The sequence below is a fragment of the Oenanthe melanoleuca genome, chromosome 1 (genome assembly GCF_029582105.1).
Source record: "Oenanthe melanoleuca isolate GR-GAL-2019-014 chromosome 1, OMel1.0, whole genome shotgun sequence".
NCBI classification, from domain to species: Eukaryota; Metazoa; Chordata; class Aves; order Passeriformes; family Muscicapidae; genus Oenanthe; species Oenanthe melanoleuca.
This window is the reverse complement of record NC_079333.1, coordinates 5,955,796-6,027,884: the sequence shown is the minus strand read 5'-3', so window position 1 is coordinate 6,027,884 and position 72,089 is coordinate 5,955,796. Positions and strand designations below refer to the sequence as shown.

The following is a 72,089-nucleotide window of genomic DNA, read 5'->3' as shown; positions in this document are numbered from 1 at the left end:
TTAGATATGAAAAACCTTAATTAATTACCTAATGCAGCATCTAATTGCTAGTAAATGTCCAAGTTTTACACAAAGGTTATTTACCTCCTTGCATGTTCTCTCAGCACTTGAATTTTCACTGATTTGTGCTGGTATTCTGCTTATTCATGAAATCAAAGCATGTGACTTTTAGAAGACAAGGATCTCTTATTTTTCTGAAGTGTAGTTCTGAAAACACAGAACATGTGTTACTCATCAGCAGTAGTAGAAAAGAATATTTGAAATTCTCCCTTTCTATTTGTCTGTAAGACAACACATGTAAACTTTTTCTCATTTGCTTTGCAACACTTAGATATGCAACAGCAAAAATATTTCTGGAGTTAGTCACTACTTAACAACTGGCAGATATTAATTCCAAATACTTTAAGAGCATCACATAGCCATAAATAGATTTAAAAGTTATGCACAAATATCTGTGACTGCAACAAATTCCCTAGGAAAGTTCTGAAACAGCATTAAGCACCGTGGGAACAAGAGAGTACAGGTGATTCTGACTGAGATCACAAGAAACAGAAGGAGCTGTGTGGGGCACTTGTTAATGGCAATCAGTGTATGGAAATATTTGTCTTCAATGGAGCAGCTCAGTGTGGATACTTCCCAGCAGTGCACAAGCAAAGAAGCCTGTTTGCTAAGCTGAATTTATTAACCTCATGCTCAACCACAACAAGCCAATAGAACAGAAATTATATTGGTCTTCACCTGTACCTTTAGGCAGCTGCCCTCAACTGCTCAGATTTAGTTGAAAAAGCAAAACAACAAAGATATCATGGGCAAGGCTGGTAGATGTTTGCTTGGGGACCTTCACAAAAATACCTTATAGATTTCCCACAATAGGTAGAGAACTATCAAATTCAAAATGCCACAGGTATCAATGACCCAGAAGGATTTCTTCAGTGACCTACATAAAACTTCAGTTATTGGGATTTTTTTTTTCCTTTTAAAAAGAAAAAGTTCTGAAGAAATATAAAACATTATTTTTAAAAGACAACATGTACCTCAAAAGACACATTCTTCCAGTCTGGAATTCTCCACAATGGATCAGTTTGGACTCGTTTTTATTGTGAGATGGATTCTGAGTGCCTAAACATAAGGAAAAACTCTATAATAGACAATATTTTTTTTATCCTCTGAGATCTCCTTTCACAGGAGCAGTCAGACAGTGGAAGTATACATTCATTTCTATGGAGGCTGAAGACCTGGAGCTCTTTATAGGACAAGGAAATTGAACATCCCTATATAAGGCAAGTCAGGGCTGCTTATGCTTTGTTATCAGTGAAAGGCACCTTGTAAGGCAATTCTTCTGCTACTCTACTGCTATCATTTTGCTGGAAGACTTATTAAATCAAAATTGAACCTGAAGTGTCTCTACAATCCGTGAAACTACAGAGACAGTTCTATTTCCACAAGTGCTCTAAGAGTCTTCTGGAAAACCAAGCTAAATGTTTAAATCACTAATGTTAGTCTGAATTAATTTGTTAACCTGTTTAATTAACTTATAGGCTGTTTTCATGCCCATAGTTGGACACTGAGCATCAGGGAAACATTTCCACACTGCCTACAGCATACTAAGAGAAAAATACACATAAGACTGAGGCACAAGGTTGTTCCATTGTTTTTTCCTCCTCATCCCTCCTCCACACTGCCCTTCCTTCTTGAAGCACAATAGGCCATCAGTTCAGAGAAATTTATTCTTTTGCTACACAAGCCTGACTGAGCTGGTCCCATGTGAGAATGCAAAGATAATAGAAAAAGGAATAGTAAAAATTAATCTCCTAGTAATCATCCACAAGGGGGAAGTTTGCACTTGGAGATGCTTCCTAGCCCTCTTTTCATCTTTGCTCTTACCATGGTGCAGAAAGCTCTGAAAACCAAGTAAATTTGTGTGTAAATCAGAGCCAAGGAGGCCTGACCCTGTAAAGATCTGGGTTCAATCTGGCTGATGATGAACCAGGTAATGCCCAACAACTCACTCTTACTTGCTTGTTGTCACTCTTTGGTCACTAACAAGAAACTTGTGGCCACATGGTCAGTTTATTTATCCACCTCTGAGTTGGCCTGGACTAGAAACAATTCATTTTGAATTGTTGGTGGCTCTGGTGGCCACAGAGCCACAGGATTGTAAGAGCAGCATAAGGGAGGAAGCAGCAATGCACAGCCTCTTTTGTCCAGGAACAGACCATGTTTTCCTTTAGGTTAAGCTAAGCTGGAAACTTCAAATATATCTGAAACATCTAACCTTTTGTCAAAAATTATTTATGTAAGCAACAGACTGAAACCATGAGGTAGGAGCCTCAGAGGTAGATGCCTCTGAGCATCTCAGATATGATCAGAGAATCACAGAATATGCTGAGCTGAAGAGACCCAAAGGATCACTGAGTCCAACTCCTGGCCCTGCACAGGACACCCCAAGTTCTCACCATGCCTGAGAGCATTGTCCAAACACTTCTGGAACTCTGTGAGTCTTGGTGCTGTCACCACTGTCCTGGATAGACTGTTCAGTGCCCAGCCACCCTCTGGGGGAAGAATCTTTCCTGATACCCAACCCTGACAACTTCAGACAACCCTGGGGTCCTGTCCCTCGTCGCCACAAGGAGATCAGTGCCTGCCCCTCCTGTTCCCCTGATGAGGAAGCTGGAACTGCAATGAGGTCTCCCCTCAGTCTCCTCCAGGCTGAACAGAACAAGTGACCTCAGCTGCTCCTGACACAGCTTCCCCCCAAGGCCCTTCACCATCAGGAATGCAGAGGTTACATCAGGCCAACAATGTTTGCTGCAAAAAAAATGTGAAAGGTTATTCTGCTGTCCCAGGACAATAAGAAAAGCAGACTACAGACTGAAGCTGCACATCACTACTAGCTAGCATGACTTCTTGAATAAATTTAACAAGATATGAGCTTCTTAATACTTAAATGTTTAAATCAGAACATTAAGAATTATCTATTTCTTGCTACATGGAAAGGAAGTTTCTATCACTAAGAAATGCAAAAATATCCTTAAAAAACAAATTGTCTTTTAAAGGTTGTTAGATTTTACTTTCTCAAATCATAATAATATGACCAAGTGACCAATTTCTCTCAGGAAAGGTAAGAAGAAACAAGACCTAATTTCTGAATGGCCATAGTTAGAACTAGCAAGCACATGAAAAGCCTAAATTTGGAATAATGTCACTTGCTTGACAGATGGGAAAAAAACCCCACAAATTCATTAAGACTGAAATTAAAGGCATGGAATTTCATAAAAAAAAACAGGAAAGAAATTAATTTTTGGTCAATATGCATTTCTAAATTAGCTGGAACAGTTTCTGGAGCAGTTATTTTCTTGGTTACTGAAAACATAACATGTTTTTATTTTCAGCAGATGTTGTTTAGTTGTTCAGAATCCCACTATTTTGAAATTCAAGGAAAAACAGCAACCTGGCTTCCAAACTCTTAGACAAGTTTCAATGTCATGAAATTTGTGATCCTTTAGCTTTGACTTTTCACTTCTGACTTTAGAATACAGAATACAATCAATTCAATATTTAAAGAGCTCCACTGCAAAGGCAGACTGCAGATATTCTTACAGTATTTAACTTAAATGAAAGACAATGTTCTCAGTGCAATTTATTGATTCCAGAAGTTTAGCCTTTAGGGAAAACACCCAAATCAAAAAACTTATGAACAAAGCTGAAAAGAACACTTACAGATTTGGGGGCTTAAAATATTTGGTTTATAAATGCTACCACAAAGCACGAGTTGACACCATCAAAGTTTAAATATCAGCACAATCAAATCACAAGAGGGAGACTGAACTAATTACAAAGGCTGTCTATCCCAAAAGTTGGGCACCATTGGATATTGTGTTTTTGTCACTTATTAGAGAAAGCTGATCCCTGAAACTGCTTCCAGAGCACCTACACTTACATATGAAATTAAAGTTTCTTTCAAACTAACTTCAACATTGCTGAAAATATCCCTCTTCTGAGTTCTATAAGCTGTCACACTTTCTTTTTAAGTTTTAGTTAACATTTTAATTATCCTGAATCCAACTGTTTGGAAAATGCAAAGGAAAATGCGACTGCCACTTCAAAATACTGAAAAACCTCCTTGCAAGCCCTATATATTCCTAAATGCCAAGTCACTGTTGTAAGAAGTCCATATAAATGTCTTGCCTGAATGAAACCCTCAGCTCCAAAGCTCTCTAAAACCAGAGATTATGTTAAGAGCCCTTATTGCTGAAATCCAAGTGGTTTTATTTTCTTTTCTTTCTTCTAGAAACAATATTTTTCCCCATCACAAAATCTGATAAATGTATTCTAAATAAATAAGAAGCTTCTTCTCCCTTTATTTCACACCATATAATAAACATACTGCTTTCTTTTCCTAAAAGATGAAAAAACATATATAATAAATATAAATTCTTTAGGATAGGCAAGATAGTCTTGTCTTTAACTTCAGCAATGTTAGCAACCCTCTGTCAAGAGATGGCCAACTTGATTTTCAAGTCAAAGGCTTTGTTTGAGACAAGCAGGTAAATTTGTGATAAATTCTATGCATGATGGACAAAGCACATTTACTAGAGCCCACTAATCAGTGTTGGCTGAATGTAAATTGCTGCATTTCCAAAATTGTTTGAACCAACGCTTGCCAGCATTTTATCCACCAGAATACACCAAGAACAGCTTTTAAAAATGCAGAAATGCCAAGGGATACAAGAGCCACCAGAGGGAGCATCTCCAGCTCCAAAAATGTGATCCAACCCAACAAAGTCTGGCCAGCAGCTCAACACACTTGAACATTCCCATACTTTAACACACAAAATTGCAGGGCTCAAGGTGTAATCCAGGCTTCACTCTGACCTTTGTTTATACAATCTAAGGTGTTGGAGAAATACTATTTCATTTATTCTTTCCTTTCCTATAAAAGCAGAAGGATAGCACCCTCCATCACATATTATCCATTCCTAATACAAAGAGTCCAAATTTTAGAAACAGTGCCACAACAAATGGTGCTTGTATACCAAAAATGCTATAAACAGCTGAGATTACCATGGCAACACCTTGGCTCCCCAGTTTACATAAATCCTGGGTAACATTCTGACAAATCCCAAAAGGAGAATTTCAAAGGTAGCAAAGGTAGGACTCTTTGCCAAAAGAGACCTTGGGACAGCTGTTCACAAGGAACAACTGGAATTATTACTGCTCATGCCTGTCCCACTGGTGAAGTGAAGCCATTTAATCTCTGCTGAAGGCACCATTGGTTGACATTTATGACATTACAGCATAAATGCTAAATGCTGCAATTAGATTTAAAGCTGTTTATAATTCTTGTGAATTGCTTTCATCTTCTGTTCTAATTCTCACACCTGGAGCTTCATTTTATTTTTAAAGACAAGGCTATCAATGGCATTTTCACACATGTTTCAGGCACTCAAATTCTTCTCTAGAAAAGCCCTAAACCAAAGAATTTATTGTTCTCTCTACCTTTTAAGAGAACTCCATACATTCTAGACAGCAATTCCAAAAGTGAGGTCCAGGGTTTGCTGCTATAACTAAAACAAGCCTGATCTGCTTTCCAGAATTTTTGATTTTGTTACTATATATGATGTCACATTCATTCTTTTAATTGCACAATGGGTGTCCTAAAGAACAGAGACCAACAAGTTTAAAAATTATATAGAAAATCAGAGGGTACCTGCACATAAGATGAAGGGAACATAGGAGTGTAGGCAATATGTAAAAAGCTTATTAATACAAGATTTCTCCACTCAATGAATAAATTAGAAGGAGCAGACCAATATATGTTAAGTTTCTGTCAAGATCATGAAGAAGGTAGTAAAAAAAAAAATCCCTTACCTGCAATAAAAATGAGGGCAATAAAGATATGGAGTGTGAAAGCTCTCAGATCAGAGATTTATCCCTGGGAACAGCAATAAAACTAGGTAGTGCAATTTAATTATGAAAGGGAAACATCTTGGACAACAAATTTATAGTGAGGTTCCAGCACACAATTTAATATACAATATTTTGTATCCCATAGAATCATCTCTACTCACCATAAATCAATAGGGATGGAGTTCATGTAAGACCCAGCAAAGCTAATCAGAAAGCTTCCACTGCCTTCCCAGGGTTACAAGGCAAGTCCTTAACTCAGAAACTTTCCTTCAGATTTGGAGGAACAGGAACAGCTGCACCCTTTTTCTCCCAACATATTCTCAAATAGTAAAACAGTGCATGCAAGAAAACTGCTGGCTTCTTTCTTTTTCAAAAGATCTGATTAAAGAAAAGAACTATGACAAAAAAATTAAGGACGCCTCACAAACCTACAAAATATGCTGGGAGTTGCAAAGTTTGCATTGTTTTTGGTTTTTTTACTAGATTTTAGAAATGGTATTTCTTTTCCTGAAGCTTGCACTCTGACCCTTTATTCCATGAACAGCATAATTAAGAAGTGCTGGATTTTAGAATTCTGCATGAAAATTTGGATTCTTTTGGACTTGTTAAATGGTGTTCTTAGGGACTTAAACTATCATAATGTGCATGCTGAAGGAAATTTAAGGCTTTCTGGAAAACTTTTAGGAATGCAAAGGCCTGATGCTGCTTCCCTGTTGACTTAGAGGAAAAATTCTATCAACTATCATTGTGTCTTTGAAATCAGACCTAAAATGAAGAATAATTTGTTCCTACACTGCTGATGATTTCCAGCAGCTTAAAATCAAGTCAAACAAAATACCTGTAATTTTTAGTTAAACCCTATCTAAGTAAAGCATGGATGGCAAAGGGCTAACAAATCTTAGCTTAATAAGGTGTATTTATTAACAATTTCTGATTTTTCAACCTTTCCTTGCACATTAGCCAGCCTGACTAGAGCTTAAGTATTTCAAGAAATCAGACTGGATTTGAGCATATGCTTAAGCAGCATGTTGACACAGGCCTTGGGGATCTCTAAACAGGATTTATTATGGAACAATGCATTTATTTCACTTCTGCTGAGGAAAGATTTGTCTGTCATGGAACACACTTGGTTATGATCCACAAGAGGCTTTGGATGGTGTTCTGGTTGCTGTCTCTCCATTCACATCCCTGCTGGATTTCCATCTTGTTGAGTTTTAGCTTTAAACTTCTCCCTAATCCAGTTTACAGTAATGTAGTGTGAATGGACAGCAAGCCAGTGACTTAAGCACTCAGTGAGGTGGGGAAAGCAGAGCAGCTGTGCAGAATTCAACTGCACCACAACAGTCTCATTTTTAGCTACTTTTTATATTCTCTAATTATCCCTTACACTATCTTTCTAATTACCCAGCTACATATCCTCAATGACAAGCACTTATAATCATACAGCTTAATTAAAACATAACTGAAATACCTGTGGTGATAAAAATATCTCCAGGAAAAAGAAGGGAAAAAAAGCCTTGAGTGTAAAGAAAGGTCACTTTACATTTGCTACTAGACCCTCTCTCTGCTTTTTGCACCCTAGCAGCAGAGTTTACATTGGTGCTCTGCAAGTTAAGCTTGTCTTGGTACTCAGCCACCACAAAGAATCTGGAATAATACAGCTATTCTACCATGAGAAAAAAAAAAAAATCCTGGTTCCAAATTTTACTGACATTTTATTTAGTCACATATTTTTGTAAATGATCAGTCAACAACTGGTGAAACCAAGCAATTCAGTAGTAGCATTTTAGAGGTGCTTTCCATAAGTCACACGTGGATCCTGCAGGGAAGACAACCTTGGGCTCACCAAAGCACTCAGACTGATAAATATCTTTATACCATTGCTGGCCTTCCAGAACAAAAATATGTGTTCCCTACACACGGCTCAAGCCCAGGAAAGATGACTAAAGGACTGGAGCATCTCTCCTGTGAAGGGAGGCTGTGAGAGCTGGGACTGTTCAGGCTGCAGAAGGCTCAATGTATAAATGAGGTGAAAGAGGAAGACACCTCTCAGTAGCACAAATTGAAATACATGAAATTCCACATAAACAGAAGTAAAAAAACCTTTGCATTGCAGGGATGGTAGACTCAGCACAGCCTCAGCTTTCTCTTTCTTTCTCACTATCTAATTAAAGCTGGATGTCTGCATAGCTTAGTTTTCACCCTTCAAAAGTATATAATGGTTCCTTTAAACTCTATATTGAACTTTCCTTCCTTGTGACTTTTTGCTTCCTCTGTGTCCAGGCAGCTCTTATTCCTGACACACTCTCAGCAGTGTCTCATTCTGAAAATCTAATTAGCAATTCAGATAACACAGGAGAAGCTAGCTGCTATGTCATTATTTTCATCAGTTGATGGGGTTCTCTACAGATGATGAGGATGTATCTTAAAGCTGCAGAATACAACAAAATCTTACTGCAAATCTGAGAGAAGAGAAAGGTAGAGTTTCCAGAAATCAGTTCAGTATGCTTTTTATGCAATTTACCTTGTTACACCAATTTTCTAACTGCATTTTACCTCTTCACTATTGTGCCTTTCCTACTTAAATTGTTCAAATTCGGCATTGACTTAGAAACCCCCCAAAAATCAGGAGTCATTTAATACACTAGCAGGAACATTACAGGTTAAATTATGAATATGTATCTTTATAATTTGTTTCACTGCACATTTAGGCATGCACAGATTTCAAGCACTATTATAAGGCACTAGGAATTTAAATGAAATATTAATTAGAAAGCAATTACTGGATTTAGCAGCAGAGAGGTCTGGACAAGAGTTTGCATTAGGAGATGTTCCTGAGCCACAGGAGAAAAGGAGACTGATGGTGCCATCTGTTGGTCAATTTAAAATGGACATGGTTAATGGAGGTTTGTGGTCTCTATGTTGAAGGTAACATCAGCAACTTCACCCCGAGCAGTCTCAGTTGTGACCCTCCCTGTTCTCAGTCCAGGATCATGTGCAGAGCACAGCAGAGCCACAAGAGCCCAGCACAGCCAGGGAATTGGAGCTCTGCTCCAACACGCACAGCTGACCTCATACAACATCCCAAAGTAATTTTTACACAATTAAAAAGGCCAAGTAGCACCCAGTCATTACAGTCCAACTCTGAATGGCCATGGTAGCACCCATGGGAATGTCTGTTTTTTGTAGTTTGCTTCACACACCCTTTTTATGTCTCCCTCTTCACACATCCTTTTATCTCCTGTGCCCTGTCTGCATTCATTTCCACACACAGAGAGAATCATGGTGGCTCCTGCAGGAAATAAAGTTTTCCTCTGAACAGTTTTGCTGACTAGATTCTCCCAATCACATTTTTGTCCTTTGCTTCTTACCAAGCAGGTGTTTTCTTGTAATGAAGTAGCAGGGATTTAGGGAAATGGGAAGGGCTGTCATGAGGCTGCCACAGCAAAATCACTTTCCAATAGATGTTTTTAATCTTTGTATGGGAGAAAGGCGTGAAGGACTCAGCCAGTAAAGGAACATTCAAATCCAGCCATCCATAGAGGCTGTTGGCACATTGTCATAGACATCTTGTCTCTCAGAAAAGCAACCACAACCTGATTGCATTTCAGAATTAAATACAAAAAAGCCCATTTGATTGGCCATGAGAGCATAAGTCATGTCTATGTCCAGATGAGGAAAATTTCAGGACACGAGGAATAAAGGTGTGTCAGCACTTCCCACTCACCCTCTGAACACTGAGGACTTGTGGATGTCTTCTGGAGACTCTGATCAGACTTCTCCCATGACACAATTGCTCATCTCAAAGTGGTTGGCTACTGACCACTGGGAGTGGTGGTTCACTATGCTCTGTAGGACCAGTCCTAAATCCAGAAACAGATTCATGGAGTTGCATCTTATGATGCTCCAGCTCTGGTTCCAGGTCACAGGAGGCAGCACTGACTGGGCTCTTTAGCCTCCAGTTCTGCACTCACTGCTTGTTTCCCCCAAATCCCCAGGGCTGAGCCAATTGCCCAGGCACACAGTGTGCTGCCAGCTGAGGATGCAGTAACCTCTTGGCAAGGACTTATTGCCAGTGTCCATCAGACAACAGGACACTGGAGATAGAGAAAAACATCATCTGAGGTGAGGGACCTTCCCAGATGAACAGCCAAAGCCTCAGAAGTGTTTCTGCAGGCAGCACATCTGTTTGCTCAGTGCCAAGACTCAGCACCAGAAAGTTGTTGAGTAGCACCACAGTGCCCTTTGTAAAGATGCAGGAAGAGAAGCACAGCAACAAGAAAAGGAAGAACAGAAACAAAATTTGGATTGCAGGGGCATACAGCCCATATGCACACACATAATTACAGCCAAACATTATTTCTCTGTCACACAGGAATTAAAAGATTAAAGAGTTAATGAACATACTGGCAAGTATGAGCTGTAATAGGCTTAGGTAGGATGCTGGGAAACAGCATGATATGAAGATTGAATGAGGCTCTTTTACAGATTTAATGGCAAGAACATCAATTTTGAAATTCATTTACATATTTAGATTTACCATTGGTCTCTGCTCTCTTTTTCCATCCATAGTCAATTTTTGCAGCTAAGCCATTGACCACAGGTATGGAATGGGAGAAGGGTAGAAGGGAGGTGATTAGTAAGGGAATAAAACAGACATTAGCAGGTTATGAACTTCATTTCCATCCACAAAAAAACCCAAAAACAAAAAAACAACAAACAAACCACTAAAAAAACAAAACCCACTTTATTTCCCCTTAAGTACAATACCTTTTCAGTGACTCTTAGCATGCTTGTCTACAGAAAACAAAATCCTTGCAGGGAATGGGAAGGAAACCATTCTACAAGACTTCCTCTTTGTATGCACATGAAGTAAAAAAATCCCTAAAATATCACAGTTTTGAATTCTCAACTCAAAATACATACAACAGTTTTTTGCAAAAGAAACTGTCTATGCACTCTATTGTGGCAAAGTGCAAGAGGGAAGAGCAGCACGTTAACACTCCATAACAGCTTTTGGTAAAATCATCAAAGTACATAAAGGACTGGAAGAGTATTTTCATAGTTTCATCAAATTCAGTTTGTTGTCCATAAGAATCTGACCTCTTGCATTTTCCATAGCAAATGTTACTAAGCACTTTTTTCTTTCTTCAATTTATTTAAATAAGGACTAGCATAAATTGAAGAGGGTGGGGGCAGAAAAGGGAAAAAAGGAGCTTTAGGCAATTGAGTTTTCCAAAGTGTTTGGAGAGATAATTGGAAAATGGATTGAAAATGCTGCCAATCACCTTAATAAATGCAAAAATCACAGGAGATACTCCTGTGGGATGCCAGGAAAGAACTTCACTCTATTTGTTTCCATTGAAAAGAAATTTCAGGCTACACCAAAATTTCATTAAACTCCATTAGGCTCCATGTCTGCTCCCAATCTCATAGCTAATTATTACAATCATCATTATATTCTAGAACACAGGAAAACATTAAAATGTAAACACAAACCCACTCTGAATGAAAACATTTAAAGAATCCTGTAGTGTGAAAGCTTCCCTGATGTGGAGACAAAAGTGGTAAAAGAGATTGACTGTATTATTTCACTATTTCCTTACAATTTTCCCTTCAGATCCATGATGCAAAACTGTTCCAAGTCTTTGGTCAATCTTCACTTTCCCAGTGTCTAGAGGACACTTTTCACCAACTATAGAACCACTATCTTTTCTTGCATCTCTCCATATACTGAATCCAGGGATATGAGATTCAAACAATGTTACAGATGCTACCACAGTGTTTTGAATTTAATAAAAATCATGGAAATTTTAACAGGATTTTTTTTCCTTTTAAGCTTTACATATAGGGAAAAAATGAATTAAGAAAAACAAGTGTATTAAGAAGCTACATAAAATGATTGAGAAATCTATCTTTTACCAATTCATTCACTTCTTTTGCCACACAGTTTACCTTCACTTAATATTTGGAATTCACCATCATATATTTGGGTTAGTCTTCTCTGGCTAAGCATCAAAAAGAAGAATAAACATCACAAAGAAATAGACTTTTCACCTTAATTGGTATGTTTTTCAAAACAAATGTTATAGAAAACAGAGAAGGAAGTGGATAATATGCTGATCACATCCAGCTGAAGCTGTAGGAATTAAATCCAGCAAAGTGGCGGCATGGAAACTTGCACAGAATAACTGTTAATTTTCAGAAGAGCAGGTGGCTTACTATGTATGTACAAGAGTCCTGACTTAAAAGATAGTTTTCTCTAAGCCCTGCTGACAGTTAGCACAAGCCACATTTGTTAGTGAAAGCAAACCATGCCACGTCCTGCTCTTTATTCAGCTCCTGTAATCCTGTCTCAAGCCTTTGGTGCACATCAAGAAGAGGAGTGCATTTATGTGAAAGACTAACACCCTGTACAGGAAAACATTGTTCTGAGCTGTCATTCTTCCTATGCAAAATTGAAACATGAGATTTACTGCTGCCATTCTCAGTGACCTAGAGCAGAGCAATCCCAACAGCGGGTGGTTCAGCTGTTTTGACTGAGCTCTTGTCTAGGAAACTCACATAAACCCCATTTTACATGTCTAAATCTTCAACATGATGGTGCTGAGTAACCTAGAGAACAAAATAGGGCTCCAGTGTTTGAGCACTGAAAATGCCTGGGCAGAGATGTAGTCTGGGACCACAGGAGTCATCCAGGATCACACCAAACCAAATGCCAGGCTGTGTTTGCTGTCTGACTGCAGACCAGCACATTTCAGAGCTCAGGCAGAAGCTGTTTGGCTGCCACAGAAAGAAAAGGCAGCAGCACACATATGTACAAAGAGACCCACAGAATCCAATCCCCCCTCTCCAGCAGCAGTTTGAATGCCATAGCTTAGTATAATTTTTAATTAGATTTTACTGTGACAAATACCATAGATTGTGCTACAGCTTGCATACATGAGTATTGCTGCCAAGGCTAATAAAATATTATGTCTTTTCACAATTTAGATAATCACAAATCTGCCCTTTTCTTTCAGCCAAAACCCACTCTAAAAATTCAGAATGAAAGGTTGTTTCAAGTTGATGAAATAGGCAAGATAATTGCAGAAACAGCTCATTTATCTGAGAAATAATAAAAAGGATACAATGACCGTCCCTCACCCACAAAATCCTATTTATTATTGCTTAGGATATTTGCACAAATTCTGGAACACAGCTTTATGATGCTATTTCTTTTTACCATGCTGTTACATCCTCTTTCACACCATGTTTTGAAACTCATTCATGTTAGATCCTTTTGTCTTCTACAAAGAATATTTATTGAAGATTTTTACTGCAAGTCATTAATTAATTAATAATGATAGACTGTAATACCAAGAGCCAAAATACAGCCCCCATAAAATAATACCTTCTGAAAGAAGATAATGACACTCCTTTAGATAGGATACCAACCTATCAGAGATATTTCTATCCTGAAAAAGAGATTGATTAGAGTACCTATGAGGTTCTTTTTATACATTCAGATGATACACTCCTTAAAGACACCTGAATAAAATAAGTAACTAATTTGCATGTATTATTACCCAGTCATGAAACTAGACCTCATGTCTTGCTGGCAAGCAGAAACTTTGTTTCTGCTGCATTGAAATAGTTTTGTATAGTAATTTTCTGAAGCTGCCATTTTTCAAATGTCATACAGATCCTTTATAGAAAGACAGTGGTTTCCAGATAATAATAGCTACTTCTGTGCCTTCCCTTCAAAATACATGTTAGTAGCCCACTAAATGCTGAAGATTTATACTCCTCTTTCAAATAACTGATTAGGACATTTACATTTAGTTGCAGACTGTCATATATTAATTGCTTGATACAACTTATATCAATATTAAGAATACTTTATACGTTGATGTGGAGGGGGATTTTGGTAATATAATCAGTTTTAAATGTAAGATGACATCACAGTACAAAACACTGATTGACTGGTTAAACTGAGAACTACATCAGTTTAAAACCTGTTTTTTTCCAAATATAAAATGTTTCTTTCATTGAGTTAATAACACAAAGGGGTTGACTTGGGGTGAGTTTGTTGTTTTGGGGTTTTTTTTTTAATTGTCAATGCTTTGCTGAGGTGATTAATAATTTTTATATCTGCTGTTGGGGGTTTATGGATTTCTACACAGATCTGCTTATCTTCAATGGGTTGAAAAAGATGAATTTGAGATTGTTCAGCCTGGAGATGAGAAGGAAGACCCTCCCTGGAAGCATTCAAGGCCAGGTTGGATGGGGTTTTGAGTAACCTAGCCTAATGGAAGATGTTCTGCCCATGGAAGGGAGGTTGGAATGAGATGACCTTTAGGGTATCATCCAACCCAAACTATTCTGTGATTCTAGATCCAAAAACCAAGTTAAAAATTTGTGAGAATCACTTCTTTTAAATTAGATGTAGAACTTCAAGGCAAATGAAATTTAGAATTTTTTTTTCACTTACAGAAGAATTTTTAAAAATAAAATATTCACAAAATTAACCCTCACAATTTCCCAGATGTATTCATTTAGAGAACAAGATTCCAGACGTATTTATTTAAAGGACAAGATTCTCTTCCAGCTTCCACCAATCTAAATTAGAACAACGGAAATTAAACCAAATGGCAGCATTGTAACAAAAGCATAAATGAAAAAGGCTGTTAATTTTATTGCCACAGACTTCAGAAAACTGGAGACAATACAAGAAACACAGAATGTGTGAAAAGCCCTGCATAATACTTCATCTTCCCCCCAGCCCAGGGTGCAATCTCAGCAGTGCTCTGAGTGAGCTCTGCATCATCTATTACTCCAGCACTTGAGAAAATCCACACATCTCAAAGCAGGCAATATCCCAGATGCCAGTGATTAACAGAGGTTTAATCTGTTTTATCCAGATCTGTATGGACATGAAAATGTGCACTTGTCTAGGAAAGCTCACTGGGCAAACAACTCTATTTCAAGCTGGATGGAGGCAGCACAAGGGTTAAGAAAAACTTTACCAGCCTGTGTTGTATTGGAGCAATCAGTGTAATGCCAGTGCTCTGGGCAATGACAATCTGTTAGGTCTTTTCTAAACCCAGTACAAGCATTTGTAATGCAAATGTTAGCACGCTGAATATATCACAGTGTTCCTCCATCCATTGATACCAGCAAGGGGAGGAATCATGTGGCCCCATCCTCCCTCTGCAGCAGCTTGTTCCCTCTAGCTCTTCTTTACTCCCCGTGCTTTCTCTAATCTAGTTCTAAATATCTTCAAGCACAGTGATTGTTGTTCAGGACTAGTTATAGCATGTTAACCTATTTTCTCCCCTTTCATGTGATTTTTGACTCTGCTTCATTGAGCTGTGTTCGTGGTTCCCAGAGTTCAGCACTCTATGAACAATCCTCCTGTTTAGAAATTGGGAACAGGGATAAAAGCCAAGAGTTGTGAGAAATTTATGGCTCGATTTCCTTGGAATCTGGGAAAGTACTTAAACTTGGTAAAGTACTTAGAAAAGCAGGGAAACCCAATCCCCAACTGAGAAAAGTTCAAAGATAAAGAAGAATAGTCTAAAGGAAAATTATAATAATTTGACATTGCCATTCAGTTTGCTGCACAAACTATACAGATAAATTACACACATACAGCCTTTTGTGTGCATCACCAATTCATTTGCTCTAGCTCACAACCATTTTTTGTTTAAAAGCCACCATAAGAATTTTACCAAAAAAAGTGTTGAACAGAGCCAAATTAAGCCCACCACAGCTTATTTTTCTGACTGACTTTTCATGGATGTGCTAGAAACAGGTCTCAAGTTTGTTGAGGCACCTGTAGAACAAATTGGAAACATATTAGAGTTAAATAAGAATATTTACTTTTTTCCTGACACAATAACTCCACTTACAGCTCACTATGCAAATGAACAGGAATATTTTTTCCAGTTTCTCCCTTGCCCTTTGTTAAAATAAACAAATAGACCTCTCAAGAATAAAAGTGAATCCAGCTACTTATCTTGGAAGAAATGAGCAGAGACTAATACATGACAAAGTACATTAGTCATATTCAACAGTTTAAGTCAGTTTAACTCAGAAAACTAGATTTTCACCTTATTTCTCCTTTCCTTTAAATGCATATTTGAAAACTATGAAGCCACCAAACGTTCAAGGTCACAGCCACGTTCTTTCAAGTCAGACACATCTGTAAGAGCAGTAAGCATGAGATCAAATTTCAGGGCTTTTTTGAACAAGTGCTGAGATGGAGTTCACAGCTCCTCACTTCTAGTTCTACAGAGACAAGAGAGTGATAAGTGATATGACCTAAAAATTACCCTGGAGAGCCTGCAATGACATGTATGTGGGCTGAACAAAACATGAGAAAAAAAGGAGCTAGGAGGTCTGCACAGAGGTTGAGCTTCCACATAGTTAAAGTGTCTACAAAAGTCTCACAGGGAGGGTTAGGAAATACAGCATAGACAAGAAATGTGGGAACTGATCTTGCCCAATCCCAATGTTCAGTAGCAGAAGAAATTCCCATTCCAAGTGGTGTATTTGCAAAGCAGTAGGATCTCAAAATCCCATTGAATTAGTACAGATTAATTGGACTGACCATTGCATAAAGAAATGGAAAACTGCAATGAAAAGCAGTTTTACCTGATACACTACCTTACATTTTATTTCTGCCCCTATGTATTTACTAGTTTAAGAAATCACTGTTCCTAAACAGTGTGAAGATCTATGAATACATTTTCAACAGTATCTAGCACCAGAGCTATTCACAAACTCTGAAATATTTAATGGTGAAGGCTAAAGTTAAACTGACATAACCTTCACACATGGACATAAGTAAAGCAGGAAAAATCAAAACAGGAATAAGCAACTATTTACCATTATACCATAGGACTGAAGAACTGTTTGTGATGATAAATTAACAACTTGAAGACACAATTTTTGTTTGACTGAACATCCCTTGTCCCTGCAACAGACTCATGCACCTAATCAGGTGATTATTATGAAAATCCAACATTACATGTAAAAGTTTTCAGTGGTTAAATAAAGCACTATTTCTCAAATTCTCTCATTGACAATCAAGGACATTCCTGGTTCTATTCAAAGTGATCCCCAAGCACACAAGTCACTAAGGATCAGTAATCTTCATCTACCTAGCTGCATATACTGAAAACAAAATGAAAAACAGTCATGGCAGAATATAGGTTAGGAAGGACATTTATCTTTGTACTTTATAGAGTACAATAATTGAACTCATCAAAAATTACCTTAGAGGAAAAGGAATTTGAGAATGGATAGCATGCAGTGACTTTCCTTATTGCATTTCTAAATGTATAGAACAATTCCCTTTTGAATGGAAACAAACAAGTTATTAATATTTTAAAACAACAAGGTTCACATCTCTTCCTCAAAGTATTTATTTAAAATCATAATTTCTTAGGGAAAAATCCAAAAAAAGATACAATTTTATTTAACATACCAATGAAATTAGAAGGGGAGCTCTATCGAAGGACTAACTCTCCTTAATGCCCTTATTCTGCCTTCATTATGCCACTGATGCCCCATGACAACAACATTAATTTGACATGGATGAGTTATGACCCACAGTGTCTTGCACAACTCTCCGGAAGCCTAAGGCAGGGTTTTTCTGCTTTGGGTATTGGGGCCAGAAGGACCATGCAGAAAAACAGGGCAATAGAAGGAGCAATTAAGCTACAGGTTGCTTTGCTGTAAGCAGTTAACCAGCTGTGCCTAATAAATTATTTGATTATACAACATCTTATAGCTCTGACATCGATTGTAACCATGCAGAAAAGACATTCAGTGGCTTTGTATATTTGCTTGTGTGATTATAACTTTAATTTCTCCTGGTACTCGTTGGTGCACCCTGGCAATCCAGTGTTTGGTGTGCTGGGTTTTCCATACCAATGGTCAACATGCTCAGAGCACTTCAAAAACGTGGACTAAAATACAACAGTCTTGAGTGGGAAAGGAAGTGGGAAAGGATTACTATTACTTTTTGCTGCTGAGAAACAAGACCACTCTCACCCAGAACAGAAATGAGTAAGAGGGGCAAACTGAGGCACATATATGGATGTGTGTATATTTACAATTACAATTTACAACTTTACTCACACAGGTGAGTGTCCATTGTAAATACATTGTGACACACCTTCCTCAGGAGCTCTCAACTATCTCTATATATAGTGCTTCCTGCTTGGGAGCTGGAACTATGGACTTCACACTCCCAGTCCCACACTGACCCCGTGCTACTCTGCATGCTCAGGAAACGGGAATTTGTTCCATGCAAGGTCTTGCACAAAACTGAATTAAAAAAAAAAAAAAAAAAAAAAAAAAAAAAAAATCACTGCAAAACAGCCCTCACAACCACTGCAAGTCTGAAGAGTTTCCCCCCATCATGACAATAATTTCCTAAAAAATGCTGGCTTATGAATCCTCTTCATCTCCCCATGTGGCCACAAAGAACTGTGGCCCCAGTCATTGTTCTCTCAGCTGAATGTCCCAGTCCTCCAGCGAGGACTCACAAATTGTCAAGATGACTCAGAGGACCATCACACAGCACGTACAACAAAGCACTGAATTAAGCACATCTCCAAAAAATTCAGACAGCAATTCATAAACTATTAAATGGAAGATTATAATAACAAATAGATGAATTCAGTCCTCCATGGATAATACATGTACAAAAATGCTAATCTTTGAGGCTAAATTATTCACAGCGAATGAGTCAATCAGCCCTATTCCCTCATAGACCACTATTTCCGGGAGCTATTTATAAGTGAGACAAAATTGATGCACTTGTATCATCTATTTCTCTACAAGAGGAAAGTGCATGATAATCCTCTCTTTATTCCCTTTATTAAGGCATTCCATGAATGCAAAGGACAACAAAAAAACACAAGAACCATTTGTAATTGATGCTGCAGTGACAGCTAAACTGTGAGTTAGTGAATTTGGCCAACTTTACAAATTTCCTTGGTTTTGATCAGGCACTTAATAATGAAATACCTCATTTATTAAGTGATGCAGTCAGCAGAACTCTGAACAAAACAGCCCATGCCAGAATTCTGTCACTGTCTTGTAAAATACCTGGTATACAGCAGGGACTATTCTTTAAACCAAAATATCTAATTCCCAGGAGCAGCTACAACCAAAAATCACTGCTGGAAAAAAAAAAAAAAAAAAAAAAAAAAAAAAAAAAAAAAAAAAAAAAAAGCAGCAAATCACACATTTCTCTTCCTTGACTTCCCAGCCAGCTGCATTTCTCCCAGCCACAAGATCCCCTCCAGAGAAAATAATGCAAGACCTGATAAAAGGACTTTTCTGCTGAAAGAAGGATCAATCCCTTGAGGGCAGGTTAAGAACAACTTTAAGGGACTGGGACATCAGAACCCTCTGTGGTCCATGTTCTCCCTCTAAAACAGGACCAGGTCCATAACCATCTCACACACTTTTTTGGCAATTACAGCTTACAAGGAGTAAGTGAACTTAATGATGATATTTTTTTAGCAAACAGTTGCCACATTCCTCATTTCAAAGGAAAAGAGACGCACCATAGAAAGATATTTCCAGAAGCAATTGAAAGGTTGAGCCAGACAAGTTCCCTGCATCAGGATCTAATGAGATTCCAAGGCTCAGCTCAGGAGACTCGGTGCTGTAGGAGCAAAGGAGAGGCTGCTCACACCTCTTCAGTCAGTGACAGCTGAGCCTCCCAGAAGGATACTGACACTTCCATGGATCCTGGCTACCTCACTTACCAACACACCCCAATTAACTTCTACAGGGATTATGCATCGAATTCTTGCTGAAATTAATGTGCTCAAATGCCTGTCCTGGCTTTGCAGGATTGAATCTTCATTTACATGTGGCTGAGTGCCTCTCCCCATCCTGGAAATGGAATATGTTTTATCCTAGCTGTATAAAGTGACAATGGCATTAGAAGGTTAAGAAAGAAACTAAGCATGATGTAGAAATAAAGTTTCAGCTAATCAAAAATATATTAAATGCCTTTTCAAACGACAAAAACAACATTAGTTTAATTTTTTAAAAATACTGACATTCACACAGACAACAAAGAGAGCATAGATGCAACTAAAATCAAATGAGATTCAAAATTGCTTCCAGTTCTGGGGCTGAAAACAAAGCATGCACAAGGGTCTACTACAGTGCTCTCTTGCAAGGCATAAACCAGGACTGCAATAAACTGCTTGATGCTGTCTTGCTGGTCATAAAGCTACCAAAAAATAAATTTTTAAAAAAGCCATTTTTTATTACACTTTGGGGTCCAATGCAATATAAAATATATCCTTCTGGCAGTGCACACTTTCAGACCAGATTTCAGTGACTTTGAGCTTTATATGTATTTTTGTCAGAGAGGACCCAAACATATTTTTTGTTGGATTGGGCCATAGGCAGCTATAGCTGCACCCAAAGGGCAGTGTAAATGACAAGCATTCTGAACCCCAGGGAAAGTATAAATCATTAACAACAAGACCAAGATAAGAGTTCCTTGAACTGACATTTCCAGTTTTAAGAGATAGTTTTCTAGTCCCTTTATCTTTGAAAGAAATATTGCCATTTGTAAATATAGTAAAATTACTTCATTTTCACATGGATGCAGGAATACCTTCACAACGCCCCTCAACAAATGTAACCCCAAAAGATAATCTCTAGACCATTTCTTTGGCCACACTGCCATTTTCATTGCCTTTCTCCAGGTGGCTCCTTGGGTTGCTCACCACAAACAGTGCAGGTGTCCTCAAGGCTTTCCCTGGCCTACCCCATACTTCACACCCTCACAGACCACACTGATTCCTTCAATTCTTGCTCAGCTTTTGAGACACTCATTAATTTTGCTTCTAACAAGCATCTTTTGTCTTCTCCTTACTGATGTTTTTTTCTAAAACTTAACTTCTTTTTACCTTGGCACCTATGAACAGAAAATATAAGTGAGGCTTATGTAAATTAACTTCTGCTTTCTTTGCACTGCCCAGTTTGCTTTGACATTCACATACTATTTCTTACTATTTTGGGACAATGTATTCTCTAGGGGATGGACTGATACTTTTCCCCCCACATTATAGAACATTCAAACCCAAAGCAGCCATGTTCCAAGAAAACAATGTCAAAAAAAATAATGAACAGCAACAATCTTAAGCTGGATTTTCTAGGTTTGTAAAACATTATTTTATAACAACTACCTCTAGTATCTCTTGCTTTAAAAAAAAAAAAAAAAAAAAAAAAACCACACAAAAATGCACACATGTTCTCAAACCTGAATCTATATAAACCAAGCCTTAATGTTTTAATCTTTGATGTGTAGTGGACTCCAGCTAAATCAAATACAGAAATTTGACCACTAATGCAGCATTTTTCTTGGGCAAAATACACTGTATTTTATCTAAGAGACATATAGGGTGTACAAGCAAGAATAATATCACCAAAAAGATCTTCTCTTAGCATCCTAAGATCTTCTCTTAGGATCAACAGATCTGGGTTACAGGCAAATTATTAGAAAACAAGTTGCTGAGGCAATATTCCATCAAAATGACTACTATCAGCCATAAACATATGGGACCCTCTAACTACCCAGGGTAATAAGTCTTGTATATTATTGCTGGGAATTCCTCCAAAGCCCAAATCATTTTTAGTTTGTGAAGCTCCCTAATTTATTTTCCATGGTTGGGAGGAATCTGCTGCTAAACTAAAAATACAGTTTTACCCCCCATTATCTTTGCACATAGAGTCACAGAGCTTTGGGCTAGAATTAACATGAGATAGGCTATTATGACTGCAAGAACATTTAGCAGTCCCTGTTGACTTTGCAGTTTGTAATAATAAATATCCTCCCCATAATATCTTACTCCATTTTTTCTGAACTTGATGCCTTGAGGAAGTCTTGAAGCTTGTGATAAAATGCTAACAGTATTTACCTATTTTGTTGCTAGCCAGGATTTCCTTTTCTCACTCATTTAAAGAAATGATATTTGCACGCAAAAACTCATATAAGTATAACCTCTGATTTCATGAATGCCCTGCAGAAATATGATTTCCTACTGTACTTGATTACTGAAGCAAAACTGACTCTGCTTGTATAAAGTAATGGCACTATTTTATAGTGAAGCTTTTGCTCTTCCACGAAGGAAAAACCTTGCAATCAGACATGAAGGTTATAAAAGATGCAGCCTGCAAGTCAGAAGTATCCCATTAGCACCAATCAAGGTGATAATTAAGACCAGATTTCTGAAAGGAGGGGGTAGGCTTTTAGGGGGCTTCACAAAGTAGTGAACTTCGTGCACATAATAAACAGTCCAAAGTACTCTTACTTTATTAAGAAGATGCTGAAAGTGACTCAAAGTAAGGTGTACTCTTGCATACATAGGTATCTTACTTTGTTAGGCTAACTGTGCAACATAAAAACTTGCCTACCCTCTTATATATTAAGGATGAGGAAGTTTGGCAGTTTTCTTTTTGTTGCTGGGGATTTTTTTAGGGGTATTTCAGGTTGGGTTTTTTCACTCCCAGAATTGTTCATAAATGCATTTAGGAGAAAAAAAAAAAAAAAAAAAAAAAAAAAAAAAAAAGAGATGGAGACAACATCCTTTATATGTTCAGGGTTTCGACTTCACTAAAAGACCACTAAACTGGAGGAACGTTTCACATTTCAGGCATTGCAGTTTTCCTTCAATTCATTCTTGCTGGTTTTTATTTATTCATAGGTCTGTCAAGCAATTTCAGCAGAGTATCAAGTAAAACATGCACATCACAAATACCCTCTCTCATAAAAAGACAATCTCAATCTCCATAGATGTCAGCAAATACTCACAAGAACAAATTAAAGCAAGCCATGCTTACACACCTGAAATGTGTAATTCCCTCTACTCCTTGCACCTTGTGTGGTGTAAAGCTTAGAAGAGTGACAATCTATTGGCAACTGATTCTTTTTAGGCAGAGAAAACAATAACCTATAAAGTCATAAATGAGACCAACAGTACACACTCTGCTTCCCACCCATGCCCAGTTCAACTTAAATTGTGAACAGATGGAAAGTAAAACATTCTCATATATTTCAGATTCACCACATTCTTCAATATTTTTCTAGATCAACAAAATTGCACTTTTAAAAAATTATAATGTTTTGAATTATAAGCTATTTCCAAATAAGCAATACACTGATCTTTAGCTTACTGACTTGCTTCCCTTTTCCACCTCATTGATTATGGAATTATTCTTACTGGGCAGCATTTCACTACGGGCATTATTTGTAGACAGTGAATTTCCTCTCATGATATCTATATCAATAATTTTATTTTCAGCATTTATAAAGGTTATTTCATACCTGTGTATTTGCTAGATGTGACTCCCCATTTTCCTCCTACAAATGAGGTATTTTTCAGTTCTCATAAGCATTCCACAAATGCTGCTGAAAAGTTCTCTAATCTGCAAGATGAGGGTGAGATATGCTGTATAAACACAGTTTATACACTTGCACAAATAAATAAGTGATTTATTTTGTAACAAAGCAGGCAAATGAATCTGAACTGATTTGAACCCTCTAGAACTGCACTGGAGGAAACCTCCACCATCTTACAGCCACAGCATTTCCCCAACTGTTCCTCTTCACCTTCCCTATCTTTTCTCCTGGGACTGTGTTCATTTATTTCTACCACTTCCAACTCCTTACTCTTCAAATATTTATACCCTGGTTTTGTGCTGGCCACCACTCCTCACCTGCTCCTTTCTGCTTCACTTTCTTCTAAACCTCCCAGATTTTGTGCCTCTGTATTTCCACGTCCTGCCCACCATGGAGAGCACACTCCTACTGCCAGGTTCCATGACAAATTAGAGGTAACAGGATGACACAGACTTCAGCAGAGCCACACATTTAACAATACCACCACATTTAACACAGCCACAACATCCCTCTGGTGCCACTGCAGTTCCAGATGTTGGCATAAACTGCAGCCTGAGCTTCACTAGGATCTGGAATTTTCTCTCTGCCCCCTTCCTAGCTCAGCCCACCTTCCCATGACAAGGTATAAAGTCATGGAGCCTTTAGCACAATCTCACAAACCCTTACACAAGTAAGGAGTTTGATTCCCATGGAATTCTTCCAGGATAAGATAAAGCACTGCAGCATTTGGAAAGTGGCCACTTGCTGAGGAACCAAAGACACTTCTCATAACTTTTTTTCACATGTAAAGTGCTGTGCATTTAATATAGCAATACATTTATACAGTATTTTATCATTTATCTTTCTCAGGCCTCTGTGATTTTCAACTTAACCACTTCATTCTTCCCTACACACAGCCTCATTTAATTTCCCTGTCTGCAGAGTAGGAATTAGACAGGCCCAGAATAGATCAAACAGTTCTGAATTTGGGTCATAATCCACAAAGCATCCCAAGACAGTCTGCCTCAGCTGTCAATGAAAGTTCACTTCCAGTGTTTTGCTCATACTAGAAAAGGAGATAGACTGGGAGCCTTCAATAGACCAGGAATCTTAAAAATACTTAAAACATAACCTCAAAAGCTTCTTCAAGACTCACACATCTGAAAACTCACCTCTCCTTTTTCTCCCAAGAATGCAGTCAGGAAAGGATTGTTTGTCAAATCACACACTTTATCTACTATTCTATAGAAGAGTTACTGAAAGCACCAACTTTTCAGGGTCTCTTCACAGCAGCCATTTCATCTGACCACCTGAACATGCTTAGATTTAAGCAGACTGAGCCTCATCACCTGGCATAAATTAACTATGTGCTTAAATACTCCAGTGCATCAATGCTAGAATAGCTTATCTATATCTCTAAAACCAAACACTCCCTCCTATCTTTTTCTAAATACAACTCTGGAATGCTGAACACCAGCTTTAATCTGGTTTTGTGGTCCATTCATTTTTCATACATTGACTTGAAGGCTTCCATTTCCAAATTAATACAGGATATTGCATTATCCTGCTAAACCAGTTTTTGTGTCCCAGTTTCACTCTAAATCCAACAAACAGAAAACACAGAGTCCCTGCTTTGGTCTGCTAGAGATATTTGCATACAGTCACTAAGGAAAGGTTATTTATTCCATCTCATTGATTTTTAAAATGTCTGCAGCATAAAGAACTAAGGTAATTTTTTTTTACATTTTGATTGGTGATCAGATCCTGAACCAAGTCAGAATCTAAAAGAAACACTGATACTTAAGCATTATTAATTTAAAAGATAAATTTGAGAGCTTCTCTTATCACTGCTATCTATATGTAAACTAGCATTCCAGCATTCAGGCTTACAACACAGAAAAGTAAGTCTTGGCAAGCAATAGTTCAGACATACTGTATTTATTGCAGTCATGAAGCCTATTATGGACATCTTTGTTTATCTCATCACAATTAAACATTCATGAAGAAATATTATGGAAAAATGCATTCCTGGTCTCATAGCTAATTAGCACAATTTAAGAGTACCCCGTAGTTAAGCTGCCCAGCCTCTCTCTCAAGGAAAGTGGGGATCTGAATCTAAATTGCAAGTGCTCTCCTCCCCCTCATCTGTGCATTTTCAAAACCAGGATTTTCAGTCTTGCTTAGTAGTCCATGTCTGACTGATCTGACCTAACAAAGAGTACAGACAGGCAGGAATAAACTTCTAAAGTGTATTTTATTTAACTTGCCTCATAGACAAAATTTCCACAGTATCTATGTCATTACACATGGTCTGGATTTCAGCCTAGATCAATCAGTGAAAAATAACTAAAGGGCCACATGCAAAACAATGAAAACTTGCTATTTGCAACAAAATCAGTGTTTTCAGAAAATCAGGGAATACTGACAGCAAGCACATAGTACCTTCCCATGTCCACATACATCCTTACTCTGCTATTACAATATTCTAATAGATTGTTTCTCCATGCAAGGTTATAAAAGTGTGGTTTATTAGGGTACTGCAACCATAAACTTACAATTGTTTCTCAGGCTGAATTTATATCTAGCTATCAAAATGCATTACTACATTCCAGTCACTTCTTTTTTTCCTTGCACATTAACATAATCATCCTCAACACTTCAAAGTAAGTGAAGTTATATCTAGCTGGTATTCAAACCTACAGCTCTGCCTTTTTTAATAAAGGTCCTCTTTTTATTTTCTAAGGGCATGATGCATATGTGGGTAATCACCAGTGATGAAACCACAGCTACGTTATAAACTACCTTATTAAAAATTAAGGATTGTAATTACATATTGAAACCCAAGAAAATTATTATTCCTTTTTCCATACTCTCGTGCACAGCGGTGCTTGTGACCCTGAGACAAAAGCATATCCAAGAAAACTAACGTGTAGTCAGCTCTCCAGACTCAGCAATGGCTTGGGGTGAGCGGGATGCTCCTGAGCAAAAAATCCCGAAACCCACGGTTCTTCTGTCACGGACGGACAGCGACCCCACTGTGTGTTTAATTGTGCGTTTAATTGTGTTTAATTGTGTGTTTAATCGTGACCTGTGTCCAAATCCCTCCACATGCCCACGCACCAGGTTTCCTGACAGAAGCTCGCTGAATTCCCACAGTATCTGTGTACGCGCGATCTGATTTCTAAAGGGACACAAGAAAAACAGTGAGAAGTTGCTATTTTTCCGAGACCAAGCAGCGAACCCCAGGAGCACCGCGCTGCCAAATCAACTTTTGACATGTTTTCATTTTAATGCTTAATAGTTACAAGTACAAGGAGAGAAGCCAAGCTCCGAGCGGGGAACCGGGAATCACCGCCCGTCCCCACACGGCAGGGCCGGTCCGCAGCGGCTCGGGGTGGCCAAACACGGGCAGACACAAAAACCCCGCAGGGTGGAAGAGAAGCCGAGCCCGGAGCCCCGCAGGGTGGAAGAGAAGCCGAGCCCGGAGCCCCGCAGCCCGCCCGGGCCCCGCGGCGAGGGCGGGCGCAGCGCGGAGCCCGGCCCGGCCCGGCCCCCGCCCGCCCGTCAGCGCCGGGAGGCGGAGCCGGGCGGGCGATCGCGGCCCGGCCGCTTCCTGGTCACCGGAGCAGGAGCGACAGGAGCCCGCCGAGGCGGCTGCGGGGGTCCGGCTGCCGCCATGGCCTCGCTCTTCAAGAAGAAGACCGTGGACGGTGAGTGGGTGGCCAGGGAGGCCCCGCCGCCCTCCCCGGGGCAGCGGCCGCCCCCAGCCCTGGCTCGGCCCCGGGAGCGGGGCTGGTCCCGGCGGGGCTCCGGGGCAGCGGGAACCCAGCGGGGGTCGCGGCCTCGGGCCCCGTGTCCCGGCGGAGCTCGCAGGGAGAGGAGCGGGAGGGGAGGGGGAGGCCCCGGCCCGCCCGCCCTGAGTCACCGGCGGATCGCGGAGAGTCCCGGGCCGGGCCTGGCACGGCGGGGCGGGGGATTCCCGACCCACCGGCAGCGGGGGGAGCCGGGCCCGGCCAGCCCGGGCCGTGGGCGAGCCAGGAGGAGGAGGAGGAGGAGGAGGAGCAGCGAGGGAAACAAAACAGGCCCGGCAGGAGTTGCTGGGGCCCAGGGGAGCCGCGGCCAGGCTGCACCGCCCCGACCTGGGCTCCCTGTGGGTGTGCTAACAACTCACTCTTGGTTCTTGGCAGCCAGTCTGGCACCAAAACGCTTAAACTTCAGCAGGAATAACGATCCTCGGAGTAAAGCCCCCAGAGGTGCCGTAGCTGCCCGCAGGCCCTGGGCGATGCTCAGCTCTCCCACCGCCGTGCCCCGGTGGCGAGCCGGGTTCGGCTCTGTGCCGCGGTGGCTGCCCCGGGTCAGAGCTGGTGGCTCGGCGTTTGAAAAGGGCTCGCACAAAATGACGCTGCTCATCCACCAATTGTGTGTCACCGCAGGGGAGCACGCCGGGCCCACCTGGCTCTTCCCAGCAGAAGGGAGGAAGGAGTTGGCACGAAGCTTCCATGCCAAAGGAAGGGTTGCAGGAGCCAGGTCAAGCCCTGCTGGATGTCTCGTCCAGCCTGTTTTAAGGAATGCTTCCTCCTTGCCCTGGTGTGTGTGACGGCAGTGTGACACACAGGAGTGGCTGCTGGCATAGACTGTCTCAGAATAATCTGTCCTACTCTGTCTGCTCTAGTAACTGGGAATTTTCCCCGGTTATCAGAGAGAAACAAGAACCTAGTTCTCATCTTGGCCTTCACTTCTAAAAACAAATGGAACTGTTCTTACAAATCTATCTGGAACTGCAGATAGTTGTTTTCAGTTTATTGCTATCCTTAGTTTAAGCCATTGTGGGATCATAAACTACAGAAATAAGGATCATGCTTACCCTTATTATCTCCTAAGTACTGTTATTGTTTGCAGTCACCTTGAAGTTCCTACCTCTCAAGCTTACTATGCTAAGGATTTTTCTTAAATAGTGTAGTTAAAAAAGCCAGTCTTGTATGCAGCTATTAAGCTTTTTCTTTCAATTTCACCAAGTGCAGCTGTGCAAGTAATATACACTTATCTACCTTCAAAATTACTTGCCTGTAGCATTTTCAGAATGATTTTCTCTTCTGTTTTGCCAGTGTGAAGAATGCAGTTATATTCTGTGCCATCTTTCAGTTCTTAGTTATTGTCCACTGAAAAGTGTGAATCTCCCAAGGATGGGGTTTTTTTTGGTAGTACTCACAGCAGCAGTAGCATTGTAAAAACATGTCATTTTCACACTGTTGGTTTTTTTTAAATTTGCCCAAGAACTGGGCAAATCTTCAGCAAGACTGGAAGAGGAAGTGTATACTCTGTCTTTAAAATGTCACTAAAGGTTTGGGATTTTTTTTCTGATTCAAACCTATAAATGTTGAAATAATTTCAGCAAGTGATGTCTTATAGTATTTCTGGCTTTGGAAATGAAGAATGCAACTGCTTCTCACCGTTTGTAGAAAAATTACCTCAAACCTTAAAAAATGAAAAGGGTGGCCTGTGATTCTAGAATTTATCCTTCATGAGCTCTAAAGTTTTTGTGACAGTCTTCTCCTTTTGAACTCCCACCCAAAGTGCAGACATAGAGTAGAAGTAGATGAATCTCTCCTGGATAATAACTGCTTTCTTCTATGGAGGTCAGAGGATGCTGAGTCACATGCAGATGTCCTGCTCTGCCTTTGCCCAGGTGAATCACCCAAGCACATGCTGTAAATCTTATCAAAAGTTAGCTGCAACTAGCATGACTGACACCTAGACTGTAAATAATACTTGCTTTAATAAGAGGATGTTACCAGTATGTAATTTTTAATAGTACAGTGCACAAAACTCTTATGAAGGATGATAGGTTTCACCTAAAGACAGTGTTAAACTTAGCTCACTGTGTCAGTTGTCAGACTGAAATTTGTTGTAAAGCCTTCACTTTCCTACCTTACTGTTCTTAAGCATCTCCTGATTGAAAAGTTTTGTAGACTGACTTGAAGAAAGGCTACACAGATGTGGAGGAGAGGAAGCTCCCCCAGAACAGAATAAGGATAAAAAAGAGCAGGATCCAGACTTGCATCTGGGTTCAATTTCACTGTTTGTGGAGCTGCTCTGAGATCTCATAAACCAAGGCTCCTTCAGATGCCTTACCTGGTGCAGTTAGGCCTGGCCATGATATTGCTGAGTTAGTGCTGGACTTGCAGGAAAGTGTGTACAGATATCTTACTGTGGGGGTTAAGGCTCTTCTGTGGTTAGAGTGCAAAGTAACATCCTAGGTAAAACAGCTTTTTTATTTTTAACAGGATGTAGCCCACACTGCTGACACAATGATATTGTATACAAATTGTATTTTGCTAATATTCTTTTTATCTGAAATGCTGGCACTTCTCTCTGAACAAAGGGAGGTGTCAAACATGCTGCATGGCTGTAAGGTGCTTAGCAGATGTTTGTGGAGTACTGAAAAACTTTACCCAGCTATCAATATTTTCTTTCCAGATATAATAAAGGAGCAAAATCGAGAGTTAAGAGGTACACAGAGGGCTATAAGCAGAGATAGAGCAGCACTTGAAAAACAGGAAAAACAACTGGTAAGTATGACAGGGAACTTTATTTTGCTCTTTAAAACACACACATGATAGATAACTTGCAAGATTTTAAAGATACAAATCAATGCATTATAATGGAATACCAAAAAAACCTGTCTTCCCCTTTTCATTTCTCAGTTATTAAAATTGTGTTGGAAAATATTTACTGTCTAAAAGTGATTCTCAGCCTTTGACATAGGAAAATCCTGAAACAATACATTTAGATAAAATAACCACATTGGGTTTTCCCTACAATTCCCAGAACTCTCTATCCTTCAGAAGGTTTTTTTCCTAGATTTGTAAATCGGTGGTCTTGTGGTGGAAAAATTAAAAGAAGTGCTGTCACATTACCATGACTGTCCAGTGGGAGAGAGTACTTGAAAGACCACAGGGCATCATGAGTACCCCATAGAGTTGTTATTTTCATTCAGTAGAACTTCCCTAAAACTAGCTAATAATAGTAGGACTGTTTGCCTAAATTAAGATGCATTCAGAACTTACTGTTTGTGAGCTTTCAAGTGCTCAGTGGCTGAATGCTGCACCTGTGTGGCACTATAAGAGGAGAAATGGATGTGCCAGATGGTGGGGTTTGATGCATGAAGAGTGCTCAGACTGTGGGAAAGGCTGTGATAATCCAGCCCATTCCAGCAGCTATGGGGATGGTGGTTTGTGGCAGCAGGTTGCATTAATACCAAGAGCTGGGAATAATAAACTAAAAGATCAGAGAAACTGTTTCTGAAAGCCTTGGACATGTAAGATGCAGTAGGTTGCTCATAAATAAGGCATTTTTCCAGTATGAAATATTCCAGATATTCCTTAATTGTAGTGAATATTCAGGCTGAAGTGTTGATTACTTACTACACTAAATGGTTTCAGAAGTGTTGGATTTCTGAGGAAAAGAAAAAAAGAGCAGTGAAATATATCATTGAAAAGTTAACATTTGCTGCTGGAATGAGAGAAGCAATGGACAATAAATATTAATTTTCAGTGTCAGATCAGGTGAAGAAGGATCAGGGGCTTATCAGTCAATCTCAAAACATTTCATTATGTGCTTTCTCTAGAAAGACCTTTTTTTCCCCGTTTAATTTTAAGGTACTACTCTGAGAAAACCCAGTTATACAGTTATATTAATTCTATGGATAAAAATACCTCAATGTATGCAGTCAGTTCTGTTTCAGTTCAGTAACCTGATATAACTATGTGAATTTTGATTTTTTTCCCCCCCAGAAGAACATAACTGATTCAATGAGCTTGCCCCAGACCTCTCAAAAGCAGATAATATACCCCAAATTTACCCAAATTCTTTTAAATTAAGAATAAAACCATCTGTATATAGGGTTTGATTTCTACAGGTGGATTATCTGCAGTGATTTAGCAATGGTTGGTATTTTGCTTTGAAAAAATCAGGTTGTAAATCTTTCAACTTACTGAGAAAATCCCTATTTTCAAACATTTGCTGTTAAAACTATGGGGTGCAGACTAATCTCTCCAACCTTCACAATACCTTAGATATAAAAAAAAAGGAAATAATATTCTGGTGATGTTACAGGACTTTTTGTAGCTTCTGTGAGCTACTTTCAAAGAGCACAGCTTTACTTCTATTTCAGGCCTCTAACATTGGAACAGTCTCCTGCTGCTTCATTGCCACCCTGTACCTTCCTGTATTAAAAATAGTGTGTATGACATACCCTTTGGAAATTTAGAATTTTGTGCCAGAGCCATCTCTGTAATAAACTTAACTATGAACTTTGGTGGTAGTCAGGGTAATGCAGTGGGCCAGTTTACACCTGCCTTTAAAGGTGACTCTTCTGCATGTCGTGGTGGCTAGAATTAACTTTTCATAGCTTCTCATGAATGCAGTTTTTTGGACTACCAAAACTGAAGCTCTGCATACCTGTAGCACGCATATTCTCCTGAAAAATCCAGGACAAAGCTTGTCCTTAAAACCTGTTTTTACTTAATGGTAAAAATCAAAATGGGCAAATGGACATTTGCAGAAAACTGAGCCACTGGGGCAAGGCCTCCTTAAAAAGGCTGGAAAGGCAAAAGTAATTGTAAAATTTGCATTACCAAGTCACAAATTACAAGGCACACTTTGAAGAATACCAGCTGACAAGATTATTTGTGCCAGGCTTTTTCCTAGTACCTCTGGGCTAAACAGATTGTTATTTCTTTTTGAATTGACAGATTGGGGTTTGGTTTTTTCTAAGACAGAAGTGTCTCTCTTACAGCAAAAGCACATGTTAAATTATGCTATTTTTATTATGATTGAAGTCCAGCTAAATTATAAGGGTGAAGAACCTATAATTCTTGGTCATCTAACTTTACCTACTTTTTCCCCAAAAAGTCTGTGAGGTTCTCTTGAGGCTGAAAAAGTGTTGAAAACAACTTTCCATTTCTTACATAAATGATGTTGTTTGTTTGCAAGAAATCAAAGTTTATTAGAGTCATGGCACCAGTAGTTGATATCACAATTCCTTCACTTTTTGGGCTTTTTTTTGAGCTGTGGCTGCTCATCCAGGTATGGAATTTAATGTGCCTGTAGAATTGAATGTGACATCATGCAGCAATTGAAGTCTTTGGGGGAACTGTGTGCTACCACACTATAATTCAGTTTTATTGAGTTTTTCCCTTGTGGTCAAATCATACCAGCATGACATTGATTCTGCTAAACAGCCTTGTTAAAAAAGCAAGAAACTATTTATATAACTTTAAATGTCTTAAAAGATTCCAGAGGTTAACTTTTGAATTTAATTATTAGTGGTGAGGCTTAATTATAGTCCTTATGTGAATGGAAATTCTGTGGAATTGATCTCACACCTTTTTCCACAGGAGCTGGAAATCAAGAAAATGGCCAAGACTGGTAACAAAGAGGCCTGCAAGGTGCTGGCAAAGCAGCTGGTGCAGCTGAGGAAGCAGAAGAATAGAACCTATGCTGTGAGCTCCAAGGTCACTTCCATGTCCACCCAAACCAAGGTCATGAACTCCCAGATGAAGATGGCAGGAGCTATGTCAGCTACAGCAAAAGTAAGGCACTGCAAGATATCCTTTTATATTCAAATGCAGCATATGGTTGCAAAAATTGTGTTATTTTGGGTAACTGCAGGGCTAAAACTCACTGTGCAGGGGTGGTGAGGATAGTAGTGAAAAACAGTTTGGGTTTATATTATTACATTTTTGTTTGGTCAATCTATCCACATAACACCTACATACTTTCTTGGGCTAGACATCTGTCAAATGTTTACATGATAAAAATAAGCTAATGCCAGTGAATGAACTCTTTTAGTACATAAAAAACCCCAAACCCTGCTGTTTCTGTGCCTTGCCTGTATTTATTGTCACAAGGAGTTTTTACTAGGAAAAAGTAGGGCATGACTTGTCTAGAAATCAAGGCAGTGTGTCACAATAGCTTTATGGCTTTTAAAAAAAAGTAGGTTATTGCTTTGGATCTAAAGTTCCTAAAAAAATCTAATCTGGAGTTCACTGTCATTCCCTCTGTGCTCTCTCAGGAAAGAGTATTACATTAAGTTTTCTCCCAAATCTCATAAGAGAGTGAAAAATCTGTTTTCCGAGTTAGGTGTGAACTTTTCCCTATTTCCCTGAATTGATAAAGAGGGATTTGGCTTTTGGCATGGAGTACTGTTCAGCTTGAGGTGCAGGAAGCAGAATTAATATGCATCACTGTAGACCAAGCTGGGCTTTGATCCCAGTCCAAGTTAAATCCAGTTAAAGACAGCAATGCAGCTCGGTGAAGAAAGGAATTACCACAAAGGCTTGGTGGTCAGGTGCCTTTTAGGCACAACATGAGGGCAGATTGCAGCCAGCCAGTGATACAGAGCTGTGGCTCTGCAGCAAATTTACAAATTGGACTTGTCTGACTGATCAGGTACATCACCCTTCTCAGTATTCTGACAACAGCACTCAGGTGAACAAGTTGGTCTTGCTTTTTAATTATTGCATGGGTGACTTGTTTTTATCTATGGTAGATCTTGGATTAAATTTCTTAAAATCAGAGTGTCACTGGAGTAGTTATAAGGATTAGGTCAGTAGGAAAAAAATGGGTGAAGTTTATTTCACTGTCACAGCAAGATCTCCACCCATCACACAGGTGCACCCTAAACAAGTACTTCCTCAACACTTAGATATTTTTTTCCCAGAGAAAAGTAATTTTTCCATTAAATTGTAACATCAAGAAACAATTTAAGGCCTGTCCTCCAGGGGTGATTCAAATAAATGGTCCTTTCTGAATAAGAACCTGCAGCCATTTACTTCTTCTACTGTGTGTAGCCTTCAAGTTAGGAAATGTTCTCCATTCTTTTCATTCAGCTCAGTCAGATTTTTCCTAATACAAGGCCAGGGGATGGTCATGGTGCAAAAAAGATGCACACATTTAAAAGTCTGTCTATTAGGACACTAGATAGCAATATTTCTTTCAAAGTGCAGGCTGTACTTTGTCACTTTTCTGCAGTTCTCGTGAGATGTAAAGAGACAAAGAAAGTGAAATTTGGAATAAAGCCTTTTTTATAATGAATGCACTGATATTTACCAATGTCTCATTGTATGATTTAAGAGTTTTTTCCGTATTAATAGACAATGCAAGCAGTTAATAAGAAAATGGATCCACAAAAGACACTACAAACTATGCAGAATTTCCAGAAGGAAAACATGAAGATGGAAATGACTGAAGAAATGAGTAAGTTCTGCACTGCAGGGGACAGCTGGCTGCTATTGGCAGGGGAGAACTAACCTAAAAACACTGATGTTTGAAGTTTACTTCTATAGTTAATGAGACTGACAGCAAAAATGTAGAGCAAACAAAACAATGTATGTCTGAAGAGGAAAGCTGAGCCTTAGACTTTTTAGAAGCTCTGGGTATTAAATCTAGAATCTATTCCTTCCCATCTTCTGCAAAACAATCATCATATTTTTAGAAGGAACATTCTGGGAGGAAAAAAGGTTTGAGACCCATTCAAGGCCTTGGCATAACTGGTAGAGGAATTGAAAAATTGTCTTAATTTAGATGCTGATAATCTCAGCTTTCTGCATATGGTGGTATGATATGGTTTTGTCTCCTTTTTCTTAAATTAAACCACAAACAACTTTTTGGGGAGGCAGCAAGTTTCCTGTTTCTGAGTACATGTGTTCACTGTCAGCTAACTCCTGGTGTTGCTCACAGTCTTCTCCCCATCCCAATTCCTGCCCCTCTGTTGGTCATACCTAAGTAGCATGGACTCAAACCAGTGCTGTTGACCAAGACAGAAACATCTCAATTTCACACAAGTTATCTGAGTAGTTAACAACTTTGCAACCTACTTGCAGGAAGAAGAGAGGAAGGAGATTTTTATGAAACTATAGGTGTTTTGCAGAAATGGTAAAATCTAAAATGCAGGGGACAATACAGCAGTGGAACTAAACATTTTAATAAAAACAGCCATGCCTTACCCTGTTGTTGCCTGGCTGTGCTCACAGGCCTTGCAAGGCAGAGCTAAGAAAGCCTCTCTAACACCCAGGTGCCTTCTGTTGAGCTGTTACACCGTGGGATTGCTGCTGTGTTCTGGGGGGGTAAAAAGAGGGTACTAGGTCCTGTTAGTCACCTTTTTGCTTAATGCAGTCTGGATTTTTTTTTTTCCTTTCTAAGTTAATGATACTCTGGATGATATTTTTGATGCTTCTGATGAAGAGGAAGAAAGCCAAGATATTGTTAATCAAGTGCTTGATGAGATTGGGATCGAAATCTCTGACAAGGTATGGCTATTTCTGCACAGTTCACCTGCTTTTCCCCCTACATTCCTTTTCTTAAAAAGAGTTTATTCTAAAAAACAGTCAGCTTGTCATAGCCTGCATTATTCTGACTGAAGGAAGCTTGTGTCTCCTTGCAGATGGCCAAGGCTCCCTCAGCTGCCAGAGGTTTGCCATCTGCATCGGCATCGACCGCCGCCACCATTTCGGATGAGGAGATCGAGCGCCAGCTGAAAGCCTTGGGCGTGGATTAACTGAGCCACTGCAGAGGCTGCTCAGCTCTAGACACGTGTACAAAGTGCAAATACTCTTTCAATGCAACTGATTTCTAGGAAAACCCTGAACTCTCAGAAATGACACCTTGAAGATCGATTTGCAGAGAAAAGTACTTTTTTTTTTTATCCATTGCATGGAGTCTTTTTGACTCTGGACCAACGAGGAGTGCAGTTCTAACTGCACTAATAAATTCATTAATACCTGATACAGATCTGTCCTTTGGATTCAATGTTCCATCTCAGTTCCTGATCTATCTCTAAAACTGGCTATTCTGTGGCTGGTCATGCCACTTCCTAGGACAGCACCTATGTAATATTTATCATTTTTATAAAACTATTATTGTAGAAACATTCTTAGTCTGTCATCTCTTAGCACAAACAAAACTTCACCTTGGCTCTTAGTTGGAAACTATTTTTTCCATGAGAAATAGCTTTGAAAGTCTAGCTAATTTAGGCAGAAAGAACAAGCATTTTATGTATTTCTTTGAAATTCCTTTTGAGCTGATGAAATAATAGCTTGCTATTCTTCTTACCAGAAGGGAAGGATACACTCCTTGTGCATTTAATTTTTCTGGAAGAGGACTTATATTTGTTAGTGAACTTTGTTGCATGAAAGGCACTGATTGAACTCTATTGTACTGTAACTTTGCTGGTTTCAACAGAATTGCTGTGCCTTTATGTATATAAATCTTGTACCTTTGTGATTTTCTTTCAGAATGAGTCTTTGAAAGGTGAGTAAACTTAATAATTAAGATGGTTTCACAAAATGCTTTGGTGAGACCTCTCTGTACACTTGATGGGACTCAGTGCTGGAGAGATGCACGCATTCAGAAATGCAAAAAGGACATTTGCCTGAAGCAACACTTGTATATATATTTACAGTATTTCTTAATGGAAGAGAGCTGTGCATAATTGTATTGTTTGCTAAGATGCAACTGATCACATTGATAAGCTAAATCTAAATATTAGTTTTAAGAACAATTTTGGATCATAAATGATAACTACTTGTCTAAACACTATAATAAAAGCATTCTGGTTCTGTGAAGGTTTTTCTATGGTCCCTGAACTGCATCAACACAATTCTAGCTTTAACTGGAATATGCATTGTGCTAAGGAATAAGAACTGTTGATACTTGAAAAAGACAAAGTGAGAATGCAGTTCCCAGTTATTGCTTCCTAGATGTTGTGATATTCCTCAGCGCTGACTCTGCTGGAGATATTTATCCCTCAGTGTTGATTTAGTGGTGCTGCTCAATGAATAGAAACACCAATCAACTTGGCTTGAAAAAGAGAAAAGCAAAATACCTCCCAAAACCAGGAAAATGGGGGGAACAAACCTCATAGAGAGGCTTTGCTGCTAGGCAGAGTGTAGCAGGAAACCTCTGTGAATCTACTGTTGTTGCACCATCTACTGTTTAGGACTGAAGTCAGCAAAGAGAATTCAGAGGAGAGCCTTCCTCAGTTTTTAGGCCAAAAATTGCAGGTGTTCTTTCTATTTCAAAGAAATGGTGGACAAATTGAATCTGTCAGGTAGTGGGTAGGAATGTGTAAGTTAATATATTGCATATATCCAATATGGGGTGATTTTTTTTTTTACAAGTTATTTTGTAAAAATTTAATAAAAGGCTTTTTATTCCACAATGACTTTGTCCTCTGTAGGATTAGTCTTACACATCTGTCTCTTACTGGGCTTCCTTCATGAGCTCTGATAAATATTCCTTTGACTTGAGCAATAAAGCACCATAATATTTATTGTAGTTTCTTGTGGACTTTTGACTCAATATTCAGTAAAGACTTTTTCCAAGTTTGCATTCCCTTATCTGAAGCCTCAGTACTGCTCTGTGGTATTGAAGGAGAAATAATAATGAGAACACAGGGATAAAATGTTACTGGTTGATTGTAGTTTGGTTGAAGACCAAAGCTTGTGTCCTTTCTGAATGAGGTGTGCAGTTGATCCTTTAAATAATTGTCAAAATTGGGCATAATTCCATTAGGAGTTCTTTCCTCTGGGTCTTTGAGGAACAGGAAGAAAGGTGTTGCTTTTTTTGGTGCCATTAGGACTGCTGAACTAGGGCTGGTGTCAGTGTCAATCCCATGGTTTGTTACAAGTTACCTTTTCAATCCTGCAGCTCTATCCTGTGTAAAAATCTTTGTGTAGCAAAGTGAGAAGTGCTGGAGGTTTGCAGGCTTGTTATGTGTCTGCAGTTATGGTCAGTGTGTTGGATCAGTCTAAAAAAATTGCACCCCCTACTTAGATTCAAATTCCTTTTAAATCACATTGAGTGAAACCCTAGAAAACCACTCAATCCTAACCCTCCTTTATCCTTGCTAACACTTAATAGGGACTGGATCTGAGTCTCCATCTGGGAGCAATGACATAGTTGTGCACACACCTAAAAATGGCTCTACCCACTGAGGAGCTCTACTGCAATTCCCAGGGGAGCAGTGAGGACACAATGAATGTAAAGGATGCTTCATCCCCTAATACTCTTCAATTTCTATTTTAAAGTGCATCCAGTATGCAAGATGTACACACATCAGCTTTAAGTGGCTTCCTTATCTGAGAACTTGTTTTTACAAAGGAACTTCTGGCACCCACTTGGTTTTTTCCACTGATGTTTTTTCCCCAAGCATGTTAAAAACCGCCACTTTTTTTTTTGTTTGTTTTAAGCTTCTTTCCATATTTACTCCTAATTCTTATATTTTATACTCTCATCTCCATCAGCCTTTTAGTACAGTTTTTAATTGAGCAGAATCTATACATTCAATGCACACACATCAAATCTAGCAGAGAGTAAGTAACTTGAAGTTACTCACCTTACCTTTGATCAGCAGCTTGGCCTGTGCTTGGTGGGTTGTGCCCCTTCTTCAGGGACAGCTGAACCTCAGATTTACACCTTGTGATAACACCTTGGTTTGCCCTCTAGTGTGGTTTTAACACCCTCCCTAAAGTTACCATGGGAAAAGAAGAGCAAGAAAAAAACCCACAAATATCTCAAACAGTGCAGCCCACCTTGGCTGAGTGGCCAACTAAACTCCTCCAGGTTTATAGAGTTGCTCCTTGGAAATGCTGCCTTATATGCAGATTGTTTCTCTACCCACCCCCCCACCCCCAAGTCAAGAGTAATTGGTGGTAATTAACTTGTTCCTAGAGAAAAAAAAAAAAAAAAAAGCCACTTTCTGTAAGTAATGGCTCCAGCTGCAACAGTTGAAATTGATTTCATCCAGCTTTTCTTCTGTAAATAATACTAATTTGTTTGTATTTCTGTGGTAGCAGGTAGGTGTGTTTAAATGGTGGCTGCTTCCTCCAGTTGGCCTTTTGTCATTCCTTTGCAAGATAATTTTGTTGTGTCACCTTTCATTTTATTTTACTCTGTTGCTGCAATTAGCTTTCACTTATGAGACTTTTAGAGGGGCAAGAGAGCACCATGTTACAGTGAGGCTGCTCTGGAACAAACTGGTAAAGCATTCTAAAATATACTTCAGCATGACACACAGCTAAAAGGAGTAAAGTGCTACCAAAACAGAGCTACAAATCATTGCCTGGAGTGCCAAATGTACAGGAATACTTTATTGGATGAGGAGGTTGGGAAGTACAGGCTGACAGCACTTCTAGGAAGCCTTTTATAATTAAGAAAATAATTTAGAATATAAATAAAATTTTTACATATCAGATAGTAAATTCAACATACATAACATTTGACCACATCACATGAAAGCTACAGCAGTGCATGCCAGCACCTTTGCTGAGTGCTGATCCTCTCAGCTGAACATTTTTTGTGAAGTTCATGACCTGCTGATAACCTGTGGTGGATAAAAGCATGAATCTTGGTCCTTGCTGTGGTGGATAAGCTATGCTACTTATGAGAGCAGCCTGAAGGGAGTACACAATTTAACTCTGAGTTATTAAATTGAAGTTTTCTTCTCAGTTAAGGGCTTAGAGTGGTGCATTCGTCCATAAAAATGTATTTTTTTAGAAATCCAGGAGCCTGATTTCCATTTCTGAATATGCTTATAGTCACTGTAATAAGTATCAGAGATAATTTAATGTACACTAGAGAGTGAGCACTTAACTTGTGCATGCTGCTCCTAAGTGGTCTTGAACATTAAACTCCTTTGGCTATCTGTAGGCCTATTATATAGACATTTTCTAAATCATCAGGTTTGTTTTATGGAAAAATAAAATGTAGCTGGCCAGTACTATTTGCATGTACTCACTTAATTTCTGTCCTGGGAAAACAGTCAAAATACTTACATGGTAATAGGCTAATTCCCATAACAATGAGCAGGGCTGATGAGATTGGCTGGATAATCTATCCCTGGTGAGTACTACAGTCATTAACTCAGTTTTCTCAGTGCCTGCCTCATAGGTGGAGCTCTGGCACTGGAATTTTTTCCCCTCGATTATCTCTAGGCCAGAGGATGACAAATAAGGGATTATTTTCAATTAGTGGGATGTAATAGAGGAGGAATGTGCAGTGCAATAAATTCTTTTGTATTCTTCCTAGCTTAACACACCACCTCTGGTGTATGTCCACACATGGTTTTAATCAGAAGTACAATGCAGAGAAAGACCAATGTAATAAAACCCTTGATAATTATTTTTCTTCCCCTCAGGCTACAAAGTCTTAAGGTCAGATAAACTGTATTCCTGTTTTTATAGCTAAGCCTACCCAAACCAAACTTTGAGGCACATAACAAATTAGCAAGAATTACCTTTGATAACAAGCATTATCAAGCCACTTCTACTTGACAGCAGTTCAAGGCAGTCCAATGTTGGGCTGAGACAGAGCATCCAGTAGGAGGAGTGTGATACCTCTTAATTAATTGCCTTAATTAATGACAGCTAAATCCTTCCCATGCTACAGCTGCTGACACCAAGCCTTGCAACCTTTCAGAATGTAGAATACATATACATTTAGTCATTAACTCCTACCACAAAGGCAAATAAGGCACAGCACAGGGAAGCTTTTTGAGAAGCCTCCCTAGTTGAACAATGTGTGATGGGCTCCTTGCAGAGACCTCCAACTCTTCAAACAGATACTGCAGGATTTAGTTTCCAAACTTTTACATTCAAACTGGGTCTTGCACAAACACTACATGTGAAGCTGGTGCTTGTAGGAGGAATGAGTGGTTTACTGATTTTATTTTTTTTTTAACAACAGAGAATTTACAATACTTACAAAAAGCAAAACAGAAATCCACATCTGAATGTGGAAAAGCTTCACCGGCATTCATGGTGCTCCTTGATAATAGAACTGAAGGCATTCTGGTGTAAACTGGTCTTCACTCTTTTTTCCCTTTGTCTCCTGTTGCAAAACCAGACTCTCACGACTTCTTTCTCAAGATTGAGCCCCTCAGCCATCCTCATGATTTCCTGAGAAGATGGCTTACTTTGTTCTCCAAAGTGCCTTTCCAGGGCTTCTTTGGCAGCAATGCTGGATACAGGGGTAAAATTTCACCTTTAAAAACCTTTCTGTACATTCAGGCTTTCACCACTAGTTCAAGAGAAAGATCAAGTAACAGCACTGAAGGCAGTGGCTTGGTTTGTTTCATCTTTCTCTACATAAAGGAAACCCAAAGCACTAAAAACACTCCCTAGTTCTCTGCTGACATGAGCAGCTTGACATCATACAGAATTTTGGCATGGGGCAATTAAAAGGCAAAAACAGCATCAAGTTAAATGCAATTTCAGTGTTAATGATATTTATCTGTGCTTCTTGATATTATCTAGGAGACACAGCTGCTAACTAGTTGTGACTGGGGTCACAGGAATTGGAACAAGCCTGACCACCCTTCTGCCTCAGCAAATGCACATCAGTGGTGTTACCTGGTTGTATCAAATCATTTGGGTTTGCAGAGAGGAAGAGCTCTGTCACTTAGATTTGGGAAATACTGTGTGTTTTCCATCTAATTAGTTACAGAGACAGCACTAGAGTATTCCTAGAAATCACAGAGATTATGGCCAGCTGCTTTTGCCATCATCACAGTTTCCAAATATCTGCCCTCATCTGTTTCTCAGAATCAGCAGCGACCAGAGTTGAGTGGTTCACTAAACAGAATAACTTAATATTGTTATTTTTTCTTATTTTCAGATAGAATTTGCTTCCTATTTCTGTTCCATATTCTAAAAAACACATCTGTGACATGCTTGTGTGCCACTGGGAGGCATCCAGAAGTTTCAGCAGTAGCTGTAATTTCTTTGGACACACGAGGGCACTTCATGCATTATTCTGGAAGTAAGGTGCAGGTACTTTATGCTGAAATACAGTATCTGCTCGCTAGTTATTTCACCTGTTGGTCTTTCATTTACAATTTTTCAATATTTACTAATGTTTAACAAAACTGGCTAATTAGTACCATGGTGTTTTGCACATACAGAATTATAGTAACCTCATTGCTTTTTGACTACAGCTTCTTAGGTTTTGAGCAAAGTATGAAATATAATACTTTCCACAAATTCAAATTTAGAAGTTTCTGCTGGGGTCTAACTTAATTTAGTTCATGGGACTTTCCTTATACCACTAGTTTGTCTTCAAATATTCGTTAAGAATGGCTGAGAGTAAGGCTACAGAATTCAGATAAAACCCATCTCCCTGGTTAGTTTCAAGTTTTAAACTGAGGTGCTGTATGCCTTCAAAGCATTAATATTTTCTTACTACCCAGGATTTTGTCCTGAACTTTCACTAGAATATTTCCAAATATTGAAATTTTAAGAAGCACAAGGTGTCGATAGTAATTAATGGGAAATATTGAAGCACTTCAATTTTGACAGAAGTAAAAGAAGCATCTTAGCCAAAACTGTTTCTAACCTGTAATGAGCTAAATATTTATTACCTTATGGTGGTTCTGCGCTTCCTCTTCCGTTCATTCACTCCAACTTTTTCATTGTACAAAGCTGTATTAAAGAAAGAAGAAGCCAAACAACAAAGCTGGCACTTACATTCCACAGGGACTGGAAAACAAGAACAATCATTTCCAGAAAAATAGTCACTGTCTTTGAAGGAAGAAGAGAGCACAAGAGAAAGTGCTGCTGAGTAAGAGGGACATCACACACAAGATCTTTCCATTGGATTAGGATCACTGTTTTACCTCCAACCATAAATGGCTGTAGGCAGAAATGATTAGAAGCATAAAGGACAAGGAAAGTCCTTTGCTAGTGAACTGTTAAATGTGCTGCCCTGCAGATCCTACTCTGGGTCTCTACAGGACTGGAACTGGTTTGCTGGGATAGGACTGGAAGAAATTACTTCCAGCATCCCAAGAGATGTTTCTGCTATTCTGTACACTCCATACATTTCAGTTTTGCCCTCCATGCTTATCCAAAAAAAAAAAAAAGATAACTCTACTTTAATACAAGCACACCTCAGCATTTAAAGCTGGTAAAACAGTATTTGCTCTGCAGAAGGCATATAATAGCCCTAAAATATTTATATGAATTTCTGCTTGAAATGCAAACCAGTATTTAGAGGATTTCAGTTCTCTACCTCCCACTTGTTCTGCTTCCTCCAGCCACTTGGACAGGATGGATTTCAGCTTGCAGGCGTTCTTGAAGCTCAGCTGCAAGTTCTCAAAGCGGCAAATCGTCGTCTGGCTGAACTCAGAGCCGTGCACGGCAGCCAGAGCTTCTCCAACGTTGGTTTGTGTGTAACCTGCCAAAAACAAAGAGGAAAAAGTGGCTTTGAAGCTTTCTAGGAGGGTTACTTTCCTTGAGATGCTGAGCAGTGTGTGCTGCAGTGGCCTCAGGCTGAGCGTCTTTCAGGGGTCTCTGGGGCAGCTGAGCTCATCTCAGCGCTGTGCTCTGTGGTGAAACCTGGTGGTTTCTGTGGAGTGGGACACTGATTCACTGGAGTTTCACACCCCAGGATTCGGGATTTGAGAAGGATCCAGACACCCCATGTCTTTCTGTAGATGGTGCAAGAGCAATAAGCTGATCCCTAGAGGCACTGCTGGTCTCCTGTTATTTGTTGCAACAACTAAAGCTGAAGTCATCAGAGAAATGCTGCAGCTTCCATGCAGACTCTGACTTTGCATCATTTCTCTGAATGTGGATCTGCCATGGCTGGGGGACTGGATCATCATCCTCCTTTCCTGCTTTGGTGCCAGAACAAGCAGGATCTCTTTAGGCACTGTGTCCCATCAGGCACCTTTTAACCTCCTGACTGCACTAACCCTGTGTCTCTCAGACCCACAACTCTGTTTTGTCTTGCAAAGCTCAAACTCTGATTTTTTTCCTGTGCATATTGCCTTTCTCCCATTCTACAGGCTCCATGACATTTGCCTCCACCAAAGGAAATTTTGTTTCCCTCAAAAATTCAGGATGAAGATTCAGTGATTAACTATATGGGGCCTGGCAAATGCTTTCCATCACTGTGGCTGACATAAAATACAAGATATACAGGAAATTTGGCCAGTTGGCAAATATTTTTTAAACCCTAATTTATTTTACTTCTGTTTAGGCTGCATATGGAACATCTTGGCTTTCATGATGTTGAGATAGTGCTCACATACCCCAAATAACCTTATAATTTTTTTAAATTTATAAAATAAAAGGATTCCCTATAATTCTGATGCAATGTTATTAGTGATAATGACAAGAACTACAGGGCTCAGCCCACCTTTGTCCTCAGCAGTTTTCTCACAGCAAGGAATCAATTGCTTCCCAAATGTGTCATGACACAAAAAAAATAAACTAGGAGGAGAAGCTTCCTACTGGTGTGAAGGATTTCCCATGGTTGTCACTCAGTGCATACTGAAATGACAGCACACCATCAGATGAAACACTCCATGGGGAAGAGGATGGGTATGGGAGGTTAGAGCACGTCCTGCCCAAGCTGCTGATAATTTGGAGCTGTGCAAAATATTGCACTTGATACTGAATGCAATTTCTTAAACTGCAAAACTTTTCTCTGCATTTAACACAAATAATTTAAGGGCAGGGAAGTTTAAAGTCCCTTTCTGCAAACTAAAAGCTGAAGTTCATTAATTCCATCCAAGCCTTCTACATATGGAGAAAGTTTTGCAGGGCAAGGCAGGGTTAGAGTTATGATCAGACAATGGCAGAGGTCAGACCACAAAACACTCAGAAATTGTTGGATCCCAGAAGCCTGAGAGTTTTGAACTTTCTGTTCCTTCTGACAATGACCCCCAGGAGAACACTGCTTTTGACTTGAGGCCTTGGAGAGGCTTCCAAATTTGAGTGATGGAGTCAGAATCATGGGTGTATGGTTAGAATAGAGGTGTGTGGTGTCACATGGTGAAGGGTTTTAAATTTGGGGTTTTTAGAATATAGTAATAGGTATGGGACAAGATGGACACTCTTGGGAGTTGTCTCTTTCTGTCCTCTTCCTTCTTCATTATTTCAGTAGCCATTTTTGGTTGGACAGTTAGTGCTGCATTATGGGTCACAGGGGTTTGGTTATTGGGAAAAACTATAAATAATATAGGTATTAACTCTCTACTGGACTGTTCAGCTTGTAACTAGCTACATCTGCTTCCATTTTGCTCACTTTTAGCTGGTAACTGGAAGTGTTGCAGAACTCTCTGTACATTAGAAAAGATTTAATAAACAACCAAGCCTGAACATGAGAAATTCATCCTGACTCTGAGCGAAGGCAGAAGAAAATTAAGCCAAGCCACTAATTAGGTGGTGCACCTAAGAAACAACAAGAACCAACTGGGCTTTCACTGGAATCCCTCAGTTATTTTTGGTGGACACAAAGCCCATACCCAGCTTGATCCTGCGCAGCTTGAACTCGTTGGCGAATTTCTCCAGCTCCCTGATCTCGGGGCAGTCCATGTCCAGGGGCTCCTCGGCGGGTTTGCCCTTCCTGCGGAGCTCCTGCTTGAACTCTGCGGCGGGATCGTCGGCGAGCAGGGGCTGGGGCACGGCGCTGAACCCGTGGCCAAGGGCGCAGGAGCTGGCGCCCAGCTCCGGGAATTTGTACAGGCACGGGGCCAGGCCGCCTGGGCAAGGCACAGGGAGAGAGCATTGCAGGGAATCCCGGCTGCCACACAGCGAGAACCTGCCCTGGCTGCCTGCTCATGCCTCCGATTAATTTATATAATTATATATATATATATATATATATATATATATATATATATATATATATATATATATATATATATATATATATATATATATATATATATAATATAATATATTATAATATATTTATTTATATTATTATTTATACAATATATAATATAATATAATATAATATAATATAATATAATATAATATAATATAATATTATATTATATTATATTATATTATATTATATTATATTATATTATATTATATTATATTATATTATATTATATTATATTATATTATATATAATTAGTTACATATTAATTATATTGATTATAATTAATTAATCAATCATTTATTATACACGCGAGAAACCAGGAGTTTGAATTTCCTAGGATTTGTTTTCTCCTTTTTATCCCAGCACATCAACAGCCCCTTTTACATCCGTCCTATGACTTAGCAAACTGAAACAAGAGGCAAATGGCCTAAACCTACATAAAAATCCATGCTCTAAACTGGAATTAAGTGGCACAGCAAGATTGATGGATCTGTGTCATTTTGAGTCACTTAAAAATGGCCAGTCTCTATTTTCTGGTACAAAGAATATTTCCATGTGGGTGCCATTTGATGCTCAGACTAGATATCTTGGCTTAGTTGTAGCACAAAATTTCTTGAAGGAAAGTACACAGGTAAGAGCTCAAAGAAAAAAAAAATACAAACCAGAGCTCATTCAGAATGATCCTTCAAGAAAGAAATTGCTCAAGGATAAAACAGAACTGTCTTTCACTACTTTTTGTTCACAAAGGTCAGACTTAACAAGGAGATTCAGTTAGGAGTGAAGGCTGGTTTTTTCCTAGATATTGTACATAGAGCTAAAAAGTCTCTGACCTGATGGAGGCATGGGGGGAATTATTGGAGAAATATTAACACTCCTCAGTGTACCTGGAGCAATCAGTAATTCCAGGTTCTCAGCTCATCCTTCCCAATTTTCTAAACTACACTGAACTGTGTAGAAGAACTCAGAATTTCATCAACCTCCCTCTGCTTCCTCCATTTATTAGGGTTAGTTTTTCCTCACTGCCTCAATTACTCCCACCAGTTTTGGAGGTTCTAACCCCACAGAATTATTTTACACACTTCACACAGCAAAACCACAAAAAAAAAACCCTCAAAAAATAATGAATAAAAAGAGGGTAACTTGCTTTGCAAGGTGCTGACACCATTTACCACGTTGGGGTGTGGCATGCTGCATGTCTGTAGGATGCGAGTCTGGGAGAGACTGGCTGAGAGCATCTCTGGAGTTGCAGGCTTGATGCCTAAGAAAACACAGTAATTTCTTACATTAGAAGATGAAAATAAGAAAAGAAAAGAGAAGAATAAAAATTTATTTCTTTTGGTTTTAAAGAAAATGAATTTCTGAGCAATATAATATATTATTGCTTATTAACTTTCCCCAGTTAATACACCTGGACAATGCCAGGAATGTTTGCAAAAGACACAGAAATTAAATAGGAGCATTTGGAAATTTACACATTATGAAGGAAGTCTACACTCTGTCCCTATGCAGCTATATTAGTCTATGCTGATTTACTCTAGTATTTCCTTAATTCTTAGATGAAATAAAATTCTGAGTTTGATTTTGGATTATTTCCAAGTCACAGTTATTTCTCGGGAGTTATGTTAATTTGGTTCATGTCATTATCTCATTGAGTGCTACTTAAACTTGCACAGAATAAAAATGCCTCACTCCTACTGAGCCTGGGACAGGGAAGAATGAGTAGGATGCTAGCATGCATTCATGAGTGTAAAAATCCATGAAATCCATAAAAATCACTGGCTGATCTGCCTGCTGAATTCAGCCATCCCTTCACTATGCCATCATTTTATTTTCTAGATTCAACCAGGGGTTCATCAGCCCAGGTACCAGTAATACACAGGAATACTGGGAATGTCACTCTCCTAGTCCCTCAAAAAGTGATAATCAGGAGAAGTGGCCAGAGCTAAGGAAAGAGAACAGGAATTTCCCAGCCTTGTAGGGAGACATAAGGTAGAGAGTGATTTCACCAGAGATGCAGAGGTTTGGGAAACTCTGGGTGCTGACCCCTAATTTCCCAACACCTTACTCCAAATCCCATCCTCTTTAAATTGTCTTGGATTGGTCCCCATGAAGGAAAACTAAAAATCCACATGCTGACAGCTCAGCCAGCTGAGGGCTGGCCTCTTACCTGCCATCACCCCGTAGGTGGAAGGTTGATTCCCATAGTGACAGGAGGGCACAGAGTAGTGCAGCCCTGGCCCAGGTGTCCCAGGGTTGTTGTGGCAAAGCCAATGCACGAGCACACACGGGTTGGAAGCAAAGAGAAAACAGATGGGACTCGTAAGAATTCAAGATTCACGACACAGCCTTGAATTTTGAGTGCCTTCTGTGCAGTTGTAGCATCTTCTGTGAGTTTAACACAGGGTCACAACCATCAGGTTAACAGGGAGAGCTGCCACTAGAAGCAGTGGGACATCCTCTGAGGACTAGGAATTGTCATGCTGTCTCTTGAGGAGTTGCTTTTAATACTAAATAATCTATGGGCATAACCCAGTTTACACAAGCTGCTGAGCAGGGGAAGCACTGCACTCCTAAGGAGGAGACCTGCTCCTCTCCTCACACAACTTCCACACTCTCATTCATTCAATCTCACACAAAAACTAATTCCATGGTCTCAGGAAATTCACTGTCCAGCAAACCCTGCAGTGAATGAAGGCCTAAGTTTCCAAAGGCTGCAGTTTGGGGCATTTGCTTTGCTGTGTCCAAAAATCACAATTTCTTGAGTGCCAAGCAACAAAAAGCATTTCAGAGTGCTTTGGCAAGGTGGCAGAGAAACAAGATGGTAAATTCTGGATTCTTCTAAAAAATCAGCCCTAAATAAATATTTTCCATCAGCAGCACCAACAAACACACTGTTAATTTATCTCTAGTGTTTCCACAGGGGTATTTCAGATCTGTGCTCAGTAATAGCAAGTGCCTGAAGAATGAGACCATTTTTTACTGAATGCAATATAGAGATATGGCTGTTTCTCATGTGTAAGTAGGAATAAAATTGCATGTACTGCCCCCTCTAACAACTGCAATAAAACAGAATATTAAAAATTAATGTTCATGAACATTCAGATATGTAAACCCACATTTTAAAGAACACATTCCTGTTGTCCAAAATTGTCTAATTAGGGATTAGAATCTTTGAGTTTTACAAGAGTAGTCATAACAGTAAAGTGTTCTGTTTAAATAGACTTGTATAGATATAAAATCTACTAAGACAAACATATTTATATTAATGTAGATGCAGTGAAAATAAAGATTGTATTAAAAACTGTAATTCATGTAGAGCAATTCAACTTTTCTGTTAAGATCTAAGTCTTTACTGGTTGCATTTTTCCACTATTTCATAATCCACATACTGTAACCTTTATCATGAAAATACAATTTTTGACTTGCTTAATGATTTAAAATTAAATAGTGAGGATGATGGTGCTATTTAAAGGAAATAATAGCAGTTGAACTGTTGAGGATACTGCAGAACATCAGCTGAATGATACAGCATAGTATTTGAACAGAAGTATTTTCACCTTTCTTGTGATGAACAATTGTTACATTCATTTTAAAATTTTTTGACATTTAAAATAAGTTGTTACTCAAAATCCTGTCACCATTATATTGTACACAATTTCTCCTCACATGCATGCAACAGAGTGACACTTTTTATGACAATTCCCTAATCCATGTATGAAATTTGTAAATATTGACTCATTATAGTTACCACCCTCTGTCTCTGCTTTCCCAGGGTGGATTTTTCACAGGATCATCTTCTGGATATGATCCTGCAATCAAAATTTCCCCTGACTGCAGTGGCATTTGTCCTTGGGTGGCAGATACAAAATACCAAAACTTAAACCTGCAGCAGAGGTTTTGGGCCAACCCTCATCATGTCCTTTCCATCACAACCCAGATTAATCTAGAAAATATTGCTGTGATACAGATACATAAAATTGACCTCATACAAAATTTAAATTCTCCTATTCCCTGCCACTATTGCTAACCCACAGCTGTATTAGGATATTTTGAGCCTTTTGCTTAATGTATAAGATGATCCTGTTTTCTGTCACTGATAATCAATTTTCACTACTTACATGCTTTTTCTTTTCATTAAAATGCTTTATTACCAATGCTTTTCAGGAAAAAACTGGTCTCTTGTTAAGATTCCAAATAAAAATCTAATGTTAATGCAATTTCAAATAAATCAACTATTTCTTTTTCTATTCCTGAAGGTTTTCTGTCAACAACTCCTATATTCCAGAATCCCACCTCTTCAGTATTAACACTGCAAGTGAACTCTCTTTGGCTCAGATATTCAGTGATTAAATAGTCCTAGTATTAAAATGCATCTAATTGAACTATATACACAAACATGCAAAATTCAGAAATATTGACAAGGTTTCTATTATCCATTTTGAACACCCCACTTAAACCTTAGTCTTGATTTGCAATATGCCTTGCAAAGCAATGTTTTTCCTTCTTTACAACTCCCCCAAGCTATATTTACACCTGAGGTCTTAAAATATATTTCCTATTTAAGGTAATTTAGAATTATAATTATTTATAATAATAATTTATAATTTTAAATTATGGTTGCATAATAAACACCCTTTCTATTAATTTATGTGACAGTTATCATTCAAGACTGTAGTTGTACCAACAATGACAGTGTTTGAACCTGTTCTAAGGCAACATATTTGAGTCTAATCTTGTAACAAACTTAGAGAAAACTACATATTTAGCTAAAACACAAACATTTGTGCTTTTCCTTATTCACTCATATGCAGAGTTTAGTGAAATTGCTTCTGCTTTGGCACAGTCCCAATCATACATAACACTGATACTGAACACTTTAAACACTGAAAACTGGATGAACTCATACACCACCTAAAAATTACAAATGAGAGCAAGAGTATTTTGAAAAAGTACCTGTAGACACAACATTGGTGGCATGGTTGGAGACCTGCAGGCACTCTGCTGCGCTGTGATGCATTATCAGAGGCAGAGAGGGAGAGGAGTCAGAGCTCAAGGGCACAAAGGTGTCTGAGGAAGCAAATGCTTGGCAGCTCATGCCCTCCAAGAGCAGGAGAGCTGCCTGTCCTGTGTTCCACCAGATCTGCAGGATCAATGGCACCTCACTCTCTATTCCAGGGCTTTACCTGCATGTGCACACAGAGCAGGGCTCCAGAGCACAGGGAGGTCGTGTGCAGGTATTTATACCACTAGGAAATCCCTTTATCCATTTTAATGTTCTTTTCCCAGCAATATTGCTACCCTGCTACAGAGCCTCCTTCCTTCCCACACAAACACAATGCCTGCCCAATTAATGGTGGGGAGGGGGAAGAAGAGGGAAACCAGAGACATGGTTTGACAGGTATGTTCAATTAGGTCTTTTGTGGAGGACAATGACCAGAAAAAAAAATAAAAGTATCGTCTCAAAGTCGGTGGCAACAGACAAGTGAGTTTAACTCTAAGTAAGTTTCCACAGTTAACACCTGCCTCCAAAATCTCATCCAGGCAATTGTCTGGAAGGCAACCTGTCTGAGAGCTCAAACACAAGTCTGCAATAGTCAAGAACCTATAGAAAAATAATCTGAATTAACCCAACTCCCAGCAGTTGCACAGTGATCATTTGTCTTGACCTGTACCAGTATAAATCTGATGTGTGATATGAAGCAGCTGTAGCCAGAAGGAAGTTTTTGAACAGATAGCTTTCCATAAACATGATGTGCTAAATGTTTAGATAAACATTTATCTAAGATGAGCTCTTGACAGAGTCCATGATGTCCCTTAAAACTCATTCCCAGTTCCTCCTATTAATTTATACTACTGCAGCATCTAAAGTCTTCTCTAGAAAATCCTAAGTAAAACCAGGATCCTTACTCAAAAAAAAGTGATTTTTTGACATGAGACTGGAATAATTTTGGAGCATTAAAGAGAATACAGATTACCCTTAAAAATTATGAACATTTCTGCAGTACACCATAGTCACATATTCTATGTAGATGCAATAAAGGTGGGCTTGGTTTGATTTTTGTTACCAGAGATTTTTGATTATATTTTATGAGAAAATGACAATATTTTTTGTGTGTTTCATATTCCAAAGTGGGTTAAATTTCTGAACTAGAATTTTGACAACATCAATTTCAGATACATGAGATGGGAGCAATCACACTTGTTATTGTACCATTTTTCATATTGCAGAAATGTGGTGTTGCATTGAGCCACTCTGCAGAACCCTTTATATTATTTTTAACTATGCTTTGGGAAAGGCTTTGTCTAAGATTGTAAAAAAATTTCAGGTTTAGTGCATATGGCAAACTGCACATGTTCTTTAACAGTGGTTATCTACTACTTATCCAGGCACTTTCAGATTGCAAAATAAACAAAAAACATCAAAATAGTTATTGCAATATTATGGAAGATATTGCCACCAAATGAACTCCCATCTGCATTACTTTGGGCTTGGCTCAATGTATCCTAATGTCTGTGGATTCATATTAAAAAAATATTTTAGTTATTTTCACCTCCTTTTCTCCCTCAGCAAGGGGCATGATAAATCCCTCCATGTACCAGAGCTTTGAAGCCATGGGAGAAAAATAATAACTTTACTCCCTGTCTTTGACAATTCTTTTTTCTTAAATCCCAACAGGTATCACTGTAGATAGTGATTCAGTAAACAGAAAATTTACAGTTTCACCATAAACTCGTGTCTAGATGCAAAGAAGTTGTGGCCTGTCCCCAAGTACAAGACTGAGCTCACTTCCAGATTTCCATTTCTCCCCTGGGAGAAGCTTGCCCAGCTTTGCCCAGGAGTTTCCAGACCCTTGGAATTCATTAGAGGGGGTGGCTGTGGGGTCGTGGGTGCTGCTCACCCACAGAAACTGGGGCTGGTTGGGGCTGGGAAAGTAAATTCAGTCAGGAGTCACAAGGCACTTCAGAGTGCAGTATAAAGGTGTTCTGTGACACCATTCCAGACACCACCTCAAATGAGTATTTTCACACCCTGGCTATTCATTATTGTGTAAAAAATCCTCTAATTTTGCATGTTTGTGTTATACTCCTACTCCTTGCTAATAACTTCACTATTTTTCATTTTGATTATGACCAAGCTTCTTTAGCTGCATTCAGTTTCAAATAAAGGGTTTTTTACATAATTTTTTGAGGATCCTGGAAAGCTGGATTGTTACCAATACTGAATATTGGAAAAAATTCCTCTTCATCAGAGCTCATTCCTAGCAGGAGTAGCACCACTCACAGAGCTTTGCTACCACCCTCTGTGGATATCCTGCTAAGGCTGCAGATTGCCTGACCCAAAGTCACCCTCTGGCTCCACTTATTGCAATTTCTTTGTCAGTTTTAAGACTCTGCTTCACAGCACACAGATCAGCTGAGGCTTCTGGCAGGAATTTTGGGCCACTGACTGAAAGAGGTCATGTCTTCTCAACACTTAACAAGTGCTCTCAAAAGTTCAGTGGGAGTTTTCTGCCCTGAAACCCAGACCCCATTCTCCATTTGGATGGTGGCATGATGCTGGTAAAATGTCACAGTGAATACAATCTGCTGAATCCTCAGTTAAACTGGCTTTTTGGGGGGCAATTACTTCTATAAGGAGGATGGGGGAAAATGAAGATTTTTATGACTGAACCTTTTTCACACTGTCCTTTATTGAATAATTCTGACCTTACCTTAATGTCTTTCCTTAGGTTGACTCTAACCCTTATTCCATGTCAGTAAAATGATTCTTTGCCCCATAAATCTCTTCTGATTGAGCCCCAAAATAATGAGGAAAGCTATAAAAAAACCTATTGAGGGTTTTTAAGACAGCATTAAACTGTTCATTTTAGTGGCAGAAAGACCCCTTCATGTGGTTTTCCTAGCTCAGAAATAGCATCTCATTGAAAGATCTCAGGGCTGGCCAGGAGATAGGCAGGAAAACATCATCATTTTCCTCCTCAGGAGCACAACATTTCTGTTCCCAAGAGATGATTCCAACAACATGGATTTCCAGCCTCACCTTTGCCAAGAACCACAAAATGAAAAAGAAAATCTGGCACAGTGCAAGTCTTGGCAGCTCATTGATTCATTGATTCCTTTCCCCAGGTCTCCAAGTCCTTTCTGTAGATAAATTGAAAATGATAAGGCTTGTTCAAATAAAGAGCTTGCAGAGATGGAAGTCTCTACAAGCCTAATCACCATCACAGTCCTGCAGCTGAAATACATCCCACTGAAACAGTCACTCACTTATACATTTACACTCTGGGGAGAAGTGTGTGTGGGTGTCTGTCGGTCTGTCTGTCTATCTCCCAACAATGCATCTCAGAGGACTTGTGGTTCTTTGGGAAGTGAACTCTATTTTTGCCTTCCCTGCACACAGAGAGGGTGATTCCCCCAGTAATACTGCAATTTGCATCCTTTCTCCCCACAGACTTTTGTACAATGTAAATATTTGTGTCACATTTCATTTTATTCAGAATACTGAAATTCCCAGGTTTTAACTCTATCATAACTTCATGGTTATTTTTCACTGGGTTGGGTAAAAGCCAGAAAACTACTCTAAGGATCTGCATGTTTCTGCACATTTACCCAATTCTTCCCCTTGTTTTTCCTATCCAGAGAGTCCTTGAACTGGAATGACCACACTCATGTTATTGAAATCCCCACAAGGCAGAGGGATATGACAGATCCATGGTTTGCTCCCCACAGTGTAAATGAAAAAGACATCTCTAAGTGCATAACACTGTGCATGGGGGGAAAAAAATCGTTTTTCTTAGGTAAGACACAAATTGACTCAAAACTGTCAGTGTACACCACGGATAGTTTCATTCACAACTGATGGGGGGAGGGAGTGCAGATTAAACATTTCCAAGGAAGACACTTTCCCAGGGAGCAGCACAATGCAATTTGCTTTTAAAAACCTATAGAGAGCTTATCCAGCCTTGCTGCCAAAGTCTGGCTCACTGGAGTCTGAGTAAAACACATGTGCAATTGCATTAGAGCAAACAAAAGCCTTAAAGCCTGATTTAGACCGAGTGGGACTACTTGATAAAGACCAAAAAGAACGTAAGATTACTTGTTTCTCTGAGCCACCTGTCCTTAACTTTAGATCTTTAGAAACTTAACTTCAACTGAACTGCAGAAAGGAGCCCCCTGAACGTGCAGCACAGACATGATCTGTGATCTGCAGGGAAAGGTGCTGTTCCCACGGCTCTCAAACAACAACCTGAGCCAGGGCAGCAGCTCCCATCATAAAATAAAATCAAACTCATCTGTAAGAGCTGCAGCCTGAAAGAACAGGTACAAATTCAACTGCTTTTCTCCATGCTCCCAAGTCAGAGTGGTGGTTCTCAAAATTATTCACATTGCAAATAAACTGGTGGAGACTCTGACTCCTCATGGAAGTGATCCAAGCTCATTCCAGCCTTATTCCAGTGAAAAATAGGGTAGGATCATAACTGCACACAGTTATGACTGGGACCAGACAGGGGACCTATACCAGGAATGAGTTTAGTCAAGTTTGTGGAAATAAAAAAACCAACTTGTACTCGACAACTTTAAAGCATTCATAAAATATTACTAGTGACAATGATTTCACATTTGTTAAAGGTTTAAAAGTCACATGTATTACAATTGACTCATTTTCAGCTTTTTCAGTATGATGTAACAACAAACTTCAATAACAAAAGTCTTTTCCCCCCCCAGTTCCCTTTGAAAAATCAGAACTTCTCTACAGAGAGAAAGAAATTTATATATCCAGTTATGAATTTAAATCCACATAATGCTAGTTTTAGAAACCTAACTTTTCAGGGAGTGCTTTTATTCTTCTCCAAATGACTTCTTTCCATTTTACTTATTCCATTTCAGAGAGGGGATCTGTAAACCCCAGGAAGTTTTCATCATGTTACAGTAGCCAAATCATTAATTCTTTCCCAGTTTTGCTTTTCAAGGCACACAACAAACATTGCTTTCTCAAAGCTTTGGTAAATACTCCTGTACACAGAATGCAGTGCAAGTGGCACTTTGAATCTTGCACATGGACTTTAAAGGGCCCTTCACATGACATAAAATGGAGCAAAATATGCATTCTCTGCTTCTGAGTTTATACTTTTATTAGCAGAACACTTTTCCCCCAAATGCTGTTAATCATTCATCAGCAAGTCTTCTTTATTTAAAAAGTAAAAGAGGGGAAAAAAGGAAATAAGGGGAATTGACCATTTCCACACCTGAAATGCCACAGAAATGCCCCTTGAGGCAACACAAGGATGGAAGGAAGAGAAAAATGCAATGAGCATAAGTACAGCAGGGCAAAAAAACGTATAAGAAATGAATAGGATTTAAGGGAGATAGCTTGCCAGGGTAAAGCTGCTAAGCCAGGTTGCTGAGATGACAAATCTGGCTCTAAAAATGCTTTGGAACCACCCAGGTCAGCCATTTGAATATCTACCACATTAATACTGAAATTCATCAGCATTACACATAACCTAAGAATGCATCACTGCATATCTGCTACCAATTTGTCCTTTTACTGCTTAAGTTAGCAAGAAAAGTTTGTCAGAAAAGCCAGAATCTAACCAGCAGTACAAACCAGCACTGCTAGTCCCCTGCCTGCAGTGCAAAAATCTACTGGACACAACTTTTTCTTGGAAACTGGGCTTACATAATGAGGCAATTGAGGGAAAAAAAGGCAGTGAGCAACACCCAAGTATTTTTCTTGCAAGTATCTTTTACTTGTCATGTCCCCAAAAGCAAAGTTTCTTTTCAGCTCCCAGACAGGGCATTGAATACCACCCTCTCCATCTTTTGAAAGGGTTTCAGAAATTTCCTTGTAGAGGTCAGAAATCCTGAAAGGCTCAGAGTACATTTAAAGGCTCAAAACCTTCTTCCATGGCTGTTCACCACAGCAAAGGTACCTTTGGCATTACAGCCTGTGCCACCTTGGAGCAGCTTGCACCTTCTTTTTTCCTGGAGAAAAGCACTGTGTGTCCTCAGTGTTGGTCCAGCCCTTGTTTGGTCACAGAAAATTTTCTGCTATAGCAAAACAATCCTCATGAGCATCTTCATGCCACTTACGTAGCCCCATCTCCAGCTCCTAAAAATTAACTTAATTAAAAGGAATAACCAAGAAAATTTCCTAGCCCAGGCACTTCCTGAGAGCTTTGGAAGCTCTTTCCATGGTTCACAGGCAGAGGTGTGTGCCTCACATGCCCAAGCCTCTCCAGGGAAGTGTGAGAGCAGCAACAGAAACAAGGTTCTGTTAGACTGATTAATACTTTTGCCCATAGCTCAATTTTTTTGGAAGCTTGGGGAAAGAATGTGGTAAAATTCACAGCAAATACACTGAATAATGAAGATTCTTTTTTTTTCCTCCCCCCTTCTCCTCCCCATAGAATAAAAACCATCCTCTGCTGTGCTCATCTGCTTTTCCCTCCTGCTCCTTGCCTCTGGTCCCTACTCCCTCGTTATGTGTCTCACAAAAGAGAAACTGGATTATATGTTCCCAATTGCATCTGGATATCTGACCAGCAGAACTGATGAACACTCTTCAGCTCCAAATTGTTCCAAAACTAAAAGCAAAATCTTCAGTTTCAACAGCTTTGGCATAAAATCAAATCAAGAAATTTAAATGGAAACTTTCAGCTTTGCTAAAAAGTAATTCAGAATTTCAAAAACTGCATCAAAGTTGTCTCCTAATGCTGTGGGCATCTTTCATAAGCTTTCATAAATTAATTTTTTTTTTTTTTTGCCTGAGGTTCTTTTAGAAAAAATATCCATTTTTTGATCTGCAGCACTGTATGAGGTAAATCATACAAACAGAATAAACTGTGGGAGGAAACCTTCCCAGACAAACTGCAACTTTAGGCATCCACTCTTGGAATTAATCCAGATTTGTGATAATTTATACAATATTACTTAATAAGATTTACAGTAGTAAAGGCTCAAGATAAAAAGGAAATCAGTGGATTTTTAAAAATTCAATTGAAACTTCTGAGGCCTGGATTTTAATTTTTTTTTTAAACTATAATACTTTAGATCACAACCTGTGCAGGCACATTTTCCTCTTTTTTACCAAGGCAATCATAATTTTCATACTTCAACTTGGAAATTTACTTACATTCCTCTAGGTTGAGTCTAATGAAAATAAACAAGTAGAAAAAACCAAACACAAATCAACCCTAAAAAGACAGAAATTCATTCAAAATATTGGAATCAGACTTTGATATCTTCACTGAGCAGTGAATTAAGCAGCAAACATTCTCACAATACTTCAGAAACATTACTCAGAATTACAAGATGTGGGCTAAGTGGGACCTTCTGATTTGCTAAAATGATTAGTGATGAGAACTCAATTATTTCTGTATTCATGGAGACAAGTGACAGAGTAACACCACTTTCTCTCATTATCAGTGTAAAGTAAAGGTCATCAGCTGGTTACAAAGACCAAAACCTAAAGGACACCCTTGCATGAGCTCCCAGAAAATCCTGGTCATCTATATTCATCCCTGAACTTTGCCTGCACACAGGGCATGGATGAATATTACTGTGCTAGACAGACAAACAGCAGCAGCTCAGCAGTTTTGTGTTTCACTGCCCAGCAAAACATCTCGCCAGCAAAGTGATTTCATTAGCATATTCAAACCACTGGCTGCCTCAGTCTGAAGGTCATTTAAAATTCCTTGAAATATGAGATAAAATTTTAATTCTGAAATCTCACATAACATTTAAAATGCATTATTCTTTAGGAGAGGATCTCATAACTCTCGCTGAAAATTTAATCCGCACAACTCGATTAATCATCACCCAGTGGTGTAAAAACTGAAAAGTGCACCTTCTCACGGGAAGAATAATCATCATGGTACAGCATGATTTTTGCCCCTCAGTGTCTCCTGCCTCCTAAAGATCTCGTTTTTCTCCCCAAAAGGTATTGCTTGAATATTTTGGGTGAGGAAACCATGTGTTAAGTAGCTTGCCCAAGAGAATACGAAATCAGAGGCCAGCCTGGGGATAGCAGCCAGACCTACTGATGTCATTTTGATCAGCTCTTCCCTTACAAAACTGTACAGTCTTCAAATATATTCCTGTGCCGTGGGGAAAAGTGTGAAACCTCTTAAAAGGCTGAGATAAGAACTCAGAAATTCCACTTGCACTTCCTGGGGTGTGTCCACAGGCAAAGGACCGTGTGAGTCCAGCATTCAGAATTTCAAGATCTGAGCTGATTCAGTCAAGTGGACAGCTGAGAGAGCATTCTTTTCTTTCAAATATAAATGAGAATGGTGGCTAGAGAGAGGAGGCTTTCTGGCTTTTTTGAAGGTGAGAAGTAAAAATACATCATTTGTATACACACACCTCTTAAAATATTGTTCAGGTGGAAGAGGGAAAGTGGGAACTTCCCAGAGCAAAACACAACTCAAAATAGTGATTGGAGCAACAGTTATTTACAATTTGCATGGGCATAGAAAAATTACTTACTCTTTGAAAACACTCAGATGTTTTCATTTCTTCCCCAAGGCAAATATTTGAATGCTTCTCCTTGGAAGTGTGTCTACAGCCCCTTCACAGCATCACTGCTTGCTAAACCCCTTTGAAGAGCCCAAACACACAGACACACAGGTAAGAGGCAGGAGCAACAGGGCTTTGAAATTTCCTTTTAAATCCCAGTGCTGCACTTGAATCTGACAGCATATACATTTAACATATGGCTAAAAGCTTCTCTCCATCAGCAAATACTCTGACCTGAAGAGGCAGATATTAAAGAAAAAGCATCACACCATTTTCAAGGTGTTAAAACAAAAAAAAGCACAACTGAAATGAGTGCATGGGAGGGGGAAAGCAGAAGGGGGGGAGCCCTTCTGTTCTTTACACAGACTCACTCCAGGGAAATGGAATCCTAGGTTTAACTCAACAGCTTTTAGACCTTTGAAATCAGCCCCCTTTCTCCTCACACAGGGAGAGTGAAATTCTGCCACCTGTCACTGCAGCCTCCCCTGGCAGGAGAAGGAAAAAAACCCACAAATTGACCACCATTTCCTACACTTTTTACACCATTTACCAGGATATTGCAGTGGATGAGGGGAAATAAAGAAGTTATTGCAAGGAAAACTTAAACCAACCCTTGCTGTTACTTAAGACTTAACACAAAAAGCATTCTTCATAAGTCACTGTCAAACTACTTGGTTTATTTTACAAGAATAATAATTATCCACATATGATGCTGAATAACAAGTCAGCAGCACTGACTTTGTACATACCTGGACCAAGGCTGTGCAGATGCAGGAATTAAAGGAACCCCTTATCCTCATAACACTGCCTAAGGAAGAATTCCAAGAGAATCCCCCTCCCTATTCACCCTCACATCAGTATAAATGAGCATTTTCAGAAGCAAAGGGGAAGCAAGAACAGGGACATGATTTGTAAACAGCATCTCTGAGTTCATCATGGTCTATGCTGATCATGGTGCCATGACACCACCACTGCACTACAAAGTGTATTTACAGGTGTGGCCTTCAACAGATCTCAACAAACTTCAACAAATCTCAAATAAAACAAGAAAATAAATGGTCACTTTTACAAACTGACCTGTGAATGACCCATAACAAAGCACAAGAAAAACATGAAGCCATGCATCTGTACAAAACATGTTACCCTGAAAATGGAATTCAGCTGAGTGCATCTCCCCAAAGCTCCTTGCATGATCAAACAGACATGGAAATTTTTCCCTTTTCTGCTGTTACCTTATTAATTCTCTTTGTTGTTTTCTCCTCTTTTCAGACATTGCTTTTCCCCCAACTTGGAACTGGCTATAATTCCATTTTCCAAGCTCCCTCCAGCTACTTAGTTGACTCAACCACACTGTGCAAAATCACTTGCATTGGAGAACAACATATTTTTCTTGTTGCCCAGTAAAATTTAAAACCACAGGTTGAACAAAAATAGACAGCATATTAAATAAAAGATGGGCATGTCTGAAAGAAAGTCTATATTAGCACAATTTTTTCAGGGATTAGAAGTAGCCTGACTGTTTATATTTAACTAGGAGTGAAATTGGGTAGTGAATTCTGTATTTTCAAGGGAAATATGAGAGTAATGAAAAACCCAGCAACATCCCCTGTCACAAAACTGTAGTAAAGGAAAAAAACACCATCACTGTCTCTGCCACTTAGCACTTAATAGAAGTAGATCAGAGTAATACCCTGATATTACAATTAATTTTATTTGACACTAGTTTTATAAAATACAAGTGGAATTTTTCCAGAACTTCCCTTTGGATTTTCTCAGACTGAGTAAATATCTACTTTCCCTGCAGGAGGGGTTTCCTTAGACAGAATAGGCACCAACTTTGTAATTCCAGTCCTGTTGGAGCTGTTTGAAGTACCTGGTGCTCTACCTGATGCTCCTTTGAGAGAGCACACAGGTGTTTGCCTCCCTCTTTGCACCCCAAACAGAGCAAAAGGAACATGAAATCAGATCTCCCTTCTCTATTTCAGTACACTGAGAGCATGGTGACTTTTTAAAATGCCTAGGGGGAAAAAACCCAAAACATTTGATTTTTTAACACCCCCATGCTGATATGATTCACAGTTATTGGCATTTGCTCTGTTTTATAATTTTCATGCAGATCATCAGCAGAGCAGCCTGAACAAAGAATTAAATCCTTACAATTAAATTCTACTTCTGCCCTTCATGACTGTTCTATACCAGCCTGAAACAAATAATCTTTTTGTCCCCAAAAGATTTAACAGAGATGAACAATGCTAATTCTCTTTAACAGAGATTAACAATGTTAATTCACTTCAACAGGGAAAGATAACTAAGAAATAAGGAACTACAGAAAAAACATACATTTCTAGCAATATCTATGATAACTTCACATTTCCACATAGTAAACACAGTACCTGAACAGAAGATTTCCACAAAGCCATCTCTTAATCTCTTTCTTAATCCAACACTCAGCCTCATCTTCATGGTTGCAAAAGATAACCACTTGATCTTTTTTCCCCACAAACCGTTGAAATCCTGTCCATATCACCTACAGCATATTCTTCTAAATCCAAGATGTATTCCCAATAGCAAGCCATTTTTCAAGAGGCAACAAACTTTATATAGAGAATAAATAAATTTATAAAATGAATACTTCATATCTAAAGAGAGAACTAATTGATATTACTAAGTGCCTCCACCTGTCAGAGGATTTTATTAATAGCTTTGCTTTAAATAATCATTCTCAGGTAAAGATTGTTTATTTAATTTTCACTGTTTGCTCAATGGTTAAAAATGATATAAACCACCAAATTATCACACTGGGTTGTGTTTGTTTCAAAAATATCCCCTTTGTAGTGAAAGATACCAGAGTGATATTAGAAAGGAATGTTAGAAAGAATTTATATGCTGACACAAAACTATTTGTCATGGAAAAGGGAGGCAAGACACCATTTTAGTGTGAGTTTGGATTTAAACACATCAAAATCTGGAGAGAATTTCCATGTTCTTACATTAAATTGCATATCAAAAATAAGGCTGCTAATCTAAGAAGTTGTGGCAGCATGCTTTGCTCTCACTGCCACCTCTCAAAAGGTGACTTCTTCAGGATCAGGATTTTTCTGTGATCGAAAATCATCTTTTAAACATAGGAAAATCCATGGGGGAAAGGGCAAAACTTGCAACATCTATTTATTTATATGCAAATGGATACACACACTTTACATCTTTGCTTAGGACAGAGGGATAGAGCTGATTGTGTACTTATATTGCACTTAGAGCAGAAACAGAAGCTGTTCAATATCTGCACAGCCTCCTTCGAAACAGAGATGCTTTAATTCCATGAAAGGACACTCTAACTGATAATTCCCACAGTTTTCATAAATATTAACAATTTTGAGTAAAGCTGAAGAAACAAAAACATTAGGAAAAAACAAAAGGCACAATGGAAGTAATAAAATAAAAGTCCTGGGAGGCATTTTGGTCACATCAGTAAGCACAATATGAGAAGCATATCCTGTACCAGGGTGTGTTAGGTCAGGATAACTGGCACAGATTACAAATATCCATTTGGCATGCAAGTTTTTTTTACTGTTCTTCTACCAACCCAAATTAAATGTGGGTTAATATATGAAGTAACACTTCTTCACTACTGTGAAGAGGAAAGTACTGTTAAAACCTTCCATTTGAAAGTTTGCCACCTTTTTGTGTTCTCTGGTAGTGAGAGCTGTAGCTTTAAATATGACACCTCAAAACATGCTTTAAAATGAGCAACAGCTGAGGTTCAGTGTCATATCTCTGAATAAATTTCACTGAGGAATAAAATGTATTTATGCAACATACAAATGCAACTACTTCAACACAAAATTAAACTTAGTACCCATTTACTTTTAGATTTATAATGTAAACTACACATTCATTCAAACTCTCTCTTAGCTCCTCAGAAACACTCTTCCCTGCATTACATTTTTTAAGATTTTTTTTTAAATTAATGAACTAGTTAATAAAATGTGATAATTTATCATGGTGGTAAATTGAAAAAAAAGATGGTCAGATACTTCAGTATGAAAATTACCTGCAGAAAAAGCATAGACTTATGAACATATGTGACAGGCAAATTTTCGTATCAAATAACTAGGGAAAAAATGTGATTTGAGCTTAAATGAAATAAACTGAAAGGCTAACAAAAGTAATTGCTTAGATTTTTTTTTTTCCTTGCTAATTGAAAAATAAAGGAGCTATAAATCTATCTTAAAAGTCATCTTTCATAAAAAGAAGTAGCTGGCAGCATTCAGCATGTGTTGAATTGCAGATTTTACAACACACTGCTTTCTGTCTAAAGAAACAAATTAGCATAAAAATGAGTCAGTTGTTATAAGGACACAAATTAAAACAGGTTGTGCACTTATGCACACACACACCTCGGCATTGTGCTCTTTCCATAGCATTGGCTTGAATTTTTGGCACATCAGAAATCAAAAGTAAGGGCTCCTTGTGTCAGCAGGCATTTTGCATCTCCATTCAGACTAAAGCAGAGTGGGTCAATGAATGCTGCCATAGTCACTCCAGGGTCCTTCTCCACGGAGGTTTCACCTTGTTTTTCCACAGAGAGCCACAAAAATTGCCCTGCAGAGTTTACAGGTGTTCATTTGCACCATAACTCCTTTCATTAAAGAGCAACAGGGGATAAAACAATTCAGCAAGGTTTCAGTGCTTAAATTCAATTAGATACCATAAAACTTAATTATTGGTCTGTTTCATTATCTTTTTATTTAATTGTATGGCAGCTTCAGGCAGAAGCAACAAATTGTTTGTGCTGTGCCAGCACCCAACGACCCCAAAATCTGAGGAACTGGTACCCAAGGGTTGGTGGAAGCTTCTCTTCAGAACTGAGGTCATGATTCATGAAATAATGAGTGGTAGTCAGAAATGGAGACTGAGATCTCCCAGCTGTTTTATGATCACCCATCCTGCTGAACCCAGGTGTCCCACATCTCTTCCTTCCCAACATCACACACAAGCTGCTCTGTCTGAGTACCTCTCCTTCATGATATATAGTCAAGTTCTTAGAAAGTAGAGCTTTATGCCTTCAGTGGTAATTATTTAGGCTGTTCACAGAGGTGCCTCATCTGCATTTGGTGAAGGAAAGAATTCTTTGCCTTCCACCCTTAAAGTACAGGTGAGAGTGCAAGACATCCTCCTAAAAAAAAACCAAAAAAAAGAAAGTCCTATCTTCAGGGTAACTTTCCTGATGCATTAATAGGTCAATTTGTGTTGTTTACCACAGGTCTAATAGTTACAGCCTAATAGCCTTTTTCTGTTCTAGCCTAGTCACACACCTTATCTGCAAAGTTGAAACTCAGAATGTGGGTACCTCAAATCTAAGGATGCCTTCACCTAATCACTTCAAAAAAAACATATTCTGGGAAAGACACAACAAGCAGGCTCTTCTCTGTTGATTCCTTATATGTCTGACCCTTTTTTGTCCTGGATTCTCTATCCTGTTTCTTTCTTAGATGCCAATATCTCTGTTTCATCATCACTGCTCATCACCTTCTTGAAGATAATAAATATGGATTATTGCATGCTTTTAACATGCAGAGGTTTGGGGGTTTTTGTTATTGTGGAGAAAGTTACTGTCCTTTCAATGTTATTTCATTGACCAAGCAGAGGTCAGTTTCCACAAGTACATTAAAACACACCTCTCCTTACTCCAAATTTTGAGCATGGAGGAAAATGTACTCACCCTGGGGGGGTTAGGCTTTTGTGGACATCTTTCCATACCTGCTCCTGAAGGCCATCAATAAAGATCCCCTTTTATATTACCTCCTTACTAAAACTATCTCAAGTTTCATTTCCAGGTGGGGAAAAAGGCAACACCCACACCTCACATTTGGGAAATCTCCCCTTCCATCAGGCTGCCACAGGGATGTCTCAGACCTCATCTATGCCCAGCTCCCCTTCCCAAGTTTTCAAATGGCTGCTCAAGCAGCAGATGGCACGCACTCAGGGTTTCACAGCACAAACTGCCAGGAGACAGCTGGTCACTCCTGGCTGTGCCAAAATCCTTGCTGTGCAGAAGACAATGAGATTAGCTCCTGAGGCAGGCTGGCAGTGGCCAGCACAGAGCTGTCACACACCTCACCACCTTTTGGAGCAGAGAACATCTCCTCACCTCCCTGATGCTGTTTATTTGAACGTGGATATGAGCTTTCAATGCCACATGTGCAGAGAACCTTCCAGGCAGCAGAGGTGCTGCAGGCAAGGGGAGGATGCAGCAGGGATGGGGCAGCAGGACTATTAATGTGACAACTTGTAAATCACCACAGTGTGTGTGCTCGGGCTCGAGACAGAAACAACATGGGCTGCTAGGTGGTCATGCTTAATTCCAGGAAATCCAGAGCACCTACTTCTGCTTCCTTAGTCACACTCTGAGTGTTACATTGGAAAATTGAAAAATGAGCAAGCATCCTCCTCAGAGAAAATAAAGGCTGTCTGTCATAACATTTCTCTGAATGCTGACTGGAGCTCTGGGCACTAAAAACCTGCTCTTTTCATCCCAACCAGCTCTTGAAATGCATTTCTGGATGAGCTCTCCAAAGCTGTTATAGGCAAATTGAAAACCTGGAGCTTTAATGGGATTGCTGAATTCAGGTCTTTCAGGTCCCTTTGAAAGACCAATTTCTAAAGTGGCTAAAAAATCTTTCAGTAAACCAGAACTGAGCCTTGGCACTTTATAAAATTTAAGCATTGCTCTTTGAATATTTGGCAATTTGCATAATCTGCAAATAAACCAGCAGCAAAGCAAACCCACACAAATTATATTTGAGAAAAACAACCATAGCCACACTCAAAACAAATTTCCAAGACAACAAAAAAAAAAAACAAAAACAAAAAACCAAAAAATAAAAACAAAAAAGGAAACCATTAAAGCATTTAATCAGAGGAAATACCCCTGTAGTTTTGCAGCTAATTTGTGCTTTCGTGGAACACAAAAATCAGGTTGTGGCTGTTCTTGCCAGCAGGGAGCAGTGCCAGCGAGGCATTATCCCAGTTTCCAGCAGGATGAGGCTGCTGCAGCTGCATTTGGTGTGTGCACATCTGCTGGCACCCAAGGGTTCTCCCCAAGAGTTATCCCAGGTTGGACTACACAAAACACAAGCAGCTGAGCCCAGGCTGGGGAGAAGGACCCAAGGTGAGCTCAGCCCATGAGAGCTGGCAACTCACAAGGATTTCTAAGAATTGATTTGTTCAAACAAATGAACCATCCAACAACAAGCAGAAACAAACAGCTAACTAAAACCTACCCCAAATCCTACAATACAAAATTAGCCCAATAGTAAGAAGGGTACAAAGGCAGAGCAGAGCTTGGTTTCAGTCCTGTGGCTGGTCTTGAGTGGTACCTCAGGGTGGAGGAAAGGACAAAAACTCCAGCCTAGTTGTTAAAATCAGAGTAAAGAATAGTTGGGAAGGGGGAACAAAACCAGCTTGTGGCCAAAGTGGGATTAATTTTCCATTTATTTCCAAGGCTGATTTATTTCCCTTAACTTTAGAGATCTACAATGAGGATGCCAGGAGCTGGGCCTGGCACCTCAGAATCTTTATAATCAATAGTGAGAAACAAGTACTCGAGGGCCCAATTGTCTGATCCATTTTTAGACTACATTCTTTTCCCCCCAGATGAGTTGCATTAGAACAAGAGGTGCCTATTTCTCTCTGTTGGCAACAAAACAAATCCAGAACAACCAGGTCAGGCACAACAGGCCTATATACACATTTTCTCAGTGAAAGTTCCCTCCCCAGAGCTCTGAAAAGCTTTTAAAATTTCTTTGCACAATTAACATCACCAGTTCAGAAGCAACCATGCTTATCAAATATCCCTTCATTTCACCAGGGAAGAAAAAATAGGCATCTTGGTACTCCAAAGAATAAAACTTTCCTCCAACATTCTCAAGCCATTTTCATCACCACTCATCCCCAATACTTTTACTCCTCTCAGACACTGGTTTAAAATATGAATGATTCCTGGCAAACAGAAAAAACTTCATTCTTTAATTGCAATAAAAATCATTTTAATTATGTGACCACCTGTTGAGAGAATAAGTTAGGTGATGAGAACTGTATAAGCCAAGAACAATAAATCAAGCTGATTGATTGAGTAAAGCTGAGAGAATTAGCCTCTAAGTATCTGATTTAATCCTTTGATAGATGCATCTCATATACATATCAATAGTAAAAATTGAGAGAACAACAGGAAAAACTTAATTTTTTCATGGGTTAAATTCCCAGGCTTAGACTATGTTCTGAATATAAGGGGTTCAGTGCTCCAAAGTCTTAAAAATCACTGGTCTCAAAGCTGTATTTATTTGATGTCTTGCAGAACTAAGTCATAATTGCAGAACTAAGTCATAATTGCACTTAGATGAGCTCACTGAGAAGAAAAATTTCTTCATTATGATGTTTAGCTTAACATATTCATTTCTATCCCAGCATAAGCTGATAAACCTGTGGGAATAGTTTAATCCATCTCAATTATTCACACCAAAATTACAACTCTTTGTCCATTCAGGTTTCAGTACAGTATTTATTTTAATCACAGTGGTACCTAGCACACACTGTCATCTCATGTGCTGACATTGTGAACACTCATATTTTGAAGAGAGTGCTTAAAGAATCAATTGTTTAGAACCAGACAAGTCATGGAAGTGTCAGTGAACCAGTCAAAAGATTTCTACTGAAAAGTCAAAGGCAAGGAGACAGTGCTATCCCACGTGTGCAGTGTTCACTTTCTAAAAGATCAGGACACCTGTTACAAAGGAGAACCACTGCTCACCACTGATTTATTGCTCTGTAGACAAACAGAGGGAGGATTTTAAACACTGAATAAATCTTAACAATGCCTGAGAAGGCATTATATCTATATATATATAACATATAGATATTTTATATATTATATATTCATTGTATATTAAGTATTATATATTATATTACTACAGTGACCACTGTTGCAGAATCCCAGAATCATTAAGGTTGGAAAAGGCCTCTGAGGTAATTGAGTTCAACTTTTGGCAGATCACCCCCTCATCAAGTAGCCCACAGCACTAGCTGAGATTTCCTATAATTTCTTGAGCCCTTCTAGGGATGGTAAATTTGTCACCTCCCTGGGCTGTTCATTCCAATATTTAACAACCTTTTCAATGAAGAAATTCTTCCTGATGTCCAGCCTGAGCCTCCCCTGGCACAGCTTCAGGCTTTGTCCCCTAGCCTGCCTGTCCTATGTCATTGCTTCCAAACTTAGAGACTGTGCAAGGATCTTGCAGAAAAGAACATCCCAACCCAGGTATCCTGTAAGAGTGTGAGTGTTTTGAACTCCAGTTCCAGCAGTTGCAGTGCCATGCTGCTAAGTTCATGTGCTGAATCAATATCTTAATTTAAGGGTCAGTATTAGAGTTCAGGACAGCTGGAAACTGCTCTTGATTCTGTTCCCATGCTAAGCTCTTCAGATCTCCATCTTCTTTGATATCTTAGCAGGCAGGACTGAAAAGAGGAGCTTATGTACAGTAAAAAAAAACAAAAAAACAAAACAAAACAAAACAAAAAACATAAGAAACAACAAACCTCTGACCACCTCAGTTGTTTTTGCATTTACCTTTATTATTCTGTAATATTTTTCTCATGCATGGCATCCATGTTAACACAATCTGCCTTCCCTCTGCTGATGCTTCATCTGATATTCAGTCATTAATTTTGATATTTGTCTACCTGGAAAGACAAAAAAAAAAAAAAAAGGGAAACCACTGTACTGCAAGCAGCTGTTTAGCAACCTCATCAGTTCAAGGTTCAGTAAACCAGGATCGAGTCTAAATATATTTTAGGTGATTCAATTTTGGCTGGATAATGACACTTCCCAATTCTCTTCCAGAATATAAAACACAGGAACAGGATTGACTCTAAATGATGACTGTACATAACTTCCTAAGCTTTTGCTCCTTGGACTGCTCCTGGAGATGGATAAATATCTTTATGATTTCAAAGGGCATGACTAGCTGAACGAGCTGGGTTTTTCCAAGGAAATCCAGTCAGATTTCCTGCTACTGGAGGGCTACTGCCTCTCAGATGGATCATGATTTTTAGTTATGGATCAGGCCTGCTGCTAGGCACAGAGAAGAATAAAAAGCAGAGCTCAGATACTTAGGAAATCCACAGCTTCCCAAGGGCTTTAACAAGGAACACCATCTGTCCTATTTTTTCCATTCCAACCCTCAGGTTTCCCCTGCTGAGGATTTCCTTAGATTTGAAAGCTCCTGAACCTTGGCTAATTTCCCCAACCCTTTCCCTAAGGGAGATCTCTTCTTTTGCTTTCATTTGCACTGTGGTTTCTTCCTGACTACAGAGTCAGAAACCATCATCCTTTCTGAGCATTGAAAATAGAACTTCAACAGGAATTGCTCTCCTAGAAATTCAGTAATAGAATTTGAAAAAGAGTACCAGAAAGGTGCATATTGTAGTAGCAACAACTGATTATGTCAAAACCTAAGAACATTTTCTGAATCTCAGTGATTTGGGAAAGTAAACAGCTGATGAAGAAAAGAATTAAAATTCCAGACAGCAGCACCTGCATCCAGAATGCTTTAAAGAATGAAAGTTAAAAAATGAATAATCCCAACAAATAATCAGGTCTGGGAACTGGGAACTTAATTACAAAACAATCCTCACTACTTATGGATCAAAAGCTGGATAAAACAGGGAAATGGCCACAAGGACACACAGTAGTGTGTGTACCTTCCAATAAGCACCTCAGTTCCAGCTGTGCAGGGAATGAACTGGCCATTCCCACTATCCAAGAAATCAGGATTCATGGCACACCAGCAGATATGGCCAGTCAAATCTCTCCCTCTATTTCTCCCCAGTTTTGGACATCAGGCCAAAATTTTATTCTGCTGCTCTGCACAGTTAAACAGGGAGAGGGCTCCAGCCCAGAGCACTGAAATGTTTTTGAGCCTGAAGTTCATGGACTGCTGGTGGTTCATAAAATAGCAGAATGGACTGTGAAATGCTTGTTACATCAGCCTCTGCTCCAAATGCACATTCTCATACACAGAAGAAAAGAAAAAAGCAAAACAAGGAATAAATGAAGGTAAGAGAATGTTCCAACTTCTGCTTAGTATTTTCTTAGTTGAAAGCAAATGCTGTGGCAAAGCTGCAAACACAGGTGTTTTCCAGAAGGTAAGTTAGTCCCTAGGTTTACAGAAACAACTACAAAACAAAAAAAAATACAAGATGCTATTTCCCTTAGAGGATGCCTTGTAGGCCCCTGGACTTCAGGGCTGTCAAATCTCTAAAAAACTGCTTTCTCTTTGAGAAAACAGCAAAGGACACACTGTAGATTTAGCCTTCCCTTGAATTCTGTGTTACCCTGAACTGACACACCCTGTTTGTGATGTACAGAAATAGAGCCTGTGCTGTTGCCACTGAAACCCATAAATGTTATTCTCAATTAATTCAGAATCCAGACTTTATAAAATTAATTCTTGTACAAACCAAAAAAACTACTTAAGCACTGATTAAAATAGACAGATTGTTTTTTCTTCCTCAGCTCTATCCCTGTAAGACCAAGTTGCTCCAACTAATTTCCTGACAGGCAGATATCCAGAGCACAAACAAAACTCCAAATTAACACTGGCATCCTCACCAAAAACCTTAGCAGAGATCCAGAGAGCAGAGCAAGTTTGCAGGCCTTCCCCAAAATATAAATGCAGTCCCAAAGTATGAAAATAGGATATTCAAGGGAAAAAGAAAAATATTTACTATCTCTGCATGTGTGTTCCATACTCCTCTAAAAGCTTCTGGTTCAAAGCAGTGGGTGGAGGGGGCACCTGAATTAGTGACTGGCTGTTTTTAGGGCTTTTCTTGTACTCTCTGAAATTTAACCATTTGTCTGGCCTGCAGCTGCTCAGTTTCTGAAAGGAAACCTTTATTCCTGACCAGCTCTAAGATCCTTGGTTGAAGAGCCATTTGAAAAGTTTTAATTTTTTCAGGAATGATAAAAAAGAAACTTTGATTTCTTCAACCATTTCTGGTAGGACACTTACCTATTCCTACCTCATTTCCATCATTCATATTTAATTACAGTTAATGAGCAAACAGTGTAATGGAAAAACACCTGAGGTAACCCATAGATTGGACTCCTCAGTGCTGCTGAAATGTGCAGGAAAACTGACATGGGATGAACTCTTTAAGTGTTTTTATGAAAAGGCTGAAGTACTCCTCCTCCTCCTCCTCTCCCCAACTCACAGAACCCAAAACACTCTTCAATGGGAGCATCTGTTCTTTACACTCCAGAAGCTGAAATCTGTCACAGGAAGAACCCAGGGCACTTTAGCTGTCAAAATGGCTCTTTTCTGTTACTTACAAAGTAGTAGAAGCAAGGATTATGAAAATAGAGGGTAAGCTATAGCCCAAATTCTATATTTAGATTATGTAAGATATGAATTTTCATCAGAAAGATTGAACTGTTTGGAAAGATGCTGTGCTCATGGAGGAAGTATTTCCACACAGGACAGCAGAAGCCTGGACATTGAAAAGCTGCAAATCCTCTAGG

At 39.1% G+C, this 72,089-nt stretch overlaps 2 protein-coding genes across 2 annotated transcripts; one reads left to right on the top strand and one right to left on the bottom strand.

Moving 5' to 3' along the window:
* Positions 1-26,874: 26,874 nt before the first annotated feature.
* On the top strand, positions 26,875-37,649 carry CHMP2B (charged multivesicular body protein 2B). The gene is made up of 6 exons (XM_056494016.1): positions 26,875-27,027; positions 29,795-29,886; positions 32,716-32,910; positions 34,474-34,576; positions 35,522-35,628; positions 35,763-37,649. The coding sequence occupies exons 1-6, from the start codon at positions 26,994-26,996 to the stop codon at positions 35,874-35,876; spliced, it is 645 nt and encodes a 214-aa protein (XP_056349991.1). The 5' UTR covers positions 26,875-26,993; the 3' UTR covers positions 35,877-37,649.
* Positions 37,650-39,135: 1,486 nt separating this feature from the next.
* POU1F1 (POU class 1 homeobox 1) lies at positions 39,136-51,086 on the bottom strand. The gene is given in 8 exon segments (XM_056489862.1): positions 39,136-41,335; positions 42,735-42,795; positions 43,385-43,549; positions 45,627-45,863; positions 47,136-47,249; positions 48,159-48,227; positions 48,230-48,307; positions 50,945-51,086. Coding segments are annotated over 8 exon segments (1,080 nt in total). The 3' UTR covers positions 39,136-41,121.
* Between the last annotated feature and the right edge of the window lie 21,003 nt (positions 51,087-72,089).

Bases quoted from the DNA above. Each gene is read 5' to 3' on its own strand.
- CHMP2B (XM_056494016.1), top strand. From the start codon at position 26,994: ATGGCCTCGCTCTTCAAGAAGAAGACCGTGGACG. The intron at 27,028-29,794 runs GTGAGTGGGTGG...TTTTCTTTCCAG, and splicing joins CAAGAAGAAGACCGTGGACG to ATATAATAAAGGAGCAAAAT. The intron at 35,629-35,762 runs GTATGGCTATTT...GTCTCCTTGCAG, and splicing joins GGATCGAAATCTCTGACAAG to ATGGCCAAGGCTCCCTCAGC.